Source organism: Lagopus muta, chromosome 6 (genome assembly GCF_023343835.1).
Source record: "Lagopus muta isolate bLagMut1 chromosome 6, bLagMut1 primary, whole genome shotgun sequence".
In the NCBI taxonomy this organism is placed as follows: domain Eukaryota; kingdom Metazoa; phylum Chordata; class Aves; order Galliformes; family Phasianidae; genus Lagopus; species Lagopus muta.
This window is the reverse complement of record NC_064438.1, coordinates 32,116,115-32,188,203: the sequence shown is the minus strand read 5'-3', so window position 1 is coordinate 32,188,203 and position 72,089 is coordinate 32,116,115. Positions and strand designations below refer to the sequence as shown.

At 37.3% G+C, this 72,089-nt stretch overlaps 2 long non-coding RNA genes across 3 annotated transcripts in view; one reads left to right on the top strand and one right to left on the bottom strand.

The window, feature by feature from the left end:
- The window catches only part of LOC125695181 (uncharacterized), a 16,995-nt gene extending 2,400 nt beyond the window's left edge, over positions 1 to 14,595 (top strand). The window contains exons 2-3 of one of the 2 annotated variants that reach the window (XR_007377849.1): positions 7,034 to 7,134; positions 13,624 to 14,595. This is a non-coding gene — a long non-coding RNA (uncharacterized LOC125695181). Of the gene's footprint in view, positions 1 to 7,033; positions 7,135 to 13,620 lie in introns of both variants that reach the window. The other variant, XR_007377848.1, reaches the window with a different exon arrangement.
- A 27,074-nt stretch (positions 14,596 to 41,669) lies between these two features.
- On the bottom strand, positions 41,670 to 69,220 carry LOC125695182 (uncharacterized). The gene is made up of 5 exons (XR_007377850.1): positions 68,852 to 69,220; positions 54,909 to 55,069; positions 49,755 to 49,953; positions 47,548 to 47,585; positions 41,670 to 42,618 (listed from the first exon to the last, which is right to left on the bottom strand). It is a non-coding gene; the product is annotated as an uncharacterized LOC125695182 (long non-coding RNA).
- Positions 69,221 to 72,089: the final 2,869 nt, after the last annotated feature.

Sequence of the window (72,089 nt, the reverse complement as noted above, 5' to 3'; positions counted from 1 at the left end):
GAATTTTGATAGCACTTCAGCTGTTTAAATTTAGACAGCCCCTTCAGTTCCCTAAAACTTTGAGGCCATCACAAAGCTCTACTTAGCCTGAAAGGCACTGAAATTATCTCAGCTCCAAAATACTCTCCCAGTAAATTCTTCTAGGTGCCCAAATTTCTGATGCTAGAAAGACATATCCTATGCTGATCTTGAAGATGCTGAGCAGCTGTGAATGCGAAAATGACAGATTCTCAAATTAGGCATTCTGTAACTTGGCTTGTCTGTTGGGACTAATCTCATAGACATCCTCATACGCCAACAATCAAATCAAATTTCAGACATCCTATTGCCAGAGGAGATGTTACATTATCTCTAAATAATATTCACTTCTTGATCTTCCTTCAAATTCCACTTCCAAATCAGAGGCTACACAGAAGCTAAGTACCTCAGTCTTTTCCCTGAGACATGGTATAAAACAGAAACAGCATTTCTGCCTGATTTTTATTCTTTGTTTTGTTAGGGATTTTTTTGCTTGCTTTTTCGGAGTAGGCTATTAGAAGCCAGATGAACTGATAGGGTTAAGAATCCAATATGCAACTAGCTCCTTTCCCCAGTCCTGGAGAATTCATGTCCTTAACAACTTTTTTTTTTTTTTTTTTTTTTTTTAAGTTGGTCTGTGTTACAGGCTGGCTTAGGTGAATTTTACCCAGCTACTTGCTGCTGTGGATCCTATTCTTTAGATCTGAAGCCTCCCTAATTCAGGAAATTCCTAAATCTGGGCTGAGGAGTTCACTAGTCAACCTACCAATCAGGTCCACTAAAACTAGTTCTACTTGAAATTTGATGTCTATTTCAAATTATTGCTGCTTTAAATAACACTGAATCAGATATGATTCAGGATCACAGTTCCAAGGGCCTTGTCACAGGGAGAAGCTAGGCAGATATACAATTATTTCCAAGCCTATAGCTTCAGTTGCAACCCTCTTGAGTTCAGTACTGTCTGTTATCTGCTTTTAGTATATCATGCACACCTGCAGCACTTCAAAAATTATAGTCATAAGAGGATGAAGGAGGCTATTAGAGGATGAAAGGAGTTTGTTAAAAATGACCATAAATAGTGAATTTAAAATACTCCACTGGGCTTAACATGCCATACCGAAAATGGACTTAGTCTAGAAAATCAGCTTTTGTCAGGATTGTCTGGACAATTGGCATACAGTTTAAGAGAAGTCCACTACATAGCCTCTGTAAAAAATAGCACCAACAATTAACCTTATCTGAGATTTTTCCTTGCTAACGAATTAAAAATGCTACTTCAAAGAATTTTATAATAAATAATACCTGAAAACTGAAAAGAAAGAAATTAAGACAATGCTATTAATTAATCTTAGAGGTCTGACTGGAATCTGAAGACTTTTCTATTTTATGTGAATTTTAGAGGGAAAAATGTATTATTTCTATAGCTGCTTGGAAAAAGTTGCAGTGAAGAAAAAAATTCTCTTGTAGATTTTTCAGAATATGACATAAAGTGAATGAACGTAAAGTGGAACAACAGAAAATCAAATAAGTTATTTGCATAACATTGTTCAAATCAGCAAATTTGAAGAATATCAGGTGTGATAAGTACATGTACATTTGTTTGAAAAATACTTGGGAAACAAAAAAAAAAGGAAATTGCTACTTTAGAGTAATACTTATTATTTAGGAACTTACAACATTTAAGACACATCAGCATCTTATTTAAACTGTAACAGAGATTCATCATGAAGAGAATAGCTAAATCTGTTCCATTATACTTTAAATTTGTGTTCTATAGTTTCTTAGATATATAAAAGTCTGCTTTTTTACATTTTGAAAAAATGAAATGCATCAATCCCTCTTTTGGTATACATAAACTGATAATGTTATCTTATTGTTTTGCATTTCCAACAGAGCTATAGTATGTGCAATACTTTTAAATATTGTGAGGTGTGAATAGTAAAAAACTTTATGGGATATGTTTAAATGCTCTTGCTGAAGAATTTGAAAGTTTAGGGTTTTAACAGATCATTTTCTTATTTATTTCATCCTACAGAAGACAAATATACTTATGTACTTCTATATTGTGTTGTGGGAGAGATTTGCAACTTGAGTCCATACTGGACTTTGTTGTTGCACTGTAACTGAGTTAACGTGTTAGACTTTGTACACCACCCTTAGCTTGGATGCAATGCTCCAGTACAACATTGAAATTTTTAAAAAATATTAAATGATATTGTACTAGCTATGGCTGTGCACTCTGTGTAAGGACTCTGTCTGCAAGACTGGAGCTGGATCCAAGGTCATCAGAATTAAACCAAGCATTGCTATTTTGTCAGAACACTGCACATTTTGTGAGTATGTAAGAGTTGATCTTGCTTATCTCTCTAATTGTCTTAGAGAAATTATAGCTATAGAAGGAATTTGTAACATACATTACTGCTACAAGAGTAAAACTATACTTTTATTTTCTATGTTTTCCCTATATAATTCCAGGAATGGGAAATGGTACAAGCCTCCCAGTCTGACAAATAACAGAATTATTTTAATCAGAAGGTTATTGTATTAGTCACGAATGAAACACAGTGTTCACAGAAATAAACATATCCATAACTCATGGTATGTTACCACTTCATCCCTAGCTCATTCCTGTTCCAGTTTAGTTTTATGTCAAGATGTTATTACATTCAAAAGGAGTAGGTAGAAACTAGTATAAGCAGTGATGTTATGTTAAGAATCTTGAAGGCAAGAAAATGATTTCTGTAGAGAATTTGCTACTCCTCATTATGAAATTATATTAAACTTGTGGGGAATGTTCTATGCATTTTTGTGTATTCTGTGTTGAGAAAAGAAAAGCTGCGATCTTCCAACAAGAGATTTCTATTATACAGGTAAATATCAGTTAAATACTATCTTAGTTGTGAACATGCCATTTGAAGAAAATAATTTGGAATTATAAATATCACCACTTCAAATTTATTTTTCTTTGTGTTTAAACCTCTGAAAAGAAACAAGGTAATGTACTGAAGATTATTTTGCCCCATTTACATTACCTAAAGGTTAGCTAGGTCCAAGGTTCAAAACACTTGGCATTCAGATCTTCAGGAGTGTCAACTTTGTTTAGTGATTTGTGAAACTGCAGAAGAAGGAATGAAAGCTGCATACTGCTGGAAATGGGAGGAAAACCAGCTTTTAGCCCTATGACGTTACATAAGAACTGCAACACTGTGGATGAATTCTGCTGGCATCAGATGAAATGCAGCAGGAGGAACTCTCCACCACCTTGAAATCCCATGTGAACTTATAGCTCACAGTAGCCACCTCCTGAGTAAATGCATTCAATCTAGGGAAAAAAAATAAACAAAGCAATCAAGTGTGGAAGTGAGGCAAATGCATCTGATAATTTATATCTACTGAACTACATGTAGTGACTTTCTTCCATTAGAGATTAGCTGGTCTTAGTTCCATCATTTTTATATTTAATTTTTGGAATTACGTTTCAGATTTTGACCTTCTAGAAAATGTCAGTGACTATGCAGATTATATTAAGTTGACAATATTATTAGCCTAAAAATGTTATCATTAGAATAATTGCATATGGTAAGTACAGGGAAATTTTCATGTCCACATTATCTGGTTGTTTTATGTATAATACAGCGGCTAGACCCCAGAGAAATGTGACTTTATTTACTGCTCAGTGCATCAGTATACTTTTAAGAAGGCAAACGTGCCATGCGTGAAAATGAGAAATTATCCCTGCAATTTTTGTTATATTGTTGCTGCTGCTAAATGGCTACTATTTTTATTGCTATTTTTCCTCCTATTATGTAGTACTCAGCAAACAAGAAGCAAAATGTGTGAGCTTATATATTGAGACTTTCATTCTATTATGAATAAGAAAAGATATTTTAATCTTGATATAAATACAGTACTGTGATGTGCGTTTATATATTAAATTAAGGGGTTATTAATTCTGTTTACAGAAACACATGAATACTGATTTATATGAATCATGTTCTAACACAGGAAATTTCAGTGAAAGAGAAAAAGCATCCTGGTGAAAAGAAAAAAATCTAATGTTGTAAGAACAGCAAACCTAATTTCATTTTATTATGACTAGGAAGTCATCAGCTTTACTTACAGACCTGGGAAGACCAAAATGGGGATACTGCTGTTTGGCTCTGTAACATTAGTATTTTGTGTCAATGTTAAGAACATCCCAGTCAACCTAGTGCCAACAGATACTATTCCCTTGCATTACAGAGATCCAAGCCTCTATTTCTCTCAAAGATTAACAAATTCTTCTGAAGAAATAGCTCTCCTAAAGCTGAAAAACAAATTTCAGGCTTACTGTTTGGTGTTTAAGTAAGTGATAAATGACAGTTAGTAACTGTTTAACCAGACCGATAACAGTAACACGTGTTGTTTGTTACATCGCATGTTACATGTTAATGTATTTATTAATTTGCGTTTCTGGAGAACAGAAATAGCAAAGTAGGTACAATAATATATAACATTCCAATGTTGTTAGGCCAAAACATATCCTTCTCCATAGTTAGTGCTATGCAGGTGAGAAGAAAAAAGTATTTTAACTTGTAGTAGAAATGTAATCATCAGATTAAGGGAAACGCGTTAGACTAGAAGCATGAATCACACATGACAATACAAGATGTTCACAGTTGTAGCACAGTCCTGCCAAAGAGATGCACTTCTGATTATTGATCTTTGATATTTGAATTAGAACAAATATACAAATTTTATGGAGGGAAGTTATTTAATACTATTTCAAATTTTCCCCTTGGACTCTGACCCCTAAAATGTACCAGCCTACACAATTAGGATCTGTTGCAAGGAGGAATCCTTGCCCAAACTAAAGGTGAAACAATCTTTTTCTAATCTTGCCAGCAATCAGTTTCTGGGAAGTTGCAATAGAAAATTTATCAAAAACTCAGTGGCTGCCAAGGCGTAGAAAGATGGAAACTTTTCTGATAATCCAAAATTTTAAATGAATAAAGAGCAGCCCTTAGGTACAATCTCCTATACTTGGCAGAGGTTGTATTATCAATTTTATTTAAATTTTGAGGGTGATTAATATAAACAAAGAGTGTTTACTAATGCTTTACCCATTTGTAGATTAAACAAAGACTCATTAACTCACATGAGACAGTTCAGTTTTATTTTTAGCTCACTATGGCTGGTGCAATGCCTCTTCTTTTAGCATTTTCATTTTGCATTGCTTTCAGTCCTGACATGAAAGTTAACATTAATCTGCCAACTCATTCTGATTGGATTGCTTTGGAAGTCACTCCAAAGTCACAATGGCTAAATGGGATGAAGCTGTAAGACAGAAATGCATTGCAGTTAATACCTCTGCAGTACTGAAGCTAAGCCAGGGCCAGCCCTAATTCCTAAAAGAAAACAAATCCACAATAATCCATCTTTTAATTCTGAACAGAATGGCATAATGCCAAATAATATAAAACATGCATTCCTTACAAAAACACCGCATCTTATTCCACCATGGTTTCTCTTGGCCTCTTATTCATGTAATTTAAGGTCAGTGAGCAGCATACATGCGAAGGTGTTATCTATACTGACACTTACAGCACTCCAGTATTCTCCTGAAGTAAGAGGACTGAGGGAGGAAATGGTTGTTGAAACAATACATTTCAGTTGCAAGAATTAGAGGACAAAAATAAAGATTCTTCCTAGTACAATAGCCATTCCCACCCAGGATTTTTTTTTTTTTCTGAGTGAAGTTTAGGCACGTACAATTGGGTAAAGCTATAATTGTTACTATTATTTTCTTAATCCAGGTCAGATTTTTGTTTTACAAAAAGCAAGGATGGACCCATTCATGTCTAATTAGACTCAAACCAGAGATTTTGATTAGGAGCATGCTGATTTTTAGCCCAAACCTAGACTGTGTTTTTAGAATCTATTCTCCCTAAAGTCCTTTTGTGATGATAATTTAGTATGACAAACAGAACTAGCTTAGATATTTCTATCTTCATCCAGATATGTTTCTTCATATAGAAATGATCCTTAAAATATTTTTTACTAACATGTAAAGTTCCACAGAAATAAATATGCATGTTGGGATGTGTTAGGTGGCTAACAAGTATCTCTAAAGGTCAGGAATCATTTAGGACTCCTTAAGATTCCTTTGTGATAGTTGTTTTATCATGTTAGTATCATAATATTAAAATATTTTTGGTATTATTAACATATATATTTCAATTTCATGTTACATCAAACTGTAAGAGTTGTTCATTACCTGGCCAGAGCTGACAAACAAGAACAAAGCAATGAACTGCCCCACTTGTTTCAGGATTGACCAACATTACTGCAAACAAAATCCCTATAATCCTGAAATTCTTAGGCCTGGAAGTTAAATATTTCTTCACAGTATAGAAATATTTTAAGAAATTCAACTTAACACACATTATAGGATATTGAAAACAATTCAATTTTCTGAACTGAACTTTGTGTATTCTTGACCACAGGTGCAATGTACAGACAAAAATGATCTTTCCCCTTCCACCATGTTTTTTACACTGTAGCATATCTGGCTCCAGTACCATTGTCAGTGTATAGCTGAATGTCTGAAGTGACGTATAATGATGAGTAACCATGAGTCGCTTGTATTTAGCCACATCTGCATTCAGTTCCATGTGATGAACTGGAATGACTTTGAAAAGCAATGGCACTTCATAAGGTTAACCCTACATTTTAGCAGGCTTTATTTGTTCACCTGTACTGTGCTGACACAGATATTTGCTTCTGTTCTGAAGTCCAGCTGTAGCTCTGCATTGGGCATGTATACGTATATATGGGAACATTCATGCCTATTGTTAAAATCTATTTTTAAGGTTGAAAACCCTACTTACCTCTAGCAAATGCTGCAAACAATTGACTCACAAGTGAACTATAAATAATGTTCACAACATAGAGCCCATGTAGCATACTGCTCTAACATTGCTGAATATTCAGAACCTGCTGCCTCTAGTAGCTGTATATGTCATGTTCACGACAGGTTCAGGCTTCAGTTGCCCAGAGCCCAAGATCCGGCATGTGTTTTGGAACGAGAGCATTTGCAGATTAGTGAATACCAGCCACAGGGCCAGGTATGATGTGGTAAGTTGGAAATACAAAGTGTCTCTACTGATGTTCTGAATATTATCACAGAATAATATAAAATGTAAGGATTGGGAGATCAGGGGAGCATCTGCCAAATATAAGGCAATTAGGAGAGCATCAGGCCTAGCCTCCATGATATGCAAGTATTCAGATTTGGGCAGAATTTTGAAGGAAGTACTGCAGACATAGAAAGTAAGATGGAAGTGACTTTGGCAAGGGTATTGCTTCCCAGACTGGACTGCTAAATTGCTGACCAACATCAAAGAAAGTGTGGTGGGAGCTGGAGCTGTTCTTGTTGTCTCCTTGAGGTTTAATGGTCCAGACCTAACCAAGGAAATGACAGAACAGAGCACTTGGCTGCCTGGCAGTACCGGGAGAGAAGGGAAGGAAAAGGAGTAGATTTTCCATGTTTTGCCATTCAGAATGATGCAGCAAGTCTCCAGCACCCCTACTGCATCCAAACAGAACTGCAATCAGTTCTCTATTTGGCAGGAAGAGAATAAAAGGAAAATGAAATACATGGTCAAAGAAATGACCCCAGCTACTGTGATGTGTACACAAGATCAGCTCTGTGTCTGAGTTCATTGTACCATTTTCTCAGAAGCTTTGTTGTATGTCTTAGAAGAAAATGAAATATGAGATTATGGAGGCAAGGTTTTAGCAGGGGTATAGCCATCTTTTCACTCTGCTGTATCTCAGGTATTATATTCAACAAGAATCTGAGCTGTAGTGCATATGTTTATGGGCTGCTTTTACATCATGTCAGCTAGACGCTCAGTAGCTCAATACCTCTTTGATGAGGATGTGTCTACTTCTACAGCTATTGAGACAAGATTACTGCATTTGCATTGCAGCTTGGTTTATGAATCAACTTTTTCACACTCCACTCTCTTACTTAACTCAAATAACTCTTCAATATACATATATAGATGAATTAGTCAATTGGACTGTGCAGTTGTTCCACAAGTCACATTGTGGGTCTAATCTGTTTACTTGTATTGAAAAGTTGGCTGGGATATAAAAAAAGACAATTCATAAATTGAGCAACAAAGGAAATCTTTGGATTTTGAGCTTTTGTTCTCAGACAGTAAATGAATGAAGCAGAGATCTTATTTCTGATAATTCTTTTAGTATTTACCCAGGCAAAGCTACTTTGAATATTATTCAGTCACTGCTGTTTAAACCCAAGTTTATAGCAAGTTCTACATCTCATGATGTAGGTGTCTCATGAAAAATGATGTCTTTCCTTTATGGGAAAGGATAATTACATGTAAAAGCACGGTAATCTTGAGTTACAACTGGTTAAAAAAAAAAAAATCTAATATAATAATTATAATTTTTAATAATATTGGGGTCCCCTGTTTCCCTTTTCCAGAGGAGTGGATTTTGCTAAATCCCTCCACCCCACTAGTCACGGAATTGGCTGAACCACACCTTAAACCATTGACATATAGTTATGGATATTTCTGCTGTTGTACTTTGCATGTTTTATTTTATTTAAATTTATTTTAATATATTTTTCTATTTCAAATGGTGCTGGAAAAATCCCTCCATATATATGTTGTGGGAAAATGCTGCAGTTGATTAAATAGAAATGATATTAAATGCACAGAGGATTTATTTATGGTTTGTTGTTTTTGTTTTTACGTCAAAATCCCATACAGGTATAAATGCATTCTTTTGCTCCCTGACATTATTTAGCACCAGTAATTGAAATTCAAAGTGTGCATGCTGGACTGTTTTCCACCTCTGGAGTAAGGACAAGAGGTTTTAATGAAAATAGAATCCCAACTTTGCCCTTTGCCCTCTCTGCCATACCATGTTCTGTTCTAACCTTCTGTTAAAGAATTCTTCCATCAGCTCTCAGATAACTGAAATCTGTGTGATTTCAAACAAAATTCATCTCCAGTGTGTCACAATATTTTAAATGTGCCAGTTGCTTGCAGAAAAAAAAATGTTTAAGTAGATTTTCAAAATCAGTGAAAAGTAATAAAGATTTTTTCCTGGAATTTGTCAGTTGTAGGGTTAATGTTTTCAGAAGATTTAAAATGAACACTTTGGTTATGATGATTAATGATTATGACATCATCTTTTCCCAAATATACTATAAAATGCCAATTAATTATTATTAAAATAATTATGAATTATTATGAAATAATAATGAATTATTATTTAAAAGAATTTTTTTTATTTTCCTAGAGCATGTCAGAGGACTGTGTAAATCTTTTTCTTCTGACAGAATATTAGATTTTGTGAATTATGGCTTCACTATGGACTTCTGAGATATTTTTAGCAGAAGTGAAATACAAACAAGTTATTAAGAGTAAAATTATTGAATGATTTGGCAACATTACACCTAAAGCATAAAAACCAACTTCTACTTCATTTCTTCATATTCTGCTTCTCTAGTTTAGATATATCTGGTACGTACTTGAATGCTGAAAAGAAGGGCAGGGCATGGCAGGGCAGAGAAGGGAAGGAAAAGGAAAGTGATTCCTCCATATAGTGAAAACGTTTTATTAAAAAATGTCTTTACATGTGATGTGATATGTCGAAAATATAATTGTCATAATATAACTTTAATTAAAAGAAAAGACCTTACAAGCTTATGTCAAGAACACTGACAGTTCACTATAGAGAGGTGGAAAAGGAATTTTTCATTAAGTTTTATCATGTACTTCTGGAAATTAGTTGAAGAATACCATTCATTTTCCCTTGATTCTTTCCTGATGGGTCAGCACAAAAGGAGAAAAAAGGCTAAAGTATTTATTGCATAGTAAGCTTTTAGAGAATTAGAGATTTGGAGCTATTCATATAGATTCTGTCATTTTTACTGAGAATTTATTTGCTAAATAGACCATAAAAATGTTTTATAAGCCTCTGAAATGTTTCCAATAATTCATTTTCCTAATTTTCATGTCAGTCTCTCACTTTTCTGTCCTCTAGCTGGAAATCAGAAAGACAAAATCCTGGTTCTTAAGTTGAAAGAGCACCATTAGACAGAGTTCATTGACCTGATCCTTCCACAACATTAACTGTACTTATGATACCACTAAATTGCAATACAGTTTTTCGTTACTTCAGAAAACTGTGTGAGAGCATTGCAAGAAGCAGACTTTCTGATGCCTCCTTAGCACTTCTTGTGGCCATTGCTCAGATACACATAAAGGGTGGAAGTCAAATGACTGCACAAGACCAAAATTAAGCAGGCATAGAGTAGGGTTTAAAGAAGCCTTAAAATAACTAGACAATCAGTATGAAACAAATGAGTATTCTGGAACTAGATGTGATATATACTTTTTTTTAATTTGGTGAAGCTTTAGACTCAATTACGGTAAAAGTTACAAAAAATCTGTCAAAATTTTAGCTGCCAATTTAATGATATCAATTAATTTAAATCTTAAGATCTGTAAAGGATGATTTTTTTTGTTCATCGTGTAAACTGCTGGGTATAGAAAATTAAATTAAAGACAGAGGCCATTTGTCCCATGTCCTACATGAAATATGTACCATTTAGATGAAGAATAGATCTCTTTCGGGGCCTACTTGGAGCTATCTCATGGGCTAGGGTGTTGGAAGGCAAGGGGGCCTATGAGAGCTGGTCAGCATTTAAGCAGCTCTTCTTCCAAGCTCAGGATCAGTGTGTCCCTGTGAGGAAGAAATCGGGAAAGGGGGGCAGGAGACCTGTGTGGATGAGCAAGGAGCTCATGCGCAAACTCAAAGGAAAGAAGAAGGCCCATGAAATGTGGAAAAAGTGTCTGACTACTTGGGAAGAATACAGGAATGTTGTCAGGGTCTGCAGGGATGCGACAAGGAAGGCTAAAGCCCGCCTGGAATTAAATCTGGCAAAGGGGATAAAGGATAATAAAAAAGGTTTTTTCAAGTACATTAACAGTAAAAGGAAGACTAGGGAGAATGTGGCTCCCCTGCTAAGTGACGGGGGTGTTCTGGTAACGGGGGATGCTGAGAAGGCGGAGATACTGAATGCCTTCTTTGCTTCTGTCTTCAGTGAAAAAGCTCCCCCTCGGGAATCTGAGACCCTGGAGGTTAGTGAGAGGATCTGGGGAATGGAAGACCCCCCTTCTGCCAGGGAAGAGGTGGTCCGGGAGTGCCTAGGCAACACCAATGTTCACAAATCCATGGGACCCGATGGGATTCATCCACGGGTGCTGAGGGAGCTGGCAGAGGTGATTGCTGAACCGCTTTCTGTCATCTTTGAGAAGTCTTGGAAGATGGGGGAGGTGCCTGAAGACTGGAAGATAGCCAACGTCACCCTGGTCTTCAAAAAAGGCAAGAAGGAAGACCCAGGCAATTATAGGCCAGTCAGCCTCACCTCTGTCCCTGGAAAGGTGATGGAACAGCTTGTACTGGATGTCATCTCCAGACAACTGGAAGAAGAGGAGGTTATCAGGAGTAGTCAGCACGGGTTCACAAGGGGGAGGTCGTGCTTGACCAACCTGGTAGCCTTCTACGATGTTGTCTCTGGCTGGGTGGATGGGGGGAGAGCAGTGGATGTAGTCTACCTTGATTTCAGCAAGGCATTTGATACTGTCCCCCACGACATCCTTATAACAAAGCTGAGGAAGTGTGGGATAGATGAGTGGACAGTGAGGTGGGTTGAGAACTGGCTGACTGGCAGAGCACAGAGGGTTGTTGTTGGTGGTGCAGAGTCCGGTTGGAGGCCTGTAACTAGCGGTGTTCCTCAGGGGTCTGTGCTGGGTCTGCTCTTGTTCAACATCTTCATCAATGACCTTGATGAGGGGATAATGGCCACCCTCAGCAAGTTTGCTGATGATACGAAGTTGGGAGGATTGGCTGACATGCCTGAAGGCTGTGTTGCCATTCAACAAGACCTGGATAGGCTGGAGAGCTGGGCAGAAAAAAACCGGATGAGGTTTAACAAGAGCAAGTGTAGAGTCTTGCATCTGGGGAGGAATAATTCCATGCACCAGTACAGGTTGGGGGATGACCTGCTGGAGGGGAGCTCTGTGGAAAGGGACCTGTGTGTCCTGGTGGATGACAGGTTGGCCATGAGCCAGCAGTGTGCCCTTGTGGCCAAGAGGGCCAATGGCATCCTGGGATGCATTAAAAAGAGCGTGGCCAGTAGGTCGAGGGAGGTGATCCTCCCCCTCTACTCTGCCCTGGTAAAGCCTCATCTGGAGTACTGCGTCCAGTTCTGGGCTCCCCAGTACAAAAAAGACAGGGATCTCTTGGAAAGAGTCCAGCGGAGGGCCACAAAGATGGTGAAGGGCCTGGAGCATCTCTCCTATGAGGAAAGGCTGAGTGAACTGGGTCTGTTCAGCCTTGAGAAAAGGAGACTGAGAGGGGACCTGATCCAGGTCTATAAATATCTAAGGTGTGGGGGCAGAATGGCGAGGCCGGACTCTTTTCACTGGTGAGTGGAGATAGGACAAGGGGAAACGGCTGGAAACTGCAGCATAGGAAGTTCCTCACAAACATGCGCAAGAACTTCTTTACAGTGAGGTGACGGAGCACTGGAACAGGCTGCCCAGGGAGGTGGTGGAGTCTCCTTCTCTGGATATGTTCAAGACCTGCCTGGATGCCTACCTGTGCTACCTGGTGTAGGGAACCTGCTTTGGCAGGGGGGTTGGACTCAATGATCTCTGGAGGTCCCTTCCAACCCCTACAATTCTGTGATTCTGTGAATAGAAGAAGGGGAAGAATAGTATATTCACCCATAATTGCTGAACTACTTTGCGTAAGTAACATGCCTCACATACTATTGGGGCATGTTTCACACAAAGTAGTTCAGCAATTATGGGTGAAGTCTTCACTGTTCCACAGTCTTCAGCCTCATTGTGATTACATATGGCTTTAAACAGCACTGACAACCTCAGAGTACTTTTAAGGAAAAGAAACAATACAGGATAGGAAGTCAGCAACTGACGAGTGTTTCTGATGAGCAGGATATTATGTGTAATATTTAGACATGTAATATTTTGAGTATGAAAACTTCTGTGGCACCTAATATAACAGAACATTGAGATATTTTTCAATGTAGTGCTAATAAAAAACTTTCTGATTGTTAATAAATATAAAAGCATGAAGTTATTGTGCTATTAGTAACATTATTCTTAATCATCTTGTTTAGAAAAATGCACACAAGTTCAGTTTTACAAGTTATAGGAACCTTCAGAGAAGATCAAAAATCTAAGTATGGAAATAGAGTTATTTGTCCTATCGAAAGTAATGCAAGTGGAGTATGAATAGTGATATTCTTAACATGATCTAAAAGTTTAGGATTACTAACAAGGATCATTAACTTCTGGGATTTATGCAGGCCGTGCCTGAGGACTGTATTAAAATGGATTTTAGGAAAGAATATAGCTTTATCTCCTCACTTTTCACATCAAAAAGTATTGGTTCTGTTACTTGCAGCATAGAAGATCCAAAATCTTGTTGCATAGATTGTTACTGAATTTATAGTCCAGTAGCTTGAACTGACTTCTCTTTTTCCTCCAGCAGATAAGTAGAGAACCATCTACCTTGATGAAACTTGAGGAAAGAAAGACTTGGAATCTGGTGCTAGAAATTTCTATGTATTAAGGCTACTGAGAGCTACTGAGAGTATCACTAGAAAGTAACCTCTTCTGCTGCCTCACTGAGAAAAAGGAAGAAGGAACTTGATGCAGCACAGTGGAAGAGGAGTCTCATCATGTTATTGTGCCACTTCTATTAACGAGCATTCGCCAATAATGCAGGTTGGCCTCTGGAAATTTGTGCTGAGTACTTAAGGAATTTACTGACATTCAGATTGAAGAGAATCCTGAGGAAGGGCAAGATGAAGAAGGTGGGTCAGCTGCACTACAGCTCTCCATTATGCCATTACCTGCTGCTATGAGACTAAAAGCATTTCCATTCTTATTTTCACTTCGAGGCTGAACCTAATCCTATGTTAAAGTAAATTCTGCATATAACAGGCAAATATCATCACAGTGCTTTTTGTGAAGTGCAGTTGTGGATATTACGTTATTTGAAATGACAATAATTACTCAGTATGTACAATAACCATATAGTGGTTTAACTAATGTTTCATCGGTTGGATGGTTTGGATTTTTGTTTGCCTTTTGGGTCATGCTTTTTTTTTCTTTGTTTGTTTCTTGGTTTGTGTTGAAAAACTTCCCTTACCTTACTAGCATCACCATAATATGTCCTCATCTTGGAGCACTACACTACATATCTTGTAAAAATACTCTCCACCAACATAAACACAGGCTTTATACGTGTCACTCCTTATTAATATCACAGCATTAGAAACCAGATACAAAAGGGAGGAGGGCAAAATTGTTGTTGCTTTATTTAGAAACAAAGTACATGGGGAAAAAAGTCTCACTAGTTACAAAGCACATGGCGATGTCACTTTCCACAAAGATTTTGGTGGAAGGAATATAACAGTCTGTATCAGTTAATTTTTGTAACACTTAACACTAACTGGAGCAGAAGGAAAATACAGTATGTTCCATTACTTCCGTTGTTTATGGCTAAATATAGGAATCCTATAGAGCCTGTAGGTAAATTCTTGTTATCTAAGGGATCAGTCAAGTCTACGCAGGAAGACAAGGCCATCACACACTGTTAAGATGCCTAATGTTTGCTCAAGAATGTTTAGAAACATATGACCTGAGTTCGCTCTTAAAATAAGTTGTCCTCTTCAATGTGTTCACAGCCAAACCACTGCCTGTATCTCAGCTGTATGACAAAAAGTTTTATATCAGAATGGTACCTGTATGCCTCACATGTCCTCCTTAACTTGAAAGTGAAATCTGATTATTCAGGGATGGAAGAGTGGTTGTGAAATCCAGTGTTTTTCACAGCCTGAAAGAGCGGTTATTGCAGTTGTAGTACTTGTCAGCTGCCTTACCAAAGAAACAGTGATAGAAGGCCCCTGTGCGGTGAATTCTTGTGCGTATAATTTTGTGTAACGTGACATGACTTCTTAGGGGAGAGGTTTTTACTGATTTCAAATATAAGCACCTGCTGACATATCATGATGTTGACAAGACAGGAAAGCCTGTACTCGGACTGTATACATGCAAAATAGTGCATATTGATGTGCAAATGGACAATTGTTTTTGCATAACAAATATAATTTTCAAAAGTTTTTTTGCTTGCTTGTTTCACCTTTCCAGATTTATCACAGCATAATTTTTAATACATTTTAACAAGTTTTTAGAATTCTGAAATAATTTAATAGTAGCCCATAGGAAAATTACAATAGCAGCTACTGATTCTTGGAATCCAGTTGAAATTTGACATGAAAACCTCATGTTAACAGTTCATAGAGTGTCCAGGCTTAATTTACCCCAGCTGCATATGCTCTTTGTGAGTGGTGATGGGTTCAGCCTTTCATGTGATGAGGATGCAGGGAATGCTCACATTACCCTGCTACAAATGTGTTGCATCCTCATGCCTTGTAAAGGGGACAATGTGGTAACTGAAGCTCCCACAACCTAAAAAGCTGGCTGCAGTGCAATTCGCTATTCATGCACTTCAGTTTCATCTGTTGTGCTGAGATCCTACTGCGTATATTGATTTCTGCTACAGGCATTTTAGAGAGATTTTTTTATGCTAATGCTTTGGGAAAGGTACTGGGAAAAAATGCCTCCCCACACTGAAGCACTATATTAGATCCGTCCTTTCTCCTGTCCAAGGAGGCTCAAATGCACCTTTACGATGTGTTATGCATGCACAAGAAGTGTAGCTGCTTTTTAAGTGATTAGCATCTCTCAATTTACTGATTTAGAGAGAGAGAGAAGAATGATAATATATTAAAAACCCAGCCATGGGAGCAAGAAGAAAAGGTCCTGTTTTTATCCTGTTAGCTTAAATTTTTCTCTTCCATATCTACAATGTAAGCAGTAGTTTAAATTTATAAGGGCTAATAACTTAAAGGTTAAAGCATGAGAGGTGTTGGGTTTTTTTTAATCTTTATACAGACAGTGCTATGAAAATAGTTTGACAAGTTAGTTTCATTATGAATTAGCACTTTTCAGCCTTTTTCCTTTTATTCATAGATCTAACAAACTTTTTTTCTTCTGCTTTTACAGAGAGTAATGGAAAACCATGAAAATCTTATTTTTGTCATAGCTTCTCCAGGTAGGTGAAATTCATTTAAAAAAAAAAAAAAAAAAATTCTCTTGGGATTGTTGTAAAATGGGGGTCGTATTTTACACTGCTCCGTGGTTTTTGCATATAAGAGTTGCACAAAGGGCAAGGAACACGGAGTTGTGTGAAAACACTGACTTGTATAAACACCATATGTCTAAGACAGAATAACTGCCTAGGATCACAGCATGGAGAAAGGAGCCTCCAGAGAATCATTCATCTCTCTTCAATAAAGTAGTTGTCTGAGACATGCAGTTAGTTTTCTCCTGTTTGTCAGAGAAAGCATGAATGATCAGCTTAAGAAGTACACTTAATGCTTAGCTAAAAAAATTAGTTACTTCAGGATAATAAAATGAGTTTTCTTTTGATCTAATCACTTTAATATTTACGCAGACGTGTATTTCACAGATGACATGAGTATAAACCTTTGTACCACTGAATAAAAAAAATAAATGTCACTGTAATTTCTGAATAACTTCAAGGCAAAATTTTTCATTTTCTCTAACTGTACAACAAAATGTAGTTTACATCATGTCAGAAGTTTCACAGAAAATTTTGAATGTCAGATGTGTAGAGCTTAATGTTTAGAGCAAGAGGAAAATTTAATTTCAAATCAGAATTAGAGTTCAGTTTTTTCTGTAAACCTACAAAAAATTGTAAGATCAAAATGACTAGAGCTTATGATGTGGAAATTGATGTGAATCTTTCACTGTTATTCTGCCTGTAATAATTTTTTGTCAGCTTCTTCCACATTTCTTCAGCTTGTCTTTAAGTTCTTGGCTGCATTAGAAATTAGATCCCATATGGTTCTGGAAACAACCCAACACTAACATCAGAGGAGTCACTACGAATCTGGAAATTTAATCCCACCACATATCCGAAATATGAAAGAGTTCAGATTCCAAGTCCTTCTTTGGCTGGCCTTCAGTTAACATCAAAGTTCTAAATGTAACATACGTTACAGCAGGAAACCAGTGCAGAGAGGAGAGAGTGAATAGGCAGCATTCTACTCTATATGGCCAGGAATAGATCTGCTGTTGTTAGCAGATCTGCCACTAAATGCAGCGCAAACACTGTAAATGTCACAGCATTGTACTAACTGCATCTTACAAAAATATCACACCAGGGTGATAGTGATGCAGTCTCCTCTGTTATATGCAGATGTAGCATTAACATGGGAGAGATCAGCCATCATATTCATGCTTTTTTTGCTGTGAAAAGATATTTTTATAGTTGTCGGATTCCCTCTTTTCCTTCAGGCATCTCTCCTCAGGCAGCCTTCCAAATACAAAGCCATCATACAAGCAAATAAATATATAAAATAATTGAATGAGCACCGCACATACAAAACCTAGGAATTTTAAAGGAACAGGCTAGGGATTTGGTTTTCTACTTGAAAGACAACAGAGAATAAAAAACATAACAGCTAATCTCTAGTGATCACTGAGAATGTTCAAAACCGACTTTTTATTGCTTTTTTTTAAAAAATGTATATAAAATAGCATATAATTGCCTTTAATTTTGTGTACTTGACAGTATTTGCTTGTTCTTTTTTTCTTTGGTGATATGTCATTCAGGATTGAGCAATTCTAATCTATATTTTTGCAGACATAAGAAATGAAATAGTTCCACAAAGTTCCCTGAAATAAAATGTATATAAGTGAAACAGCACGTATCAGGGAGTATGGTGGAAGCATGACAGCATTGGTCAAATAATTTTAAAACAGAATTAAATCCCAGGAAGAACTCTGTAAGGCAAAATTCCTTCCATGGATATCTAAATCATATGCACCCTGAAAATTTCCATTTCCACATACATCAATCATAGAATCACCAAGGTTGTAGAAGACCCACAGATTCGCTCAGTCCAACCATCCACTCACCAACAGTAGTTCTCACTTAATCATGTCTTTCAACACAACGTCCAAACATTCCTTGAACACCTCCAGGGTTGGTGACTCCACCACCTCCCTGAACAGCTCATTCCAATTCCTGACCACTCTTCCAGAAAAGTAGTATTTCCTAACGTGTAGCCTGAATCTCCCCTGGCACAGCTTGAAGCTTGAAGCCATTCCCTCTAGTCCTATCATTAGTTACTTGAGAGAAGAGGCCAACTCCCAGCTCACTACAACCTCCTTTCAGGTAGTTATAGAAAGCAATAAGGTCTCTCATGAACCTTCTTCAGACTAAACAATCTCAGCTCCCTCAGCCGCCCCTCATAAGACTTGTGCTCCAGACCCCTCACCAGTTTTGTTGCCCTTCTTTGAACACGCTCCAGAGACTCAATGTCTTTCTTGTAGTGAGGGGCCCAAAACTGAACGCAGTACTTGAGGTGCAGCCTCACCAGTGCTGAGTACAACAGGAAAATTACTTCCCTGTTCCTGCTGACAACACTGTTTCTGATGCAAGCCAGGATGGCATTGGCCTTCTTGGCCACCCAGGCACTCTGCTGGCTCATGTTCAGCCAAGCATCAATCAATACCCCCAGTTCCCTTTCCTCTTCACAGTCATCCAGCCTCTCATCCCCAAGCCTGTAGTGCTGCATAGTGTTTTTGTGGCCGAAGTGCAGGACCTGGCATTTGGTCTTGTTGAACCTCATCCCATTGGCTTCAGCCCAGCTATCCAGCCTGTCCAGATCCTTCTGTAGGGCCTTGCTACCCCCAGGCAGATTGACACTTCCAGCCAACTTGGTGTCATCTGCAGACTTATTGAGCGCGCACTCAATGCACTCATCCAGGTCATCAGTAAAGATATTGAAGAGGACAGGCCCCAGCACCGACCCATGGGGAACATCACTCATGACCAGTCACCAGCTGGATTTAACTCCATTCACCACCACTGTCTGTGCCCAGCCCTCCAGACAGTTCCTTACCCAGCCAGGAATGTATCTGTCCAAGCCATGGGCTGCCAGCTTCTGCAGGAGAATGCTGTGGGAGACAGTGTCAAAGGCTTTACTGAAGTCTAGGTAGACTACATCAACAGCCTTTCTCTCATCCACCAGATGGATCACTAGATCATAAGAGATCAGGTTGGTCAAGCAGGACCTGTGCTTCGTGAACCCATGCTGTCTAGGCCTGATCCCCCAGTTGTCCAACACATGCCACATGATCTCTCTCATGACAATGTGCTCCATAATTTTCCCTGGCACTGAGGTCAGGCTAACAGGCCTGTAGTTTCCTGAATCCTCCCTGTTCTTGTAAACGGGAGTCACACTGGCAAGCCTCCAGTCTTCTGGGACCTCACCAGTCAAGAAGGAGCACTGATAGATGATGGAAAGCAGCTCAGTTATCACATCTGCCATTTCAGGCTTGGAAAGAACAAGCAGTGAATAATTGGCTCAGAGGCGGGTGTCGAGCCAGAAACATTGGGTTCTTTGATTATGGGGCAGTTTTCTCAGTACATGGCCTGTTGTCTGTCCCTGGAATCCACATATTTCAAAGGGGATGACGAATCCTAGAGCAGGAGCTAGTGGGGCTTATTGAAAGAGCTTTAAACTAGCTACTACGGGAGAAGGGGACAAAACAGGCCTCACAAGAGATGAGCCCAGGGAAATGATGTTTGAGCTGGGAGTGAGGCAGATGACTCAGCTGAAGTTCAACTGTACCAATACAGACGGGCAACAAGCAGGAGTTAGAAGCAATTGTGCAGCAGGCTAACTATGACCTAGATTGCTATTACTGAAGCATGGTGGGACCACTCCCACCATGGAGTGCTGCGATGGATGGCTACAAGCTCTTCAGACGGGATAGACGAGGAAGGAAGGGTAGTGGTGTGCCCCTTCTTATTAAAGACTGTTTTGATGAGCTTAGGGTTGGGAATGATAAAGTTGAGTGTCTTTGGGTAAGGATTGGGGGAAGGCCTATAGGGGTGACTTTTTGGTGGGAGTCTGTTATAGACCACCTAATCAGGATGAAGAAATGGATGAGATATTCTATGGGCAGCTTGCAGAAGTCGCATGATCGCCAGCACTCATTCTAGTGGGAGACTTCAATTTTCCTGATATATGTTGGAAATATAATACAGCACAGAGGAAGCAGTCCAAGAGGTTTCTAGATTGTGTGAAAGATAGCTTCCTTAGCTGGTAGGAGAGCCTACCAGGGGCTATGTCCTGCTAGACCTGCTCTTCACTGACAGAGAAGGACTGGTGGGAGATGTGAAGGTAGGGTACTGTCTTGGTCAGAGCGACCATGAAATTGTAGAGTTCTCTATTCTTGGAAATGTCAGAAGGGTGACTAGCAAACCTGCTATCTTGAACTTCAAAATGGAGGATTTTGACCTGTTCAAGATGCTTGTAGCACGAGTCCCTTAGGAGTTGCTCCTTGGGGTAAAGGGATCCAGGAAACCTGAACACTTCTCAAGACGGAGAACTATTGTTGAGACACTGGAAGAAAAAGAGGGTCTATGTTCTCTGAAAGAAGGGACGGACTACTTGGGGAGATTACAAGGAAGTTGCTAAGGTATGCAGGGAGGAAGGTAGGAGGGCAAAAGCTCAACTTGAACTCAGATTGGCCACTGCAGTAAAAGAAAATAAGAAATCCTTTTTTAAATATATCAGTGGTAAGAGGAGAACCAGGGAGAATTTCTATCCTTTACTTGATGCAGCAGGGAATGGGACCACTGAGGATAAGGAGAAGGCTGAGGTCCTCAACACTGCCTGTACATTTGCCTTAAATAGGCAGATCAGTTATACTCTGGGCACTTTACACCCTGATCTGGAAGCCTGGAATGCTACGCAGAATACACCTCTGGTGATTCAGTTAGAGACGATTAGAGAACTCCTCCTTCCTCTGAACTGTCACAAATCCATGGGACCGGACAGACTTCATCCTAGAGTGCTGAGGGAGCTGGCAGGAGTGATTGCTGAGCCACGCTGGGCCATCTATCAGTGCTCCTGGTTATCTGGAGAGGTCCCAGAGGCTTGCTGATGTGACTCCATCTACAAGAAGGGCCATAAGGAGGATCTGGGGAACTACAGGCGTGTCAGCCTGACCTTGGTACCAGAGAAAGTTATGGAGCAAATCATTTTGGGTGAGATCACATGCCATGTGCGTGGTATCCAGGGGATCAAGCCCAGCCAGCATGGGTTCATGAAAGGCAGGTTGTGCTTGACCAACCTCATCTCCTTGTATAACTGGGTGACCAGTTAGATGAGGGAAAGGCTGTCACTGCTGTCTACCTAGATTCAGCAAAGCCTTTGACACCGTCTCTCACAGTATTCTTCTAGGGAAACTGGCTACCCATAGCCTGGACAGGTACTCTTCTTTGGGTAAGGAACTGGCTAAAGGGCCATGCCCAGCGGGTAATGATTAATGGAACTAAGTCCAGCTGGTGACCCATTACAATTGGTGCCCCCCAGGGATTGGTACTGGGGCCTATCTTGTTTAATATCTTTATTGATGACCTAGATGAGGGGATTGAGTGTACTCTCAGTAAGTCTGCAGATGACACCAAACTGGGAGATAGTGTCAATCTGCCTGAGGGTAGGGAGACCTCTGAAGGGATCTAGATAAGCTGTATCACTGGGCTGAGGTGAATGGATGAGGTTCAACAGGGCCAAATGCCAGGTCCTGCACTTTGGCCACAACAACCCCATGTAGCGGTATAGGCTTGGAGATAAGTGGCTGGATGACTGTGAAGAGGAAAGGGACCTGGGGGTGTTGATGCTCGGCTGAACATGAGCCGACAGTGTGCCCAGGTGGCCAAGAGGGCCGATGCCATCCTGGCATGCATTAGAGATAGTGTAGCCAGCAGGAGTAGAGAGCTAATCATCCCTCTTACTCAGCACTGGTGAGGCTGCACCTCAAGTACTGTGTTCAGTTTTGGGCCCCTCACTACAAGAAAGACATTGAGGCCCTGGAGCGTGTCCAGAGAAGGGCAACAAAACTGGTGAGGGGTCTGGAGCACAAGTCTTATGAGGAGCAGCTGAGGGAGCTGAGATTGTTTAGTCTGGAGAAGGCTCAGAGGAGACCTCATTGCACTCTACAACTTCCTGAAGGGAGGTTGTGATGAGGAAAGGTTTGGCCTCTTCTCCCAGGCAAAAAAGGCCCCGAGGAATTGGCCACAGGCTGTACCAGAGGAGGTTAAGGTTAGACATAAGGAAAAACTTTTTCTCTCAGAGGGTGGTTAGACAGTGGAATGGCCTGCCTGGAAAGGTGGTAGAATCACTGTCCCTGGCAGTGTTTAAGAGGCATCTGGATGAGGAGCTACAAGGTATGGTTTAGAGGATTGTAATAGCAATGGTGATGGGAGGATGGTTGGACTACATAGTCTTGCAGGCAGTTTCCAACCTTGCAATTCTATGATTTGATGATTCCCTCAGCACTCTCAGGTGAATCTCATCTGGCCCCATGGACTTGTGGCAGTCTAGTTGGAGTAGTATGTCTCTGACTGCATCCTCCTGAATCGTGGGGGGTTTTGTCTGCTCTCCAGCCAGGACTACCAGGTCAGAGGGTGGAGTACCCTGAGGATAACTGGTCTGACTTTCAAAGACAGACATAAAGAAAGCTTTCAGAACATCTGCCTTTTCCTTGTCCTCAGTGGTCACATTCCCAGCCTCATCCAGTAAAGAATGGAGATTAGAATTCAATCACAAAATCATTGAAACAAAGAATCATAGAATAGCTTGGGTTAGAAGGGACCTTAAGAATCATCCAGTTCCAATCTTCTTGCCATGGGGCAGAGTTGCCAACCTCTAAATCAAGCACTGGATTAGACTGCTCAGGATCCATCCAACCTGGCCTTGAACACCACCTTCTTCATTGAGGCTCCGGCTCTCTGATAGTCCTCATGGACCTCCTCTGAACCCTCTCCAACAGCTCCACTTGTGCTGGGGGCCCCAGACCTGGATTCTGTACGCCAGATGGGGACCCATGAGGGCAGAGTACAGGGCAACAATCACATCCCTTGCCCTGCTGACCACCCTTTTCTTAATGTAGCCTCAGATACAGTTGGCCTTCTGGGCTGTAAATGCAAGGCTTTCCTGTTTGAAGCAAAAAGGAAAGACAGTGAGAATTCATTACTAGAGTAATGGCAGACGTCTGTTTCTCTACTGACATGTGATTTGAAGGACAGAAGTTCACAAAAAAATAGAAGATGTAAGCAGAAGGAGAGAAGACAGAGTCAGTAATGTTGAGGCATTAATACGCATCAGAGGATTACACAAGTAGTGCTACTTGTCTGAGAGTGACAATCAGAAATATATGTAGACCTAAGACTCGAGGTGGAATGTTGTGCAATGGCAGTACTTCAGGCAAAATAGAAAACAGAGAGAAATTTCTTGAAGAGTGTGATCAACAAGTTGTGATTTTCTGACCTTTTTCAGTGAAAAAGGGCTATATTACTCTTGTGTGAAAGGAAACCACACAGAGCATATTATCCTATCTTCAGTGATACACTGAAGGGGATTGCGCCCAAGAGAATGCAGTATCACCTGAAATTGACAGATGTGCATGAAATGATCCTATGATTCTATTAAAAGTAGGGATTTATTGCCTTCATTTAACATGGGAAACTTGTTCACTGTACTGTGATCTAAGAATCACAGAATCACAGAATCACCAGGGTTGGAAGGGACCTCAAGGATCTTGAATCTCCAACCCCCCTGCCACATGCAGGGCCACCAACCTCCACATTTAATGCTAAACCGGGCTACCCAGGGCCCCATCCAACCTGGCCTTGAACACCTCCAAGGATGGGGCATCCACAACCTCTCTGGGTAGCCTGTTCCAGTAGAATTTCTCCATGCAATCTTCTTACCAGGAGACATGGGAACTTTCTCTGGTTTAACCTACATACAAAGGATGATGAAAGGAAACTTACACATCTGCAAATGCCAGCAAGGACTGATAACAGTTTGCACTTATTTTCTGGGTGTGCTTTTTAGGTCATCTGTGGGAAACATTTTGTTACATAAATTGAGCTTATTTTTCTATAAGAATCTGAAACAGCCACCATCAACTCTGCCAGTTTATGGGACAGGGATTGTCATGCAATGAGAGAAATTGTTGAAGTAAACAAAACCCCTTAGCAATTCTGCTCTCTGTGTTTGCCTTCAGGACTGCCTTGGATGAGTGCTCAAAGATTATATAACCCGGCAGCAGCTCTTTAGGCTGGTTTTTGAGCCTGCAATATCTGCTATGTCTTGATCAAAATAAAAAGGATGTGCTCAGAGTTATTTAAATACTATTATCTTTAATGCAGCTTCTTTCATAAGTCATACATCATCAACATTTTAGATATTCTTTATAAAAACTGTTAGCAGTAATTAATTTTTTGTGACTCTTTTTCTACTTAGAAAAGGCTAAATAGTTGGCAAACCTCCTAAAGTAGGATTGGACTGCAGACCAGCTCAGACAATGCTTCCAGGCATTGGGGATGTACTGCAGAATCAGTTTAATAAAGTCTGACTAGATTACTTTCTCTGGTCAATTTGAAGCACACTGGCCACAGGATAAATCATCTTTTTATCTCACTGCACTGCTCTTTTTCTTTGCTGAATCATATTTTAAAAACATTGAACATATTTTTAAACATCTATGTATTTACAAATGCAAAGAAGCATAACCTTTTGAATTCCCTGTTGCCCTAGTGCAGTTTGATATTATAACTCAGTGTAAAAGATCCACCCATTTTCTGAGATGTCTGTGATCTGTTGCTTACTTTCTTAATACATTTCCTTTTTTCCCCTACATAGATGTCCTAGTGTCAAAAGAAAACAAGCTTTTGTTTCTCATCCTGATCTGTTAAGGTAATAGTTTATGTAATGAAAAATGATTTATGTATTTTATATAGTGATAAAGTTAGATGCTTCCAGCAAATTACCAGTTTAGGAAGAGTGTAGATGCAAGGGGTATCCCCTTACGAGAACAGGCTGAGAGAGCTGGGGCTGTCCAATCTGGAGAAAACTCCAGGGAGACATGATAGTGACCTTTCAGTATCCAAAAAGACCTATGAAAAGGAAGGAAATAAACTCGTTATAAGGTCTTTTCTGATAGGACAAGGGGAAATAATTTCAAACTAAAAGAGACAAGATTTATATTGGGTATAAGAAAAAAGTTTTTTTTAATGATAAGGGCAGTGAATCACTGGAACAGGTTGCACAGAGAGGTGGTGGACTCCCAATCCCTGGAAACATTTAAAATCAGACTGGAGCAAACTCTAAGCAACCTGATCTAGCTGTAGATGCCCCTGTTAATTACAGGGGATTATTATTACTCATTTCCTTCTGACTAAGTTATTTAAAAACACATATATACCTTATATGTGATTTAGACTTTTAAAATAAGACTGAATAAGGTACTCTCAGAAAATATGAATATGCCTTCATTCATCTCAGAAATTCTTGAATAGGGTCTGTTAATTAAATACTTTAAATGTTTAATGAGAGAGAAAAAGATAAATTTTATCAGTAGAATAGTCTAATCTTAAAAGTTTATATCTTCCACAGTTATCTTAAAGGTACAGGTTGTACAGCTTCATAATTGCTTGAGAAAAACCATTGCACAGCCTGGAAGTGGGACTAACTCCACAGTAATATCACTTTCTTCCTAATCCAATGCCAAAAGGATCTAAGATCACTATTCATTTTAAATAGATTAACTCTGAGGATATTATCCCAATCTATTTTGTATGAACAATAAGAATCTCCGGCAAGTTCAGTCTACAGAGAAACCTTCAAAAATTGAACACTGATACACTTTGGAACCTGAATCGCTAGAGTTTGTCTGTTTTCTAGTAAAATGTCACTAGATGCTGTTAAAATTCATTTAGACTTTACAAACAAACTCACTCAGTGTTAAAATAAACTGGTTAGGAGCCAGAAGAGATGAGACAGGATTATTTAAATCTAATATGTGTTAGAATACAGCTTAAGTCCTCTGACCCTAATCACTCTCCACCGAGGTACATCAAATTAGGATCCTGGGACAATTTGCGTAGGAGTCTGAGTAAATGCACTAGCTTTGCCCTTTGGAAAGATTCATGTCCTTTAGTAACAAGTGAAAAATCATGGATAACCTCATTACAGTTCCAGAGGCTATCTGTATGTAGAGATCTACAAGTTATGCTGTTTCTAAGAATTATTTACAAATGCAGTGAACAATGGGAAGTGTTGTACTTTTATCAACCTTTAATGCCATTCTCCTTCTACACTAACCGCCAAAACTCAATTTGTATAACAATAACTACTTTAAAGTTAGTAAGTATTCATTTTCTTTAGGAATTCCCTCAGATTTCTGTTTACATTTAAAAATACTTATCTCAGCTATTGGGTTAGAAAAAGCAGAGGTGGAATGGAGAAATTCATCCTGTCTGCAACACTGTTCATTGTTCAAGAAATTTCAATCAAGCTTGTGAATTGATTATAGTAATGACATTACCTTAATGGAGGCACTGAAATACTCAGGAGAGCAGTGACATGGCAATACACAGAGTTCCTTTGGACATCTCCCGCTGCCTCTGTTCTGTGAATAACTGAGATGCCTGGAAGTAACTAGAATAACAGAATCACAGAATTGTAGGGGTTGGAAGGGACCTCCAGAGATCATCGAGTCCAAACCCCCTGCCAAAGCAGGTTCCCTACACCAGGTCACACAGGTAGGCATCCAGGCAGGTCTTGAACATCTCCAGAGAACGAGACTCCACCACCTCCCTGGGCAGCCTGTTCCAGTGCTCCGTCACCTCACTGTAAAGAAGTTCTTGCGCACATTTGTGCAGAACTTCCTGTGCTGCAGTTTCTGGCCGTTTCCCCTTGTCCTGTCTCCATTCACCACTGAAAAGAGTCCGGCCTCGCCATTCTGCCTCCCACACCTCAGATATTTATAGACCTGGATCGGGTCCTCTCTCAGTCTTCTTTTCTCAAGGCTGAACAGACCCAGTTCACTCAGCCTTTCCTCATAGGAGAGATGCTCCAGGCCCTTCACCATCTTTGTGGCCCTCCGCTGGACTCTTTCCAAGAGATCCCTGTCTTTTTTGTACTGGGGAGCCCAGAACTGGACGCAGTACTCCAGATGAGGCCTTAGCAGGGCAGAGTAGAGGGGGAGGATCACCTCCCTCGACCTACTGGCCATGCTCTTTTTAATACATCCCAGAATGCCATTGGTCCTCTTGGCCACAAAGAAGTCACGAGTATTGACCCCTGGGGTGATTTATTTGGCATGGATTTACTTTTTCCTGTACCTCTGAGCATGTTGGGTGTTATTAGTTGAGCTTGGTGTAAAATAGCATCAACATGGATTCCTTTCACTTTTGTTTACCTTGTTGTCCAGGTTTTTATGGTCCTTTTATTTCCTCTTCAAGTATTCAGAATAAGCCATTTTTCAAAGCAAACCTGTATGAAGTTTCTCATCAAATCTCTTAAAAAGCAACATATTTCTGATCATTTCTGCCTTTGGCTACATCCTTCTCTCCAAACTGCATATATTTTCATGATTCTCAGAACAGCACTAAGTGTGATCACAATGAGTTCATTATGTATAATCATACAGAAATCAATAGCATGTAGATGCAAATTAAGAGTCCTCAGCATATTAGCATGTTTATAAGAGACTGTCATATAAAGCTAATCAGTTAAGTATGCATTTAGATATTCAGGGATAGATTCTTAAGTACCTCCTCTCTGCTTGTTGTCCTCCACACTTAGTAAAAATGACTGGAAGTTAGGTGGTAGATTACAGCATATAGGAAATTATTAAACGCAGTTTAATAATGTGGCTGTTCTGCATGATAGAAGAGATGTAGCCAACTTGTGCATAGTTAATATCCCAGAAAGCAGATAGGAGATACAAAAATGAAAGAGCTACCAGCTGTATATATTATATACCGATTAAAAAATGATTGTTAAAAAAATAGAGTAGTGTAGGGAGACTTGTCATTTATTTTTGTATTGATAAAAATAATTCAAACTATTAATCAATGCAATTAAATAAACAATACGTTCTTAAAAGTCTAATATGTACATGAAATTTTACTGTGGTTCTATTTAAAACTTGAACCAGCCAAATATTTACGTAGTCTTCAATTATTTCTGAATTAGGTCAAATTGTTCATTGCTGATTCGTTAAGAAACAACAACAACAACAACAACAAAAAACAAACCAACCAACCAAACGAACTCCACTGCTGTGGTAGATTATTCGGTCTATTTTCCAAGTCAACATTTTCTACGTTATTTTGTCCAAGTGAAGTCTCTCACAGAGTAATAGAATACTGTGAGTGTCCTCTACTCAAAGCAGAAAGCCAAGAAACTCCTGGGTTTTCACCATCACTGAAAGAGTCTAAAAGATCACCTGAGATACTACAGTGATGGCATTTATTCTTTTCAATGAAAAGTACCGTTTGTACAGAGGAAGCAAACCCCATCAGTTTATATTTTAAGGACATTAAAAAAATTGCTCCCCATTCACTATCCTCACAAAATTTTTCCATTTCTCAGTAATCAAAGTAACATATTTCGCATTGATATAAATATAATATATTTATATAATATATAATATTATATTATTTATAATATAATATTATATAAATATAATAGCAATGAATAAATCATTTGGCTATAAAGTCACTTTCAGATTTTTATTTATAGTCTCACAATGGAGAAAAATGTTTAATCTGTACCTTCTATTCTTCAGTAGTTCTAGTTAGACCTAGCTGAGCCTGTGACTTTAAACTGGCCTTACATACAGAATCATATTAGCTTTGGGACTTAGACAGGGATGTCAGTCCCTACCAGAATCAGTGATTCAGATTAGTTACAGTGTATGTAACTAATGTCAAACATTTTTTCCAGAGTCCTGTCTCACTGAAATATAGCTTTTACTTTTCTGAAAGCAAGCCATCTTTTGCTGACAACAAAACAAGACTTTAGTTAAAAACCTGTATATAAGCATGCCTAAACTGCTAAAGTTTACACTGTATTTTCTGCCAAAGTTTATCTCCTGCCATTCAGAGGAATTCTTATAGCACCTGCAAAAAAATAGCACAAGGACTGCTGTAGTCCCTTTACAGAACTGAGCAAAGATCTTTCTAAGGACTGTGGGTCTTCTCCTAAGTATCTATTTATGTCCTCTTTAGCTAGCTTCATATGTACACCAAATCATAAATTATATTAAAAATATATTTTGGTAGGAAATATTTTTTACATTATTGAAAGCTGCAACTAGGTTAACGAGGATGTTCTCAGATTTAGAATGATCAAACACAAAACACAACTTTGTCAAGATGTTAGCCCACTACTTGACTGAGCTGTGAAATTAATCAAAGTTCACTATAACAGCAGATTAACAAACCAAGAAGTTCTTTTCTTCTTCCTCATCTCCCTTTCAGAATTGCCAGTTATCTCCAAAGAGAAGACAGCTAGATGACATGATTCGGTTTGCCACCTCTGTTGCTTCCTGTTTAAAGGAAGCGTAGAGTCTTGCATCTGGGGAGAAATAATTGCATGCACCAATACAGGTTGGGGGATGACCTGCTGGAGGAGAGCTCTGCGGAGAGGGACCTGGGTGTCCTGGTGGATGACAGGTTGGCCATGAGCCAGCAGTGTGCCCTTGTGGCCAAGAGGGCCAATGGCATCCTGGGATGCATTAAAAAGAGCGTGGCCAGTAGGTTGAGGGAGGTGATCCTCCCCCTCTACTCTGCCCTGGTAAGGCCTCATCTGGAGTACTGCGTCCAGTTCTGGGCTCCCCAGTACAAAAAAGACAGGGATCTCCTGGAAAGAGTCCAGCGGAGGGCCACAAAGATGGTGAAGGGCCTGGAGCATCTCCCCTATGAGGAAAGGCTGAGTGAACTGGGTCTGTTCAGCCTTGAGAAAAGAAGACTGAGAGAGGACCTGATCCAGGTCTATAAATATCTAAGGTGTGGAGGGCAGAATGGCGAGGCCGGACTCTTTTCAGTGGTGAGTGGAGACAGGACAAGGGGAAACGGCCAGAAACCGCAGCATAGGAAGTTCCGCACAAACATGCGCAAGAACTTCTTTACAGTGAGGTGACGGAGCACTGGAACAGGCTGCCCAGGGGGGTTGTGGAGTCTCCTTCTCTGGAGATGTTCAAGACCTGCCTGGATGCCTACCTGTGTGACCTGGTGTGGGGAACCTGCTTTGGCAGGGGGGTTGGACTCGATGATCTCTGGAGGTCCCTTCCAACCCCTGCAATTCTGTGGTTCTGTGAAGCTCCTCTAGAACACAGAGAAGAGATAGTCATTATACATCTTGTGTGAGCTTCATAATCATTTTCAGCCTTCCTTTTCTGGTCTCTTCTTCAAAACTTCATTTTCCTTCTCAGTCTTCCATCCCTTTTCCATCTTTGTGGTCAGGTTTATTCCAGTGCTAATGAAGAAGGTGAGGTGTCTAGGGAGCACACACTGTGGAGGAAGGAAGAAGGAACCAATCTCATGACTAGCGAGCTGTTTTATCTTTCCCTATAAATGGAAAATGGAAACAGGAAATGAAACAGTGAAAGTCCTCTGGATTTTTTTATGTAGTTCTTCTTTTCTGAGAACAAGGTACCCAAAAATATTGGCAATCCATGGAACTGGAGCATTAACTCTTTAACTCTGAGTACACTACAGGATGTTATGTGGAATACCGATAACAGAAATAACAAAAACATGGCACATTTTTACTATATAGTATGTACTGTAGTAGAGAAAGATGGGATGAGATATCCTTTTTTCCGCTTCTATTATTTTTGCTCCTTGCACTGTTTTAGAACATATCATTAAGATTATGAACACTTCTTCTGTGTGTTTTGTAGATGGTTCGTGAATAACTGCTCACTGACTGGGGACTTGCAGAAAAGCAGGCTACAGGTAGCAAGTTTGCACATCTTTAGCCAACCACTTTCACTAATGCTTGGTATGTTTAAATCCTTTTACTGTAAGCTTGCTTGAGACAACCTTAAGTCTTCTTACTAATCCCTCTGACAGATTTTTTCTTTGACTGTCTGACCAAAGAACTCAAGTGTACTGTGCAAATTAAAAAATGAGGCAGGCTGAGGAAAGTAGGCTAGAAAGTCACTGATGAAATACAGAGCCTCAAGAAACTTCGAAGTGTGATGTTTCACAGGGGTAATGGAAATGATTGTTCAAAACAAAAAAATTGAGTTGGGTAATGCAGCTCCCATGGTTTTTTACTCAAATGCAGCTATCATACCATTTGCTTACAATACTCTTCCTGCATTTTGGAAGAGGACTAACTGGCTCCCAATGAACTGAATTACAGCCTCCTGTTCCAAAGTAAATTTCCAGCTCTCTTTTTAGTTGAACTACACATTATACTTTCTGAGAAGTTTTCACATTCAGAGAGCCAAGAACCATATTATTTTTAACATACAAAATTAGCTGCCATTGACAAATAAATTCCAGCACGTATTCTGGCACCATCAGAACATTAATTGCCTTTACCAAAAATATTTTTCATTTGTAGCTACTAAGAAAAATTCATGCTATAAGAAGCAAGTAAAGTATTTATGATTTATTAAGGATTTGGTTTCATCATAGCTGCTAGAAAGGTAAAGAAGATAACTAAAGGAAGGCATTATTTAGAGTTACACATTGTGACCCAAGTGACAGAAATAATTGAACAAGGACAGTAAAAATTTACAACTCCAAGATGCCAATTTCTCTTTTATAGAACTGAATGTGGATAAGACTGAGCCACAATTAGATGATACACAGTCTTATAAAATTGTCAAGACAAATTCAGAAAGTCTTATTTTTGTAACTGAAAAATGTATGGAAAATCTTCAAACAAAAGACAGTCTAGAATGTTGATTACGATATTTATGAACTCACCTTTACAAAATCCAGCAAAATACAGTGGGCTTCTGCATTCTACTTCCTCAAATGCTAAAAATGAGTTTTACCTACATGTAGACAGTAAAATTAAACTGAGAAAATGAATTTGCTGATAGTGTTAAAAACTGCCAAGAATTTGATGCTTTAGAACAATAAAAAACAGTAACTTGAGCAATGTGTCACACTTGGAGGAAGAGCATTCTTAGCCCTACTCTAGAACTGAAAGAGTCATCTGTTTTGGCTTTTTTTTTTTTTTTTATCCTCTCATATATAACTGTTACACCATTCTCAATTTCTCTCAGACTTCTCACAGGTGCTTCAGCCGCTGTGTTTAAGACTTAGATCCCTTAACCTTGACTTGCCTTTCTCTCCAGACTGTATCAGAAGCAATAGTGAGTACATTCAATGAATTTCATGAGTTTTTTTGGAGGGAAGATATTTAAATACATATATACATATACATATATATAATATACATATATATATGTATATATTATACATTTATATGTATATCTTTACATGCCATCTTTTCTGCAGTTCTAATGACAATTCCTAAGGATCAGGAAGAATACACAATTTTCTGAACACAGTACTTGAGCAAAGCTGTGATACTGTACAAGTGCCATTTTAAAAAGTGGATTTTTTAATTAAAAATGGAAAATGCTTCAGAAATTTTCTGGAGAGACTGCAATTGACATGCTGGATAAATCTAAATGTAGAAAAGGGCAACAGTGGGCAATGAGGTTAAGTAGAGATCTAAAGATTAGTGGAAGCAATAAACAGAAGGCTTTTAAAAATGAAAAAATACAGGGAGTCTGGGAAGGAGAAAGATTTAAGTGCTATAAAGCACACAGAAGAAAAAGCTGTATTCCAACTTGAGCTGCAGATAGTGTTTCAGCACATGCTCATAATTCATCAGAATACTCATTTTAAAATAAATAACGATAAAAGGCTTAAAGACTATCAGCCTACTAGAAGAAATAAATACAGTTGTATTCAAAAATGTTGTAAAGTCATTTTCATATGTCAAAGAATAAATATAGTCAGTAGTAGAAAGTTCTAAATCAGCTAGATCAGGTAAAGATCTACAGGTAAAGATAACATAGAATACAGAAATCAGTAGAAAATACTATTTTTAAAAGGTTTAAGTTAGGTTGAACTTTAGATACTTGCTTGATATTTCACAGAAGATTTAGGTGGAGGAGAATGGGGACATTGAAGAGGTTTAGTTTTTGTTTTTTTTTCAAGTTTTCTCTCTTTTACCCAATTTTGAGAAATTTTTGATTTATCAAATTAATCTTTTCAAAAGTATTCAAAATGAAAAATGTTTAAAGATTCTTTTGCTTCAGAGTGAATTTTTTTACAGAACAAAATCCAGTTTCATTAATTAATATTTTTTCTCTATGGCTTCTAAATATTGTCTTTTCCATAGCAGTGTACAAAGCAGTTTTGCTCATACAATGAGATATAAGAAAATAAGAACACAGAAAAATAGGGGATAATGCATTTGTTCTCAGATTGTGCTAAATTATTATTCATGCTGAATAACTAGAAGGGATAAGTGGGTTCATTTTTAATAAAGAAAGGCAAATTTTCTATAGTTTATATATAGTTTATATATTTTCTATAGAAAATATTTTATGCTGTTTTTTCACCTGTTCCATTTTGAGATTAAGAAGAAGTTATTTTTACTAGTATGAGGAAGAAGCACGTTTCTGTATTTCACAAAAAAATGAATGTAAGGAAAAGCAGCCTTGTTGAGCATCACATACCACTGCAAAGGCAGTTCCAAATCTATGACCTTGGATGATCAGCTTATGCCCTACTTCACAACCCGTTCCTTCCTAATACATATAAGAATGTCTAGATTGTAAGAGCTTGATGATCTATCTTTATCTGCACACATAAACACACACACTCACAGACAACTGAAGGAAATTTTACTGGTATTTGGAATGTATATATAATCGATCTAAGTGTTTTTCAAATATGTAACAGAACATGGACAGAATTTTTTCTTCTAAAAACCAAGTCACAAAGGGAAGTAAATCTAGCTCTTCATCTAGCTCTCATCTTTAGAGATAAAAGCTAACGCTTAATTTAAATCATAGTAGATACATTTAAGAGAATCTTTAAAACAATATTCTTTTTTCTAGTATTTTCATTTAATAAATCAAAGAATTAAAGAAATCTTTCTATCATGAAAATTAACATTCATCTTGATAGACTAAAATAAATCAAAAACTGAAGTTCGCAGCAGTACTTTCTTACTTTCTGATACTGATGACCAACATGGAACTTCTTACCCTTTATTTCTGCAGCTTGTGAAGGAAAGTCTTTGGCTTAAGCTAGGGACCAAATTCAAGTGAAAATCAACAGTTCTACAGATGCTTCACACAGGTACAACCACACATATTGAAAACGAATCAGGTTGTTGGTGCCCTTATCTGAGGAGAGACACAAAAGACCCTCCCCTCTTTGCTATTTTACATTCAGTGGAGCTGTGCTCAGAAAGGCTGAAAACATACAATGCTGACATGTCAGCTACAGGCTCTTCTCTTTTAGCCACTTGCCCTACTTCCTTTATTTTCATATATTTTCACACTAACTCTCAGAGCTCCATGCAAAATTTGTGAAATTGTCTTGTTTTGTGCTGGCCTTGAGAACATAATATCAATATTTAATTTCCCAAATCAATTCATTTCTCTACGTTAGGCAGCAAAGTGTTTGATATTGCTTCATTCAAGTTTAAAAGATAATTCTTGTATCATTTTTTTCAGTTCAATGAAGGTTATATAAGAGGGTAAAAAATGAGCCAAAGAACAAGGCTTTGGATAAAAGCAAAAACTTCAAAAACATAGGTTCCTATGTAGCAGGAAAGAATTTTGCAGCAATCAAGAATAGGAATCTAAATGACAGAGAGATAAAGATCATATTCCAAAAGGAAAAAGAGACATAGGAAGAAGGGGAAACAGAGTAAGTGTAAAGATTCCAAAGGCATTAGCAATCAGCATTTTACAGTTTAGGCAAATACACTTGTTCTCCTTTCAAAGACAGAATATGAGAGTGAATAAACATAACAGTGCAAACATATTTCTCTGTGTTACTGCGGAGATTCCATCTACATTAAAGCAATGGGACCTCCTCACAAATTTGCAATAGACATACTTAAACAAAATATACCTTATTATTTTCCAGTACAATAATACCAGAAAAAAATTGACTGATTTTGAGATGGAAGTGGAAAGAATCCTGGCCCTGACAACTGATGGAGACTGACCAAATCTCTTTTGAGTAGTCAGTTCTAGCCTGTCCAATAAGAAAGGGCCTAAGACAGAACTATAAGGAAAATTGAATGTCCGAATAAATTATTTTATTATGCCAATTTCAATAGGTCTTCTCAAAAAAATGTGGAGAACATACATAGGCCACTCTGAAAGTAATACCTCTATTTATTTCCCTGGAATATTAGACAGCTACAAACAGCACAATAGCACTAGTTGATAGAGAAAATGTTTATCTACAAAACACTTATTTTCAATGTAGTAGATACCATTAATTGTGCATTTTTGACAGTGCTGAACAAGTGTCTGCATGCCTCTCTCATAAAAAGTGGTTTGTCTTTCATGTAGCTTTTGCCACTTCTGTTGCCATCCTCCACCTTAGTGTGCTCACACCCAATGTGTGGTCTCTGTAAACTTGCAGCGTCAGTGAATGTCAGTGTGTGCAATTTTTCTCTGCATGGAGGAATTCAATTCCACACACTTACTTCTATGTCAAATGCCATTTTCTCAGACTGCTCCTCTTCTGCCATCTGTCACACAGCAACAAAATGTAAGGAAATCTTGGTAGGAAGGTTCAACTCCTGCTGCCATACCACGAACACCTGCTTCTGACACTGCAGGTCAACAGAATAAAAACAAGAAGCATTACTTCTGGAGCAGCCCTTGTTCTATAGAAAAAATGAATTTTAAACAGCTTTCCAGCTCCAGATAAATGTGTCTACTGGAAAAAATTATTAATTTCACATGTCCATTGTAAAACTCAATATCTTAAGTTGATTATACTAGATGTTATTAAGATTTCTAGTCTTTTATTATCTGTAAATACAGAAAGACTTTAGCAAAAAAAAAAAATTTGCTAGTTTGATTTAGTCATCTGTCAGCGATCATTAATCCTGAAATTATCAGAATGAGAACATTCTGGCATTACTTTGAGATAACATAAAGTCTTTCCATCTCAGGTAAACTGTGAGAATCTGAGGATCTTCCAAAGTACAGGAGAATAAATATCCTGTGAGCAGAATATTTTTTCCAAGGTTTTCTTTGAGAAATTAAGCTGATAAATAAGACTTGTTAATATATTAACATTAATATGATGTAAGTGGATTCTGATGAGCATAAATGCACATCTATGCAAGCAAGAAGTCTTACAGTAGTTAAATATGTCCTCACATGTCCTTCTTCAAACTTCACTAGCTTTTTTTCCCAATTAAGCTTTTCAAACAATGTGTGTCTGTCTTTGACACTCTGAGTTCACCAACATAACAAAGCTTTGAATATTTCATAACTGAAAACAAATGACATGTTGTTAGCTTGAATATAATCATTAATTTATGTATATATTTAACCTTAAGTTTACTGAGAAAGCGTGGATTTCTATATTTACATTGTACTGCAAAACCTTTTCAAAAGCTTTTCTAGATCATACAGTACAGCTAAAAGCGGCCATGGGCCTGCCATGGGCCTTACTCAGAACAACAGTTTGAAGACAATAGCTAAGAAAGAACAATTTAGATTTTTGTAGGTTTTGATTTTAATTTGTGATTTCTAATATATTTGAATCTTTTTATTTTTGTTACTATATTGAAGGATATCAAATAATATTCTTTGATGGTGGATTTTACTTTTATTATAAGACATTTAAACACATTTTTAACAAATACATCCAAACAGGATACATGTATCATCTCTGCTATTGGCCTTTCATCACACCTTAGAGGTAAAATTCAACTGAGAGCAGGAAAGGAAGACTTTGTTATAATAAGCTATAACTGATAAAGAGTACTTACTGCACTTCAGCTCTTCTCTGGAAAAGAGAAAAAAAAGAGAGAGAGAAGGGGAAAAAAAGTAAAGAAAAGAAAACAAAAACATCTGTGCCTTTTCTCTGTATTTTATCAGTTTTATATTTTAGATAATATGAAAAATTTACATTGCCATTTTGGAGAAATGTTCAGTGTTCTTTGGTAACATAATTTTATTTTTAGTAGGAAAATGCTTAATCTAAAAATAATGAGAAAAGATTAGTGCACCTATACACATGTAATATATACTTCTCTAAATCAACTTCTGTCTAGTTGACTCAATTTTGTTCAGAAATTTTTACAGACAACTTTAATATTATTTTGCTATTCCTGAAAGAATAAGATACTTGTACTGGAAAGTAGTTTAAAAAAGGCATGTGAAGAGCAATCCCATATTAATTTTTCTATCAGTGTAAAAATAGGACTGATATCAGTGTTGTCAAAGCAACGTGAAAGTAAAAAACATATATATATATATATAAGAATATTAGATGGTATTTTAAATTAGATTAAGCAACATCACAATATGTCAGTTTAAATACAAAACATACATAACACATATACAAAACATACATATGTTAGTTTAAATACAAAGCAATTAAATCCATTCAAAGAGACATAGAGACAAAAAGTATTTCTGGATGAGAGCTTAATTCTATACTAATGCAATTGTAGAAGTAACAAAAAAAAAATGGCATTAAAAATGCTAAAGCAATAAATCTGGAAATATAACTATATCATATAACTATGACAGGTGAGGGAGTTCTGTTTGTTTTTGTTTTCTTGCTTCTTTTTGAAAACAGTAGTTCTTTAGCATTGCCTAGTATCCCATCAAATGCTCATAATTCTCTCAAGGACATTGAGACATGCAAGCTTCAGAAAAGTGACTCAGACAAAGGAGGATTTTAATAATATTTAATCTGAAAAACTAGGATAAATTGAGCTTATCCCAATTTGTGAAATGGTTTTAAATCTGATTCACTGGAAGTGGATAATTTAATTTCAAAAGGTCAGAAGTTTACCTAGATAATGTGTGCTCTGGGTGTGTTTAACAGGTGAGAAAGTCTGCACCAAAGGAACTTTGCCCTTAAGTGTACTATAGGGTATTGTGCAATATTCCTGATAAGATACAGGACTGAACGCAACTTAGTTGTAGCTTTGCTAAGATAATACGAAAGGCAGTGACACATGATGCCTGTGTTATAATCTAAAACTGAATTATTTAGTCCTATTTAAATTAGTTCAAAATACATTAAGAATTTTCTGCATCACCTTTTCATTGAGATAGAATTCTTTATTTTTGTTTTATTTTGGTTTTGTTTGTTTTTTAGGAACTATCTGAGCTACAACCAACTTCTGTGTCAGTTTGGGACAGTGTCTCTGGCACAGGAAAAAAAAATTCCTTTAAAGAAATATCTAGTGTTTAGAAAAAAACACTATGTCAATGGCAATGACTATGTTGCCAGGTTAACTTCTTTTTCTGATAGTCTTTAATCATTAATCTTGTGACAGAAATTTAAAATCAGAACATAGATCTTAAGAAATTGGTGGGTATTTGTCTTCAACTCAAATAATAAATTCACTGTATTTGACTAGATTTTTTCCTCAGATGTCTCTCCCCTTGCCTACTAAATATAGCTGGCTCTCAGCTTGGAGCAGCTTCTGCCACACTTAAAGTTAATCAGAAAACGTATGTTACCTGTGCTGCTGTAAGCAACAGAAAGAAGATGGGGCCCTTTGTACTTTCCCTGTCAAGTGTAGGCTTAGCTGAGATAGATATGATTTTGTTTAAAGTTGCTACAGGCATTTTATCCCAACACCTAACATCTGTTTCCAGTGAACCATTTTTATCAAGGTATTCTTTCATTGGAGTGTGAAGTGGGAAAAGTTATCCTTATACAAGTTGTTCTGTGGTAAACATTAGGTACACTTGACTTTCATTGCTTTATTTTATGCATAATTACAAATTATCTACAAAGATTATAACGTTTTCATCAAAGAATGTTTATAGTTTCTTCCCTATAAAACTATGAAAAACCACAAGGGGTTCCAGTATCAGAGTGTGATTTCAGCAAGTAGGTGTTTACTGTAATTAAGCTGATGGTGCAGACTACTAGAAATATGGATCAAGTCATATGAGAGCCTGCATTACAGAGAGATAGCATTGATAGTAAATGACACATTGGAATGCTCCTTGGAAATAAGGGCAAAAAGTGAATACATTAACTTTTAGCTTCTAAGGAATGAAGACAACCTCCTCAAACTCTCAAGAATGGGGAAAAAGAAGAAAAAAAAAATACACATAGGTGCATTCAGAAAGTGGTTGGAAATACATTCCTAAGTGAGCTCATCTTAAAATATGAGTAATAAAATAAGTAGCACCCTGGTTTAGACAGAAGTCAAACTTCTCATCACAAATAGCTGTAGGCTGTGGAAGCAGAGTTTGTTTCATAAATAAAAACAAAAGAAAATCTAAGAAAAAGTTGCTTAACCTATTTTGGCAAATTCAGCTACTTAAATGCTAGAATACTGGAGACCTTACCTGTCCTCCCTGAAGAAATTCTACTTTAAAGGAATCTTTCAAACTGTAATTTGATATTTAACTGGAACATCTAGTGAAACTTAGAAAGTGGAACAGTGGAACTGAGCTGAATAACAAACTAAAATTTGCTTCTAGCAAAAAAAAATTTCTTTTTTCATCTTCTTTCTTCTTAGATTCTATGTTTCTCATACCTCAGAGTTCCCAAAGGACTGAAAATAATAGCTTTCAACACACATTGCATAATGGGTAGTATGCCTGTAATGTATAATTCAGCTCAAGACTTCTCTAATCCATATTATAAGAATAGGCACCTTTATCATCTTCTACAAGGAGTTAGAGTGGTTTATTCGATGCAGATCCTTTTTTTCCCCCCATTTGTGCTAATTAGCTTGGGAGAGAACTTTGGAGAGCATTATGAGGAGGTTGGACTCCCCAGAGTACAAGGTTTATTTATGAAGTTACTCCAGCTCAGTGAGCAAAGTTATTCATGTCAAAGTTTGTGACTTAAGCCTAGTGAATTACAAACTTTGCTCTAGGAGATTACTGGAAACCCAGAGATAAGAGGAAGACTGTGACTAAACAGTGGGTAAAGTATACATTCTCAAGAACCTTTTTCATCAAATAGACAAGGAAAGTAGAGTTCCAAAATTCCCTCTGCATCAATCAGTTACAACTAAAGACCACATAATATGCCTTTTCTAAATATAACCTTGTGTTTCGTGTCACACATCTGTCTCTTCAATAACAGACAAGTTCAATTTTGCTCCTTAACAAAATACATTTCTTAATCTTAAAATGTTCACAATTGAGATGTCTATGTAAGAAATCAGTACAGTGAATGTATTTTGCTTATTTACTTGTGTGATATTTCAGGATCAAAAACAACACCAAATTTTTATGGAAAAGCTTATCAGATTTGAGCATCACCCAAATCATCATTATCTTTTATGTTCCAATCATAACAGTCAAATCAACATGATGATACTAGAGGGAACCCTTTGGTTGCTACTCACGTCATGCAATCCAGTTCTTGGATGCCCTTCAGCAGGTGCTCCATGACACAGCACATTCTGCTCCTGTACACCCTATAAACTGAAAAGGCCGGTAAGGCTCACAAAGGTTTATGCCATTTAAGCTTGTTGTTAAGAACCTTCATACTATCAGTTGATTTCCTTTCAATGAGCATATCAACACAATAATATTAATAAACAAGAAGTGACACTAGCAGGTTACAAATTTAGAACTAACAAAAGATAATTCTTCTCAGAATGGGTAGTTAGGAGTAACACTGTGTTGCATCGTGGATTTATTTACTTGCATTTAAAAAGGCAGACAGGTGAATTAGCAGGAGAAATATTAGATGTTAAACACTGAGGCACTCTTCTCCTTTCTCTATATCTACTTTATAAAAATATACAGCTGAGCTAATCTTCCCAGGCTGTCTTTGCATTCAAGGGAGAAAGACAAGCACTTCTCAGAAGAAACTGCTGTCCTGTTTTGAGCATCTGCTCCAAGACAAGTTCCCACCAGCACTGCTGACAATTCTATTCACTGTGAAAAGAACCTCGAGTAATAGATTCAGACTAAAATGTGGACTTCCACAATCAGACAAATTCCACCTGTTCTGCTTTCCTTAGGAATTTTCTATTGAATCTGATCAGAGACAGGATACTGGGCCACATGGATCTTTGATCTAACCCCTGATAAGTCTATTCCTGCTGAATGCTGCACTACACATTCCCTCTGAAGTGGATCTAGAGATAGACAGAATTACTGTCATTTACTACATAAAGACATAGTTACACACACAAAGGACAATGTTTCATCTAAATTTGGCAAAACATTACTCAGTTGTTAGCACTTCTGACTCTTGTGAGGCAAATTGTCAGGCCAACTGGCACATGTGCTATCTAAACAGTGCTTGTGTGAAACAAAACAGAAGGAACACTTCAACAGGTTCAACAGGAACTTGTGCTTCAGCAAAACACACTGGCTTTTAATTTTCTTCTCAGTACAATTCAAGATATAAATCTGAACTAGTTAAGCACTGAAATACTAATTCATTTATTTCCTGTCAAAATTAAATTTCAAGTGCAGCATCACTTTTCTTCACTTTTTGAAATATACAACCATGATCCAGGTAAATCTAGCCTACATGTAGAATGATTCAGGGCCCAGGCATATTAATGCTTTTGACATGATACTTCAGCTGTTACAGCCGTTACAGAAATAGAGTAAAAGGATGAAAACATCATTTTAATTGTGATTTTCTGTGGTGTACCATTTATAGAGATTTCTATTGTTTATCAATGAAGCTGTAGATATTGTTTTTTTGCATGGCTCACTGCTTTTGTGCAGTTGCAATGTACTCACTACACTGAATTCCAGTTAATTTTAATGGCCTTCACTGAAACTGGTTTCCTTCAGATCCTATGTCCAAAATTTGAAGTGATATTCTATATATAACCTCTGGGCATCTCTCAGTTAACTAATGAACCAGGTGGAATTTTCAAGGGCAGTCATCCAGTATTCCAACCACAGAAGCCAGGTGCACATGCAATTCAGGTGCTTTGATTCCCCAGGAAAACTATTAGGAGAACTAGTAGATTTTCATGAATGACAATGGAATTTCACTACCACTCTTGAACCATGCTTTCTTCAGTCTCTTGACATCTAAACTAGACTAAACCCTTTTCTTCTGAGGCAGCTTTCTCTCTGGTACACCCTGGCCTCTGAGCTTCTATGCTCTTTTGGTACCCAGGCAGAGAGCTTCAGCTCTGCCCTACATGCAGGCTCCTCCAAGGCTGACAGCATCAGAGCACAGACAGGAAGTGGGCAGTGCTCTAGGATCTCCTCTCTGCACAAACGTGGCTGCAAGAGCACGGTCACCATCAGGACTGGTGATTCTGGGAAATGCAATTTTTTTCTATGAATCTTCAAAAACCTAATGAAAATAATACATTATAAGAAACAATCTCTTGATGCAATATATTTAAGACAACTTCTAACCATAAAAGTACTGAATGAAGTATTCTCATTCTTATTATGTGTCTACAATCTAGCAAGCACATTTTAATTGCACTCTGTAAAAGTTTAATTTTTTCTCCCCCTTACCTTCTCCTCAGATTTCTGCTATGAGACATCCAAAAAGCAGTAAACTCTGTGCAAAAAGCCATGGTTTTATTTGCTTGGGAATTCACATTTCCAGTATTTTTGATACTGATTTATCACCTTCAATCCCTTCTCTGGCCTGCAGCTTGTATGGTGCATCTACCTGCTTAGGGCTTATAATACATATCACTTTTTCTACAGGACGGATGTGCTCCAGAAAGTCCTCAGAGTTAACATAAAAATGTTCCTTGTTAGAATATACTTAAGTTTTGATAAATATAAGCCAGATCATATATTATTGGAATTCTGTTACATAAAAACCACAATTATTATTAGGTTTTTAAATGTTTTAAAAGAGATAGAGGTACTCTCAGATTATGTGTGCAGCTCCAAAGATTCAATAAAGACTTGTACAGATAAGATCAAAAGAAGAACAAAATTCTGTGGTAAGAGGGATTTTATCTGTGATGTTGTTTTATATTTTCATGTAACATATTAAGTAGCAAACAAAACAAAAATGGCAATGTCGTCTTTTTTTTTTTTTCCTGTCAGAAATAAATCTGATACACAGAGATAGAGGAATTCATTCCTAATTTGAAAGAAGAGATGATCATCAAAAAATTTCACAATTAAATCTTTCAGAAACCATAAGCTTTTTTTAGGCTTTTCTAAGTAAGAAAACACTGACAAGAATGTTATATGCATATGTAGTAAGTACTGTTATCATTTCTTCACTGTTTCTATTGTTGCTAGGAACAGAAAAATGAATCTGAGCACTGTTCAATGCCTTTTGGGCAGATAGTCATTAGAAACTCTTTTTCTGGATGTGCAACTTACTGAAAAAAATTGTTTAATTAAATGTAACCATAAAAATTAAGCATATCTTTCAGATCACAAAGAACAATTTTTACATTTGTATTCTTTTCTGCTCTTCTCCCTTGATTAGTTATCCACTAGACTTGTGTTCCTACTCTTTTCTTCTTTCTGTTAATCTTTGTCCCAGACTTCATCAGCAAAGTATAATTCAGATTTCCATTAGCAGCAGGAACTACTAAGACTCTCCGATTTTCTGTCAATTTAGAACGTGCACACTCTTCCCTATTTAAAATCTGCGGTACTAAGTATGCTCCCAGTACTTCATTAGGGCATTGCATGATCTGTCTTCCATTAGAGCTGAACTCAGGGACTTTTAGTCAACAAATTATACCAAATGTCATGCAGCTGTCTTGCCTAACAGTCTTGCTCAACAGGGAGCCTGGGAAGCTCACTTTGGCTGAAATAACCACCCTGCGATCAACACACAGCTTCAGACATGCAGATAGGCAGAAAAGTGAGGTCAAGCAACAAAACAATGATTCAGTCTTGAGACAAAATTTCACGGTTAATGATGCTGACAGATTTTTATTCTCCTACAGTATAAGTAATAACTGTAACTCACCTAATTCAGGCCAAAAGCATAGCATGTATATTCATTAAATGAAGAGCTGATAAAGTTCAGCAATAGAAGGTACTCCTTTTATTTTTCCTTCTTAAGTGGGACGTGGGGACATTGTTCTTGATGTAATAATCAACCTGATTCCATCTTTGATGTTTGTTTCTCTATTACTATGTAGACAGACTGGGCTTTGGGCATTTCAGCTACAGTGACTGTACTATTGAATTCTTTATTATTCTACAGTCTTCTAATTATTAATGACTTTTAGCTTACGAACTGACTGGATCTGTACAGGTTTTTTTTATATATGCCACTTAAAGCTTGTTTTTGTTCTAAAAAATGTTAAGAATTTTACAACTGATTATAATTAGAGTATGCATTATTCTGTAAAAGTTAATAACTTGTATCTTCCAAGAAGTGACATTTTGGATAGAGCAAGGAACATGTTTGAGAATGAAAATATGTGATAGTTAAGTTCTGTCACTGTCACTGTGATGTTAGAAGCTTTGAAAAAAAAAAAAAAATACACTTAGAGTGATACTTTCAAATTATTTCACCTCTAGGTTTAAGTTCTAAAATATTTTATCTATTTTAAAAATAAAAGTATTTTCAGAATGACATGGAAATTAAAATCATTGCATGTCATTAATATACTCCTTAGGTTATTGTACCTAAACAAGTGGTCTGGACTCAAATAGACCATCTTGGAAATTTTACTTTGGTATAAAACAAAATATAAATTCAAAACACTTTTTTTTGGTTTAGAATATAACTACAGACACAGCAGCTTATATGTAGCCATATTTTTGAAAATATGACATTGTTTACTCATCTATAATTTTGAGATATGCATATCAGTAAAATACAATCAATATCCAGAAATCCAAATATGAATCTGAGAAGTATCTAATATACTGTATATTTGCTCACTCACATATTATTTAAATACCTTACACTTGCCCTGTAATGGCTGTTATTTTTGAATCATTAATAAATTATTAGTAATTCATTATTCATTTAAATGTTCACGTTGATAGTCCTATTTGTGATCTACTGAAATGTTCAATTTTATAAATATTCCTTCATCAATTTATACAAGTGGCAAATTCTTAAGCAATAAGCACACCATTTTATTTCTGCCACATTTTATAAAGTATCTTACTCCTGTTGCGTTACAGAGCTCTGAGTTTTTTCTCTTCTGTTCACATGTCCAAATTATGGCTTTTGACGTTTCAGAATGTTGTAAATGAGAAGTGGCACTTCCACTGTTTATTCAGGTAAACTGTTTTCAAAATAATCTAACTAGAATTGAAGCTGTTGAGGTTCTTCTGCTCAAGTGAAAATAACAGATGCAGGGGTTGGTTCCAGTGCTTTTTGCCCATGGTGTGAAATGGTTTGCCTGACAAGTTGATATTTCTTGCCATTTCTTTGAATGATCAAATTCAAAATCCTACATAAGACTGAACATCTGTTTATCCATTAAAACCCTTCCTTATTCATCTACGCAGGCTGGATGAATACCACTTCTGAACTTTCTCTCAGCATGAAGGAGCTGTGAAAAGTCATTAAGGCTTTTATGACCAGCTTGAAAAATATGCTTTAGACTGATATAAGCAGCAGAGCTTTATGTGTGAAAAATGGAGTGACTTTCTACAGCCACTGAAAAATAGATCTCAGTATTGAGTACTCTTTTCTTACTTTAGTATCTACTATCACAGTAATAGCTATTTTTGAGAGAATACATTCACACAATAGTTCTACAATTTCAAGAGACTATAAATGCTGAGTAAAAAGGCTGACGACACCAAGCTGAGTGGTGCGGTTGATACGGTGGAAGGAAGGGATGCCATTCAGAGGGACCTCGACAGGCTGGAGGGCTGGGCTCGGGTGAACCTGATGAGGTTCAACACGGCAAAGTGCAAGGTTTTGCATTTGGGCCGGAAGAACCCCAGGCACCTGTACAGGCTGGGAGGAGTGGTCCTTGAGAGCAGCTCGGCAGAGAAGGACCTGGGGGTCCTGATGGACGAGAGACTGAATATGAGCCAGCAGTGCGCTCTGGCAGCTCAAAAGGCAAATGGGATCCTGGGCTCCATCAGGAGAGGGGTGGCCAGCAGGGACAGGGAGGTGATTGTCCCTCTCTACACGGCTCTTGTGAGGCCCCATCTGGAGTACTGTGTCCAGGTGTGGAGCCCTCAGTACAAGAAAGACATAGAGATTTTGGAAAGGGTCCAGAGGAGGGCGACTAAGATGATCAGGGGGCTGGAGCACCTCCCCTATGAGGACAGGCTGAGGGAGTTGGGCTTGTTCAGCCTGGAGAAGAGAAGGCTGCGGGGTGACCTCATTGCAGCCTATCAATACCTGAAGGGAACCTACACCCAGGAGGGGAGTAAACTCTTCAAAAGGGCTGACAACAGCAGGACTAGGGGAAATGGTTTTAAGTTGAAGGAGGGAAGATTTAGGTTAGATGTTAGGGGGAAGTTCTTTACTAGGAGAGTGGTTAGGCCCTGGAACGGGCTGCCCAGGGAGGTTGTGGATGCCCCGTCCTTGGACGTGTTTAAGGCCAGGTTGGACGGGGTCCTGGGCAACCTGATCTGAATATGTATGTTGGTGGCCCTGCTAGGCAGGGGGGTTGGAACTACATGATCCTTGGGGTCCCTTCCAACCCGGGTGATTCTGTGATTCTGTGATTCTGTGATTCTGTAAATTATTCATAGTAGCAGCTGCATGCCAGAAGAGAATATTATGATCTTCTTTCATAAGTAAGGGTGTCAGATTTGTCTAACTTGTGCCTAAATAGCTTCAATGATAAAAGGGGGGTGTTTTAAACAGCAGGAAAGGATCCCAAAAATTAGACTTTATGTGGAGTGTAGAATAGTCTCCTCTAACTTCTCTCCTTCCAGCATTGTAGTGTTTTCTTCTGCAAGAAGTAGGGTAGGACTGCCACTGTGCTATATAATGAGTCATTAAACATTTTTTTCAAAAGAGTCAGCAAAAGAGTTTATATAGGCATCATTTAGGATTTTGCTTCAGCATCTTTAGAGAATTTCTGTCTGATGATTTTGATACCTGAAAGATCAAGTAGTTGTGCTGACTATTTTGAAGGTTAAATTGAGATTATATTACTGAATTAGATTGGCTTTATAGAACACACTACAGCAAATAAAAACATTCTCATTACAGCTGACAAACAAGATTGTATACTAGTAACACTCTCATAAACATTCACTGATTAGTCCTGATCAAACACTTGTACTTACATGAGTTATCACATTCACATTTGACAAAGAACTTAAGTGTACAAAGAATAGAAAGATAGACTTTTCTTACCTTTATTTTCCTTTCTTTCATTGATATTCATTTCACTTCTAGGAAAAGAAAAACAAAAGACATGAACTACAAAAACACAAAAACAAGAAGTCACAGAATATTGCTCATTCCATTTATCTTACATTTTTCTAATTTTTTCATGCGTATGTAATGAAAATTTTTAAGAACTATAAATATTTTTTTCATTTTTTAACCATCCACTCTACCGCAAATGTGTAAAACACTGAAGTAGGAAATAATCATCTCTCTATTTGCATGCTACATTTTTATTTTTTAACAGAACAGGAAGCAAAAATAAAATTTGATGAAGGATGCAGCATTCATAGAATGCTAAAATTACTATTCTGTGAGCAAGACTGTTTTCTTAAGACATTTTTTATTGTAAGCCATCACTTACAAACAGCTCCAAAACCTATAATAATTATGCAGTTAATACAGTACACAATGCTTCACTAAACAGCTAAAGGTATTCTGAATGGAAATCTGTAACCATTAACTCATTTTTAAAAGAAAAACATGAGTATTCCTTGTTTACAAGGCTCTAGGTAATTTCTGTGTATGTACTGGGGGCTGAGGTGATTTGGGCCAGGCTTCCACATGGTCAATTTCCTATAAATACATGCTTCAACAATCATTAACAGCCTCTGCCCTATATAAGCCCGACATGAAAACTGTCTAGTTCAGTGCATCAGCTATTTTTAACCACTCCATACAGTTTCCTCAGCCATGCGGATCTCTAGTTTCTGCAGCATTCTTACCTGACCAGAAAACTAGATTTCAGGCAGCTGTCTTAATGCTGCTTATGTCCACTTCCCATAAATTACATATTTCTAAGAGACGAGACAGAAATGATGGCTGAACTTTAAATGTAAAATCAGTCAAGATAGCCATCTTAGGGTTTCTGTTTGCTCTGCAGATGGACTAATACAGGTATTAAATCTTCAAAATCTTTCAGACAGATAATTTTGATAATCTCACTATATTAAAGTACATTAACTTTCTTCATGCTAGCCTGAAAATATGAATGTGAAAATGGAAAGACAAGGTCTTATTCTGGTCGTACTTGGAACATTCAATGTGCACTGAACTGCCCTATTTAAATCTTAAATTCCTTGAATCGTATACTATTTCTATTCATTTTGTTCAATATTAGGTGTATATGGAGTTATTCGAGGACAGATTGGAGGGGGCCCCAGGAAGCCCAATCTGATGATCAGCAGCCCTGCCCACAGCAGGTGGTTTTGGGCTCCACAGTCTTTGAAGTTCCTTCCAACCCAAGCTGTTCTATGATCCTATGTGTCAGTGATTTGTAAAAACAGCCAGAAATTGTCAGAATAATATAAAAACAACTGGAAAGTTATTATTGATACATTGGTAAAGTTTTGCCCTGACATCGGGAAAGCATATATTGCAAATAACTCTATTCTCAGCTTGAAGATCTAGCTGATGAACAAACCTTACTGTCTTCACAGTGTGAAATTGAAACTTAAGTCCATAAGTAGAACTCTGACACTCAGACCATATTTTACTAAATTACTCGTTAATTAAAAATAACTGTAATTCAAATCCAAGAATTTTCCTTAAGTTGCTGAATTGCAAAATGTGCACAGAAAGATACCATGGGGAAAATTTGTAACTCACCACTAAATGAATGTATTTGTTCTGGCAGCACAGTAAAACCAGTGACAAGTAGCAAAGGGAGGTCTAACTGATGACATGAGAAGTTTATGGTTTTGTAGTAATAACTTAATAAGTGACTCTGAGGATTTCTGATATTTGAATAGTTGAAATAGACTCACATTCCAAAAACCTGAAGGACCTTCCTGTAGATCTTGTGTAGATATCTACACAAATACTATTTGCAAGCTGTGATTTTTATTTACTAAATTTCTGAGATGAGTTTCACAAATTCAATTAAAGAAATATCATAACTCAAAGTTGAGCAAAAACTGTCTGAATTTCTTCATTATCAAGGCCCTCACTGGTGGTCCATAAGATTTTTCTGAATGTTTTAGATGCTGTTTGTGGGTTAATGTTGCTCTCTTTAACAAACTATACAAACTGCACTGAAATTGAGCATGCTTGTTACATGTGTCACATAACCCTTGAGAGAAAGTCTGCTTAGACATGGGTATTATTCTTATTGGCATTTAAATTCTAATTTTAAAATGGAACTAAATTCAAAGAGGAACATAGGGAACACATACCGTGGAGTTTCAGAGATACCTGAATGAAGAAGTGGGGCTTGTTGCCTGCAGTTGGACCATGAGGCCAGAGCTATGGTGAGTTCCGATTTATTCTCCTATGCAGACACATGTGACCATAATTTAAGGGCAATTTAGCATTTTAAGATCCAGAATTTACGTATCTCTCTTTCAACTGTAGAGTCAGACTTGGCACAGATACCTAAGACAAAAGTGCTGTTAGGTTCCATATTAAATTTTATAAAAATGCCTCCACCTCCTCCCCCAAAACAGAAACTAAGATAAATAGATTAATTAAATTCTAACTGAGATTATTCAGACCCATTCAAGACCTTGGAAAAAATCCTAAAGAACTATAAGTTATCTTGGAAGCAGGGCACTTTCTTCCCCTTTTCTGAAGCCAAGATACTGCTCAGAATTTGTTACAAAATGGAGAAGTGATCCATCATCTCTGAAGTAACAGAACACCTCTCTTGAAGATGGCTTCAGATCTTCCAGATATTTGTATGAACAGCATCAACAATGGATTAGCAAACACTGTAGGTAGGCAGGCATCACTGCATGTTCTGTAGGCGACATTATTATAGGATATGAATCAATAGCAATGACCTGATAGACTTCTAAGCTATTCAGGTTTCAATTAGCATTAGTATTATTTTCTACATATTCCACTGCTCATTAGCAAGACTTGACAGTCCTGACAGCTGGTGCTTTGGAGTATTCCTGTATAGTATTCCCAAGTGACCTTGATGAACCCTTTAAATCACTTTAGCTCTACTTTGAAGAACAGATTGTCCATGCTGATTTTATAACCCACACTGCTGCTGAAGCAGCTTTCTTGGCCAGCTTCTGTCTCCCCACTTCTGAACATCTGCTGCTTGGAAAATTCAAGTCATTACCTGCATATTGGTCAAACTTACTGATAACAAAGTTTATAAGAACTTAATCTGCCTCATTTTCCATGTAATATACTGAGAAATATATGTTTTTTTCAAATTCCTGTATTTCTGCATGTTTGATCTTGTAAAGGCAAAATCAGAAGTCTCTACAACAGTTATAGAAATGTTCACTATCATGTTCTAGGAAAAGAAAAAAAAAAGAAGAAGAAAAAAGAAATGTTTGGTTTCTTTACAATTTTAATGCATTGAGTGTTACTGCTTCCAACTGGCACCATCCTGCCCTACAATCCTGTACAGCTTCCTGACTGTCAGCTCCATCTTTGCCTCTTACTATAAGGTCACAATTTGTGGACTACTGCCAGACCATCAGCAGTCACTTCTCTCCTTTGTCTTTCCAGTACGTGCTAAGTGCTCATAAGTCGCATTAACTAGAATCGAGGCAAAGCAACAAATTGAACAAATAATTTTAATAGCCAACAGGGAGAGCAGAGACCTGTTTATAATTGCTTAGTTTGCTGAGTACATGGATGTTAATGCAACTCACTTCAAAGCAGTTATGTTGTAGCTTCTGACAGGTGCAACATGGAATTATTTACTTTAGCACAACTACTCCAGGCAACCTTGGAGAGTCCATGTCAGCATTTAGTACTGTGGCCCCGTACCTACCATTGAACTCCCTGATCTTCCTTGAAAAACAGAACTTCCCTGTTTACCCATTATTCCAAATAAACATCTGGTCCTTCTGATTTCACTGACTTTTTGTATCTCTTTCTCAGAATGATTATTGTCAGAAACTTTTGAAACTACCTTGCTTTATAAAAGCCTCTTTGCGATGTCTAAAATGGAGCTGAGGCTGGTCTGAAAAGTGATCACTGCACAACAGTTAATCACTCACGCAAAATATCTCCCAGTTTCCTATACCAGAAGGGAATAAAATTTGAGCATTTGATTATTCATTTTCCTCATTTACAAAGCTGATTTTTTCATACAAAGCCTCAGTTGCTTCCATATGACCCTGCTCATCCTGGAAATCTTGCAGTCTTCACAGCCAGTCATGGACTTTCTATTCAGTGTAATCTGTGTAAACAAGACTGCATACTGTCAGGGTCAAAGCTCTCTACTATTTGGCCTCAACAATTTTCTAGTACTATGAACAGAGAGCTATGTACAGAAGACACACATTGACTTCATTTAAAAGCATATTTGGATTCTCAATGTGTTTATGTATTTTTGAAAAATATTCTGGATCAGACCATCTCTATTTTGAACTAAAACCTGCACAGAGGTAGAATGGAAAAGAAGAGAAATATAGCAATGACATTAGGAAAAAGAAATAATAAAAACACACTTCCTGCTCCTTACAGTTACCCATATTTATTTCAAGTGTTAGTTTCTCTCACAAGCTTTTCTCCTTTCTGTTCACAAATGTTTACAAATTAATTTCCTCAAGAATTTTCTTTATTAATATTAACTCAGTACTTTTTAGTGACATTTTTATTACTGTTGGTCAATGTTCTATTTTTCTAATATCTCTACATTTCTTCATACATAAAGCTCCCACAAAATATCTGGGAGATTTGGTTAGTTATGACCATTGCACAGTGCCATTTCCATTCTCTGACCACATGTCAAGCTCTGGAAGCTTAAATATTTGTAATCAACAGAATTTTGGTGACTTGCAAATGAAGATAATTATTTGGATACCAAGCTAGAACATTTCAAATAGGACCATTCGGTAAAAATCACTATATAGGCCATCTTAAAAATCGAGCACTATAAAGCAGCCCTGCTTGGCACTAATACTAAAGGAAATAAAAGTGTGTACTTCCTAAAATTTATCACTTTGCTTCTACATATATTCATTTCAGGAAAATTCAGTTAATTGAATGTAAGTGAAAAATATACTTCAAATAGAGACATCCACTCAGCTGAAATAAACCCATAGAGTTTAGACAACCAGAATTAAAAAAAAAAAAAAAAGAAAAGTGATGGAGAATGACCAAACACATTTTGTGCTCTAAATTATGAAAAACTGATTAGGACCTCTAATCAAAATCGAAATCTTCTCCCTGCTGTTCAAAATGTACCAGGAGTAAAAATGTTCTGATAACTTTTAACAATACGTACATTATAATAAAAACGATTATTAAATTACATTGGAAATCTTAGCAAAGGCAATTAAATTATCCCCACATTTCTAGCAGATGCACAAGAAATTTCTGTTGTCCAGAGAATGTGGTAAGTGACTTAAGTGAAATACTTGCCTTACACAGCAGTCTTTCATGGCGTGCTATAACTAGTAATCTACCCAGGATCAGAGCCAAAGAGGGATTAACCCATCACAGAAAGACATTCTATTTTAGGCTTCAGGCACAAATGCCTACTGACTGAACACACTGAGCTTTGTGCAATACGCCACTGCAGTTTGCTGCTTGATGAAAAAGAATGCTGTAATTTATCTTAAGCTTATAATACTGTGTTGATGCATCACACCTGTCAAAATAATGTTAGTATAGTAGACTGGTAAATCAGATGCATCTTCCAAAATCCTTGTTTGGTGACTCTTGCAGTGTAAAAAAACACAGCTATAGATTTTCAGCAGCATTCTTTCAGTGTAAGAATCAGATCCTTCCCACCATTGCAGAAGATCCCACATTTATCACTGAGAATATAGGCCTGCCAGCAGAACACACATTTTATTCCTTAATTACAATGACTATTAAGCCACCGATACAACTGACTGTAGTCCCCAGAGAACTATGCTTTAATCTTTGTTCTAGAATACATAGATCTAATAGAGGGACAGGAAAATATATTTCTGCTAGGGGTATGTGTAAACATTTTTAAACCATTTTCTGTAGCAATTACAGGACACTTCTGTGTAGTCATCTACCACATTTGATAACACCACGACCTTAATTTATGGTCACAAGAAATTCTCTCTGTAAAGCAGATTTAAAAGTCTAAAAGGCTAAACTACCTTGCAGGTATCCCCAACTCCTCCATTTTAAGAGTTTATTCTACAGGAGGCAGTTTTCCCATTTATTTATTTGTAATATGTCTGATTCAAAAGTATATAATTCAGGATCTCCATGTGGGACCATGTGATATAAGACCGCAGTCATTTTCTTTGGATTCCTTCACATTTTCGTGAGCCAAGGGGTCTGACATAACACTACAGCAGTTCAGAAACACTGTTCAGCTATCAAGGAAAACGGTCATAGTGGGAGAGGAGCTATATAACTAAAATTATACGTACATTATCTAGCAGGCCTTTTGATAAGCACTCTTCAGATGATAAATCAAGAGATGATTTTCAGACACAAAAATCAGCTTGATACTAAAGTGCTTCAAGTTACTTTGTGTAGTAGACATCCATTTCATTTATTCTGGTTATAATTAGTTATTATGGATTTTAAAGCAGAGTGTAGAGAGCTCTCTGGCATTTGAATGATCACTGGAGATCTCCATCTGCTATAATTTATCTTCACTCAGCTAAAATTTTAAATGAGCTGAAAAGAGGACATTATCTGGATTCGTACATTAATAGAACAGATATGGGAATCAAAATGGCCATTTTCATGTGTTTTTAACTGCTTTTTTTATAAATTTAATTTACTTTCTATAGGAGCATTTTTTATAATGCAGTTGAGGTGTGAACAGCTATTTCCTATTTTGCTTTGTCTTCATGAAAAAAGAAGAAAAGAAAGACAACTGTCTTGTTTATTACACATCAGTTGTTTTGTGTTCTGAAAACACAATTACTTCCTTGTGTAGTTCTTCTATTTGTATGGCTTTTGTAGCTCTTTACAAATACTACTGAACTTTGTACCACTGTAGTGAGCTAGTGCTCTTATTCCCAGATGCATAAATTCAAAATTCTGTGCAAATTTGGATAAACAGTTTTTAAAAAATGTACAAAGAATTTATCAATATATGCCATCATTTGTATACAAAACACATATTTTTTTGTTTTTAAATGAATTTTCAAACAACTTACACCTTCAGAAATGAATGATCACATGTGGACACCCAAATTCATTAAAAAAAAAAAAAAAAACAAAACTATGTGACAGAGTCAAGGATAGAACCCAATTCTTCAGAGTGATTCTTTTTTTCCTTTTTTTTTGGGGGGGGGGGGGGGCAGGGTGGGGAAGGAGTGCTTATCATTCCCACTCTAAATATATCTCAAATTCTCCAACAAATGGAACAGTTATCCAAAAGAGAGCAAACTAATTCAGTCGCAGTACAGACCTACCTGGTGCACTGAAGTCGGCATTGCTGAGGGGAAAGCGGTGTGTGATCATGTCATTTTAGATCAGAGCTCCATGGGCTTCAGGGCTCGAAGGGCCCATCTTGATCATCCAGTCTGACAACGTGTATAGGAAGAGTCCATGGGAACAGCCCAGGATGAATCTCCTTTCATAATGCATAAGTACAAAGATACAGAATTAAAAATGTGTGAGCAACTTCCATTCTGACAATCTACAATTTAGAATGCGTGTTTTTGCAATGCCTTTTTTTTTTTTTTTTTTTTTTTTTTTTTTTTTTTTTTTTTTTTACAGGAGAGAAGGAAGGGTAGAACTGTTTCATGTTTAACTCCTGGATGTTGACTTCTGAAGCAACCAGAATTATCTATAAATAGCCTCCTGAATCAATTTTCTTCCCTCTGGGGTGTGTAGAATAACAGCTTTTCAGCATGCCAGTGAAGTGACCACACTGTCTTCCTACAGGAGATGCAAAGAGGCAGATTCTGGAAGCACCGCACAGAATGAAGACGTATCATTCTGGGTACAGTGAGTGAGGCTGGGGAATGGGATAGAGGGACCAGGCTTATAGCTGGGGAAAAGGGGACAGGAATAAAAATAGATCTAGGGATTTGTTATACCTTATTTTCCACATGCTGTCATTACTGTGTTTGCAGTCTCCGTCACGTGTCTCTTGGAATTATGTCCACTTTATACTACCTTAAATATTTTCTTATTTTCTTTTCTTATTTACTAATAGATTAAGTGCTCTTTCTAAGTCACTTGCCAATTTTAGAGGAAAATATCTATGCCACTATGACATTTATAGACGAGACAGCTTGGCTGCTTTCACCTTGGGAGGTATTTGATAGACATTGTTGCCCTGTTGATAGTTTATAACTAACAAGCAGCAAAACCTGGCAATTTCTCTGTACATATTAAATATCAAAACTCATGTCATTGACTCATCATGATAGGGAAGACAGCACTCAGCACAAGGCGGGAGAAATCCCTTCTGCTCTTCAGCTGAAGGAGCTGGTATACTGTGGTTTTGCACCCGAGATGGAAGGTTGGATATCAATGAGATGTGCAGTGTTCTCCCATTTGGTCAATCCATGCTTCTCCTCTCAGTCTTATAAGGAGTCTGTTTTCCACTATATTCTTTCCTCTAGATGTATGACTTTCTATAAAACATAGTCACAATATTAAAAACTTGCAATTGTGGGCCATATTCTGCTCTCAAGCATATTTGAATAAATCTGAAACTCAATAGCTAGACATTTTTTTGGATCTGAGTATGTGCACAATCTATTTCTCTCATCCATATGTCGTTTAATCCAATCAGCAAGATGTACATTTGCTTTGTAAAATGAAATAGAAATGGCAAGCACACGTGCCCTAGTACTTAAAATATCATTTTACCCACAGTCATCATGTAGTAAATGCTGTTAAAGTAACAGAGTTGTGCTTGGGGGATGGGGTACAGCGCTGCCTGAATGTTCCTTATCTAAGAAGGGAAGAGATCTTTCTTTTTGCTGCTATTCATGTGACAGCAGAGCTGGAGGGACCAATTCAAACTTAAGAGCTAGATTTAATCTGAAATGATCAATACCCTGGAACTTGCCTTGTCCCACATGATTAGGCCAAGTAGCAGCACCATATATTCTGAGCTTGTGTTGCAAACCACTGTGTATTCAACAATTCTGTTAGGGAGAGTGTTTTTCCTACTACTCACACATTTCCAGTGGATAAGCCTGTGCCAGCAAATTTGACATTCAGCCTTCAGAGAAGAAATGGCTACTGATACACAGAAAAACCTTTTCCTATAACACGCAAGAATGCATTCCACAAATCTGTCGTAAGAGATATTTTTAATCCAAATATGTAAAGTTTTTATCATCAATAATTGAATTTTTAAAGCCAATTTTAGTTCCTGGTATACAAATTCTTTAATGGCACAGTACACACTAAGCAGTGGACTGCAAGTTCAGCGGCTCATCCATCTTCACACATATTTACTAAAGACCAAGGTCTTTCCCAGTCATTACCCTAGCATGCATCTAAAAGTCACTGTGTCACTGGTTCTGGCTGCTCCTCTTAAAGAAATATGAACAAATTATCTTTGGGTTCTTTGGATTTTGAATGATGTGACAGACAGTTTGGATGAAGCTTTTTCTAGGAGCTAGATTATTTTTTCTATGATGTGGGTTTTTGTTTGTTTTGCTTTGCTTGTTTGGTTTGTTCCTTTATTTGTTTTTAACCCTGGATTTCTTCCTGCATGGAAAAGCCTGATATGGAATAGCTGAATTATGTATGAAGGGACTGAGTTTTCAGTATTAGTGAACAACTGAAGTTGGAAGCTAAAAGCAAATTTACTTCTAAGAGACTGCATGAAGATGTTACATTCTCTTGGGACCAGATCATTTGTAAAATGTTGCGATTTTTTTTCCTACTTTATCTCATAGCATCCTTGCCTTGTCTCAAGTCTTGCTGTAGGTAATCCCTTTCAGTACAACTTTACTCAAACCAAACAATACTTATGGTATCCCTTGCATAAATTAAAGCTGAAAGCCTGCTAATAAAACTCAAAGAATGGAACAATAAAGTGAGACATTCTTTCAAAAACCATATAGAAATATGGCAGCTTCATGTATGTTTCAGTACATTCACAAAACATCTAGATTCTAAAGTTATAGGGACTGTAATGTCAGTACCGCACAGAATCATCAGACCTCAGCAGAATCACACATCACAAGTTATTACAATCTAGTAAGTATTATTACTTTTCTTAGCTAGAAAGAGTCCATCAGACCCTGGCCCACATAAAGCACCCTTATATGCAACCATGGCACCAGTAGTATTTCAGGGCAGGTTTTGATTAAAAGGGATACTTTGAACTATGTACTTTTCTGAATCAGAGCCATAAGCATCCATCCTTGAAACCAATCAAAGATTTAATGACTTCCTTGAGAAAGAAAAAAAAGTTTCCTGATCTTTGACAAAGGAAAACTTACGCCCCTGTATTCAACGAAGTTTCAGCACTTTCAGAATACTGGAAGCACATGAAAAGTTTCAAAGTCAGTGAACATATATTTAGATTCACTTATTAAAAAAAAATGACACATGCAAAACTAACCACACTTATCTCTATCTACACTGAGAGAAGTACAACTTTTTGTCTGACTCAATACTGAAAGTAAATATCCTAAGCATACTGATTGTGTATATATAACAAATATATTATTACTAACTTAAATTAAGTCTACATTATTACAAAAATTTAACATGAAAACACAATGTATATATATTTTTTTTTACTGTTTGCTGAGAAATCAGAGATATTAAAGCAAAAGGAAAAGGTAAAGACCAGTGTGGATGGAAAGCTGAGACACTACCATTTTTAAATTCACTTTCTATTTAACATCCAGCTGTTGGGACAACTGCAAAAGCAACTGCTTGGCTTGGGGCCCTTTTTTTGCTTCCCTTTGTGTTGATATGACTGACATGGCAATCTGTTGACAGTTTTTCCTCTTTGAATAGCTAACGTTGGGACTGCAGAGAAGGTTCCTTAAAGACACCCTGAAAAAGAGAGAATGTAAGGACCATCTGTTGTCTGTAGTATAATAAGGTCCCACTATAAAAAACAACAACAAAACAAACATTTTCTTTGAAACACTGGTTTATTTCTATGAAGGATATCCACTCCTGACCACAGCCACCCATCATAAATGGCAGCCACCCAGCAAGAGTTAAGTTCACCTTTCTGACTGACTGATGAACAGGCCCATCCATTTCAAGATATTACTATCTACTCAGTCTGAGCATTAATAACATTCATTAATCAGAGCATCCTGCATTTTCTTTGCCTAGAGTCAATGTTGGAATTTTTTTGTGTGTAATGTCATATTTAAATTTGCCCCAGTTCCACTCAGCTTCTGCCACCTTGAAAATACTTTTAAAATTCGCAGCACAGATGAAAGCAAAGAGACAAATCTACACAAATCAATCTCCTCCTGCAGTATCACGTGAAACAAAAATAGCCATGTAAATCCCAGCTGTCTTCCAGTTCTGAGTAGTCCTCTGCCATTCAGATTCATGGCTCATCCTTGCATTTTCAACAGTGTAGCATTCTGAGTTCAGTCCTGTGTTAGTATTGTAATAATTATCCAGTACCTGAATCAGACCATAAACCTATATTTTTGTAGATCTGTACTTCAACACTGCATAACGTACAACCATTTGGAGACACTGTGGTTCACCCCACTGATCCATCTCAAGCACCCAGATAATATGAAGGTATTCAATTAGCTCACAGATCTATGCCATATATACAGGAGATTCTGATCAGCTGACCAAATATCATTCTTATGCTGTCAACTGCAAGAAGAACCCTACCAAACCAAAAAAGGTGAGGATCTCCCCCGTGTATATTTCAGCCATTTAAGTGGGAGGCAAGCATGCAAAGCCCTTTTCTAAAGCAAAATCATAGCAGTACATTATGATTTTTCAGGGTCAAAAAGAGAACTCCAGCCCTTAAGACTCTCAGAAATACCACAGAGAGATTCAAATGTAACCATAAGGCTTTAAGGAAGATTTAACTAGCAAGTGAAATGTTATTTTTCACCACTCAGCAGTTAAACACTGGGACTTAGTTCCCTAAGTGTTAAATCAGTACTGAAAAAGTGGGTTAATAAGAATATGAATGAAGGAGTATTTGAAATCCAAGTATTTTTTCTTGAAGTCTGTGGTGTTCTGCTCAGTGTTTTAAGCCCCACATAGAAGTGGAAGTCTGTTTCTCTGAAGAATGTAGAAAGCTTGCTACAACTTACATCTGTGTCTGCCAGAAAATTCTGACTGAGAGATTTAATGGCCAATGGGTCCACATATGTTTCTGTCAACATGATGCTTGACTCCAACTGTGTCCTACAGAGAATTGCTTGAGCACACAAGAGCTACAGCTGAGCCACACAATAACAAAGGCAAAGCTGACACAATGATCCTATTTTAGAATGGAGACAATATCTTAATTCATTATCTAGAATAGAAGATGCACTGCTCGAACAAAATGCAATGATTCATAGCTGGACTGTCATTGTGTATGTTTTTTTGCACAAGGCAGCAAGTAGATTTGATAGGATTCTATTAAATACTAAATGATAAATTTGTTCTAAGATTTCTATTGCACAAATTCACAATTTGAAAGCTGATACAACTTGTTTTATGACACTGTTGATTTCTTTGCTCTACCTCTCAGTTTAACTTCCTTCTATTTCCCATATGTATAACATTCTCATTTTCATCAATAGCTAAGTGTACTAACAGATATAAGGATTATCTACTGTATTTTGTAAGGTTTTACAAGAGATATAGATCATAGACCTTGTGTTCATTTACCCTTTTCAAAGATGCAGACTTACAAAGTCAGACTTCAGCACAAGAGGCAAGAGCAGGACAGTTTAATAAACCATTCTACACAGCCAAACCAGTACAGAAATCTGAATCAAAATCAGGCAGGCAGACTCAACACTTTGGTCGGAGATTTTGTTTATGCTTCAAATCAAACCTGCATCATAAACTTCTGTTAAATAAATTCCAGCTGTCATGCCATTCTAATCTCACTGCCTGTGGATGATGAAAAGATGATTTTCTTGGGCAGAGAGGTTTTTTTTGTTTGGGTTTTTTTTTTTCCCCCTCCAAAATAAGTAATCAATCTGAGCCCCAAGACCAAGACACTGGGTTAAGTTATGAAGAAATCCAAGTCATTCAGTGCCTGGGTGAAAGAAAGAAGAGGACTGCGCCTTTCTCTCCAGGCTCCCCAGGGGTCTACCACTGTCCATCCTCCTCAAATAGGTTTATCAACAATTTTAAACAGCTACCAAGAGATTGCAGCAGCTGCCAAGTTGTTAAAAATATACAGAACTTCACTGTGGAGGTGGAGAGATTGTCACTACTGGACAGAGAAATCATAGCAGCCCAATATTTTTGGCTACTGCTTGCTATATTTTAACACATCATCTAAGAACACTAATCTTACCCTTGTTTTGTCTTTGCTGTCCTTGTTGAAGATCTTTTAAATATAACCTTTTAAAGTAAAATGTAATGCTGGTTTTTTTTTTTTTTGTCCCTTTTAAACAAGTCTCTCATATTAAGAGATGAGAAAAGAGAAATGATTTTTCCATCTGCTACCAGTACCCCAGGCCAAGTTTCCTGGGGTAGCTAAAAAAAAAAAAAAAAAAAAAAAAAACAAACCAAAAAAAAAAAAACAAAAAACAAAACCATTCCATAACTCCACATGGATTCCAGTGGATTGTTGAGCCAAGCCAAGATCTGTGACTTTCAGCTGTTCTTGTGGGTTCATGTGGCAAACTGCATAGAAAATGCCATACGAGCCATTCCTTCAGAGCAGATGTGTAGAGACATATTAACTAATCATCACATAAACTGTTATAGGTGTTTAGATTCTCTTTATAAAAACAGCTTGCTCTTTAGCCATTTGTTCAATAGCTAATAAGCTGAATCTCTTCTACACATTCAAATTTTTCCTTCTTTTTGGGTGATATACAGTAGGGACCACAACATGCTCCCACTGTCGCTGTAACTCCTAGTGGCCTTATCCTGACTGCTAAAATTGTCAAGATTCTATAGTTCTGAAGATTCTGTATCTGAAAGCAAGATCATTTAGTAATGTCTGTGGAATATAACATCTAAAAGTGGGATTTTTTTTGTCTTAATGTAGATTTTTTTCCCCCACAGTGATACAAGTTACTTATACAAATGCACTCAGAACAGACTAAAAAAATTTATAATTTATGACTATCATAAACAGACTTAAAGCTTAAAGCTTTCTAGCTGCCTATCCAGGTCTTTAATCTAATCTTGAAAAACCCCGAGTTCTTATCCTCTCTGAAAACTTCTGAAAGGACCAAACACAAACTAACTGCTTGTACCCTAAGACTCAAATCCCTCTTTCTATAGCTGAAGACAGACAATACTTGAAAATACTTGCACATTTCAGAGTTATTTTCCCTTGTTCTAAGCCAAAGGAAACTCCTATATCATTTCTCCACAGTGCAGTGGAGAAACAATGAACATGTGGCTCTGCATCTTCTCAAAATCACTATTGCCCTCTGAAATTATTTTTAACCTCAATCATGAGATTCGTACACTCATGACTTAAAATATTAAGTAGATAAAGGCAGTCCAGTTGTATAGTTTTTAATAAGTATTACACGTAGGCTGCACGAACACTAAAGCACATGCATGCATGGAGCCTCTCTGCCCAATATTCAGCCAATGCTATCAAACCCTCAGTAACTCAGTTGTAATTCCACTTCCTACTGAAATGACTGAAAGAGTCTGAGAAAGTCTTCATGTCCTATGTCAATTTAGGATCAATTTCTGGTTGCTATATTCAAGTCAGTACTATTATTAAGAAAAAAAACAAAAAAACAAAAAAAACCCCACCTTTTCCAAGCACTTTGCTGCTACATCTTTTTTGTTTTTCTTTTTTTTTTTTTCCTTTCCTTTTTTTTTTTTTTTGTGTGTGTTATTTTCTATGCTGCTATGTTTTAGGTTTCTCTTCTTCCCCTGTTTATCTGTAGTTTGAAGAAACTTCCTACTAGATGAATTTATCATCATTAGGTCTTGCTTTTTCATAAAACAGATCTTTTTTTCATCTATTTCAGCTATTTACATTTTCAGACATTTATTGCATTATCTGCAGCACATCGCATGACACCTTGATATTTCTTAAAACTTACTTTACAGCAATAAATAAAAACAGCTTAAGACAGCATCTTGTGTCCTCAAGAAACAGCGTCATTTGTTTACAGCTAAGAATCATGACAGCAGCTGCATACTGGACATTCAGTCCAGGACTGAAGATTATTATCTCATGGTATCACAAGAACATTATCTCTATTTGTAGCTACAGAAATATTAGAGATATCAGTCAGATAGAAAATATCCACATGAAACATCCAATGAATGAATCATCCATCTACTGATACCTAAGGATTTGACACCTAATATTGTAAGAGAAACTGTGATAGAAACAAATCACAGAAATAATCAATTTCTTATGAAAGACAGAAACCTAAAGAGCAGGAGACACAATTTGCCCCAGGAACAGAAGAACAAAGAAAGCATGTTTTCCAGTAGGTTTGTAACTTTTAGCCCAGTCTCTCTTCCTGTTGCTCACCTGTTTTTTTGTGTTTGTTTTATTTTTAAACAGCTCCTTCTGTCTCCCTTAGAGACCTCCTCTGCAAGAAAGACAGTGCAAGCCACAACTTGCTAGCAGCTACATTTGCACTGATTGGCCACAAATCTCTTAAATAGAGAGTAAGGCATCTGAGCTTGTGGTCAGCGAGAGCACATATTTTGTTTTGTTTCTGCCAAGTTCACTGTCAGTTTCCTCAAAACTTCTAGGAGCTTAATTTTATTTGAAATTTTAAGTAAATTTCAGATTTATTGAAAATCATTTGTAAGAGTCACAAATAATTATGTGAATAATAGATGACTCCGTAGACAGAAAGTTTGATTGCATAAGTCTATTGTCTTTAGGCAGTATTTCTTATCCTTATTTTCTTTCTCTATATTAGATAACTACAGCACATTTAAATTGGAATGACTCTGGAATTAAACTTTTCAGTTATCATTTCCAGTAGTCACCAATATGTAGACACTATTAATTTATTCATATAAGCAGAGCCAGAAAGTATGAGAATATTAATGGGAATCTTAAAGAGGTAGCAATGTCTTATGTCTCATCTGAGCACGATAGAAGAGAATAAAACAATGTTAACTAATATTGTGAATGAAAGCAGATGGTATCTCAGGTCATCAGTAGCACAGAATTCTTCCCTACCTTCCTAGGGAGCTGAAAGTGACTCAGCTTCTTTTGGGTTTTCAAGAAGAGCAAATGCTTACAAAAAATTCACAAGATATATGGGTCTGATGACAGAACCAAGCATATTCCAACACCTCATTTTAAGGAGATGGCATGTGATGCTCTTCTGATACAGGCTGACATTCATCACTTCTTACAGCCAGTACAAACGCCATTTCTCTTTTTGAAGTTGCATGAAGCTATAAAGCAAATGTCACAGACCAGAAGAAGCCAAGGTTGTGTTTTAACTCTGAAAAGTAATCTACACTGTATTAGGTTGAAATATATATTTCGAAATCTGTTTCTTTCTCTAGCTTTATTTTCATCTTTTCAAAAGCTGGCAGAAATTTAATTCAATTGCAAAATTTTGCTAAGGTGGTAGATGTGATTTGATGTGCAAGTATCGCTATAAAGTAATTCTATTAGCAGACTTCTGTAGGGACTGGAGGCAGTTGTGAAGTGAGTGTTGAAAGAAATGGAATTAGGGGACATCTATTGATGAGCAATAAACTAGAAAAGTATAAGACTTCAAAGAATAAGGACATGGAGCTTGGAGGAAGGAGAAACTGAAACTTCAGGGAAACAAGAATAGTAGCCTGAAAGACATCCAATTAGCCTGATACAGAGGTGAGTTTAGTGCCAAACAGCTGGAGAACCCTAGTGCAAATCTTATGATCAGGTACTCTGCGGCATAGAAGACAGGAGGAGATAAATAGAGATTGAGTTTTGCACAAAAACTATGAAAGAAATGAAGAAGAGAGCATAAGTTATAGAAAAATATTGCTGATATATTTTATATCAGAAAATATTTATTGGAAGTGCATTTTATACATATATGCATACCAGCACATATATAAAAGATCTGATTATATTAAGTACAGACATACAATCCCAAATAAGACGGTCAATCTACCTTTGTAAGGCTAACAGAGCAAGAATACGAAAGCTAAATCTCTCCAGTTTATATCTCAATTTCCAGCAGTCCACACTTTAAAGATGTTCTGAAGCAGAGGATAGACCAATATTGTTGTGTTTGAAGTCCCAATAAAGGGACTTCAACAAACCTGTCAAGTAATTAGAGTATAAAGACTTACTGGCAAAAAGCCCAACAGTTTTGTAGTAAAAGCTACCATTACTTCATGTAAATCATGCAAATGCATCGCTTTTCACTTAATGAATTTCATACGCTGTCAAAATAATTAAAAAAAAAAAAAAAAAATCTTCTTTTCCAGAAATTTCATTCTGCTCTTTAAGTCTTTAAACATTGCACTTAGTACTCTTATGCTCTTGCTGAATAAATTAGAGAACTCAGCAACTCTCAGCAATTTAATGACCAGGAGAAACATGCTTTTACTATTTTCAGGAATATTTTATATCAGTATAGGAAGAATACCATTCTGAAAATTACATTTTCTAGGCATGGAAGAACGTTACAAAAAAAAAAAAAAAAAATTTTCAAGACTATACAATATTCTTTCCTACATCTAGAATCCAGAAGTGAGAAAAGCACAGTAACCATGGAAGGCAATGAAAAGTTTGGAGAACACTCTCTTATGTACATACCCTGAATATGAAGGAAGAATATAGAAAAATTGAAACCAATAACTTCCCAAGGGATGCCTAAGAGACAATTGCAGCTATGAGACCAGATGGAGGGCTGAATTTGAACCAATTGCTTTGTAAAGAAAATACGAGCTGTGTAAACAGAAGGGGTCAATCAAGGATTTGGTTACTGTAAATCACCAAATCTAATCCAAAGCCTTCACTCCAGTTCCAGCAGATTCAAGACAAATGCCCTGATATGGAATCAAGGAGAATAAAAAAAGTGCAGTATTTTATGGCTAACCTCAGTGAACTCAATGACAGAAGCGTTTTTAGATTGTGACCATGCTCTGAGTTCTGAAAGGAATTACTTAACACTGTTAACTGTCCTGAATGACAATACTAAGATATAAAGAAAAAAGTAAAGTGATGATGCTCTAGTGAGACAGAAATGAAAGTGTTGCCTCTCATCTCAAAATAAATAAATAAATCCTTTTCCATATAATTTGTAAAGTTTTTATTTTCATTTGGAAGGTATCCTTTTGAATATAAATGTACAAAAAATGATAGTATGTTCAGAATCACAAGGTTGGAAACAACCTGCAAGATCATCTAGTCCAACCACCCTCCCATTCCTATCAGTACCACAAGCACTAAACCATCTCTCGTAGCTCCTCATCCAGGCGCCTCTTGAACACTGCCAGGGATGGCGACTCCACCACCTCCCTGGGCAGGCCATTCCAGTGCCTGACCACCCTCTGAGAGAAAAAGTTTCTCCTAATATCCAACCTAAACCTCCTCTGGTACAACTTCCTGCCATTTCCTCGGGTCCTACTATTTGCCTGGGAGAAGAGGCCAGACCCTTTTGCACCACAACCTCCCTTCAGGAAGTTGTAGAGTGCAACGAGGTCTCCCCTGAGCCTCCTCTTCTCCAGACTGAACAATCCCAGCTCCCTCAGCCGCTCCTCATAAGACTTGTGCTCCAGACCCCTCACCAGTTTCGTTGCCCTTCTCTGGACACGCTCCAGGGCCTCAATGTCTTTCTTGTAGTGAGGGGCCCAAAACTGAACACAGTACTCGAGGTGCGGCCTCACCAGTGCTGAGTGAGAATGCATTAATACAATTGTTAATTGCGTTTATATAATGAGTCAGAGCATATCCATAGCTTTATTTACTCAATGCAATGCATTTGAAAGCTTCATAATCGGTAACCGATTTCAAAATTGCTATACGGAAGTTATTGTATAGATATCATGTAACAATCATTCTATACATTTCCTATGTCTCTTTATGAAGAAAATACTTCAAAAATTAAATAAACTCTTCAGATTATGAACTCTAACATATTACATCCCGTCTCTTTGCGAAAAAAAGAGAAGTTTTGTCTGGTTTTAACTGCACATTTAGGTTTCAGCTCCCTCTTGTTCCTGGACTTACACACCATTGTGACCTCAGCTACATATAATTAGTGTTTATATTCACATACCAATTGCTTATATAAATCAGAACAGAAAATTAGTTTGCTCCTCCCTTTCTCAGCTGCTCCACAGTGAGCAAGATTTTTTCTGCTAGGTAGCAGGCAAGCTGTTTCCTGACAAGGTCCAGTCTGCTGTACTGCCTTTACTAGGTTTTCTAGGATCTACTTACTTCATGAGCTACACAAATTTTACCCTTAATAAAGATTCACAAGCCAAAGGCAAACAGTCCGTTTGGTTTATTTCCTGCCTCTCAATGATTCCTGATGAGATTAATGTATATGAACAGATTGAGGCTCCTATCCAGCGTTAGGAAGTTTGCTTCACTTGTTTAATGAGATATCCAAATACTAGAATACAGTTCACACAATTTTTATTATTGATTCTTTACCTTGGATCAAGGGAAATTTCCACAGCACCGTTAAATGCTTTTACAAATAAAAGTTCCTACTCTATTACATTGTCCTGTCTCAAAATATATTTCAGAGTTCTTGTGAGCGAGCACAGAGGAAGAGAAGTTCCCATGTAATACCTTATACGAACACTCTACACATGCCACCTTGGATGATTTCACATGCAGTTATTAGATGCAAATTAAATCTTTATCATGAGTTCTCACTGGTTATAGATAGGCATTTTTTGTTAATGAAAAGAGTTTACTGCTTTCATTGTCCTTATTTTCTCAGCAAAATACAAGGGTACTGGAATACTTTGCATGGCACACGTTTAGATATCAGTGTCTCTAGGCAGTTTATCTAGATAAAGTATCACTTTCAAAGATCCTGATAATAAGTAGTGAGGACAAATTAAGTACGAACATTGTCGGACACATCTGTTCTTAAACAATATTTTCTGTGCTTTTAAAGTGCAGCAAGATACATACCCTACTGTTCCATTCTGGCTCTGACACTGCCTAAGCAAGGTCATTTCAGGTGATCTATTTATAGAGAAAGATCTTAGTCTCTTGAAGACTATACTGAAGAAAAACCTGTATAATTGACTGCTACAGGGAGAGGATCCAGCTCATTATTTGAATTACACATCCATCTGTTTCAGTCAGTGGGGTTTATAAAGATAGTTTAATTTAAGAGTTAGTTGAAGTTATCAAATAACAGATAATTTTAAACTACAGAAGAGATTTAATTTTCCCCTGCTGTTGTGAATCAGCATTTTTTTTTTTCCCCCTCAAATAAATGCAGAAGAATATGTTGTGTAAGCCAGAGATTTAAATGAGTTTGCATTATCCTTATTTGGACCACGGACTATCTATTATACTGAGCCTGGTTATATTCCTTGCCATCTTTGCATTCTGATTATTTTGCTGTATTCAGTTTGGCTTCTTGTGTTACTTCAATGTTAAATATTTAAAGCAGAAATATTAAGTAATGTATTTATTGTGCTAGCTATATCTTAAGTTTTTTTTAAATTCCTTCCTGCAGAATATTACATGGATGAAAATCTATCTACAGAGATACTCATGCTGTATTTTATCAGAGATTAAGCAGATACTGACAGCATGATATTACACAATCTCTTAAATTGTCTCACATGTAAGAACTCCTGTTTCCTATCTTTTTTCCCTTTCTTTTTTATTAGTTATTCTAAGGATCTAGTATATCTAAGGATCCCAATGTACCTGCTGCTAAGGTGCAATCTATTGCCTTTCATAAAAATCACAACCAGAACCTACTTCTTTATGATCTGGGATTTCTTATCATCTCACTGAGAAGCATTAGCAGATATTTACTTACTGTTTTATTCTATATTTAAATGTTAAGTTACTTTAAGTCACAGATTTTTTTTAAGCTCTTAGTCACTATAGATAGCATGGATTTACATTTTTGTGTCCAGATGTTGAATTCTGAATATAGACATTAAGATTGTATTAGAAATTTACATTTTTCACACAGTCCAAGAAAGCACCTGTAACTCTATAACATGATGGAAAATACGATAATAGCAGGATGGCAAAGCCTTTGGCTGCAGCAAATGCAGACAAGCCCAAGTAAAGCAAGCACAGAAGCATCAACAAAAGAAAAGAGCTACTTACCTTCAAAAGGCCACAGGTAGGAAAAGATCTCCAGTGAGATACTTTCTTCTCTACTGTCAACCTTTAAATTAGCTCTGGGAAGGGGTGGATCCTGGCTCCACTCTTTCCAATCACTCAGTGCATTGCATGCACCTGAACTCCCCTGGGTTGGTCTTACCTTCCCACCAGGTGCTCAATTAATATTTCATGCCATGGCTTAGCATTTCAGCTACAATATTTCAGTTGTTTCTACACTGTTCTACACAGAAATATTTAAATCCAAAATATTTTGTTTGAACTTTCTATGTTTCTGATATTTTACAGTTGATTGACTGAAAAGGAAACTTCTTTCATAGAATATATTTTCTTTGGTTTTCAGCATATTTCATGTTTTCCTGTGGTTTGAAGAATGTTTTCATTTGAAATATTTCATAACCCTAGCTTTGGGATATTATGGGAGCAGAAACAGATTCATGAAATTTCTACCAACAGGCTAATTTGGTGATTCAAAGTCCTCTTTCTGATGACAGATACTAATATGGGGAAGGACAAAAAAAAAGAATTACCCAACAAAGCAAAATTTATTCTGAAATAACTGAAGTTTGAGGAATCTATAGGTACTGAAGTGTATATTCTGATACATTCCAATATCCACAGTCAAGGAAAAGATTATCAGGGAAGGTAATATGAAAATAGAGGAAGACTATCTAAAAAAGCTTTTGAGATTGCAGGAGGAAAGTTGATAGACCCAGAAAACTCCAGATAATCTTACCACTCCAATTCAGACAGAACTATTCAATTGATAAGGTCATTCTTTGCATGTTAGATGATTAATGGTAAAGTCTTCTTCCAAATATAATTCCACTATATTCTGTATAAAGTTTGTTGTTTAGTTTGGCTATGAATTTTTATCCAGCAATCCAACTCATTAGAAAGAGTGACAGGGGATCTTTCCTTACGAGGAACACTAAACCCATACCTCTCTTCTTGATCATCTTATTTCTTTTGCAAAGCAGCAGGATTTCTCCGGTCCTGTATGTATAGGAGATCATTCCTTTTTTTTTGCACCTTTGATTCAAACCTTACTGTTGAACACAGATTGACAAGTGCCAGCAAGTCCTGGTCAAAATTCGAGAAATCCTTTTTCTGAAGATTTGCAGGTCAGTGGCAAGGAGAGAGAGATTAATAGCAGCTTAATTGCCAGCAAGAAGACTTTTGTGTGGGCTCCTCTCGAGGGAGATAACTATATCTGCATGCTCAGGAATGCTGCACATGACTTACCTAAGTGACCAGGAATGCCATGTTGGCAGAAGAAGAGGATAAAAAAGGGAACCTACAACCAAGTGAGTGGTGTCTGACATACCTCATGATGTGATACCTACCTGCTGCTGGACTCTCCTGGGCTTGCTATCTGAGACTTGCCTGTTTCTCCTGGACTCACTGTCTCTGTACCTGCTTATTGCCTAAGGCAGGCCACTCTGTTTCTTCTCTCCCCTGTTCTTTTCCTCCTGTATTGGCCTTGGACCATTGGAATGGCATGCAACGGGATGCTGCTAGACCTTAGTGGTGACTATCCACACTTTACAAAGGAGTAATTCTTGTCCTTTCCTATCACCCTCTTTCTCTTCCCCATCACTCTAATTCATATTAATCACCAGCCTTCCCTTCCCCATCTCCCTGATTGACTAGGATTCCTAATAAACTGGTTGGGCAAACATTTGACCCACTGTGTCTTAATCTTGCCATCAGGTATGCATATATTAAAAGAACATCCTCTCCCTCCTGTAATTGAATCAAGACACTATGCTAGTGTACTCTTGTTTCAGGATATTTCAGTGTCTTTTAGAAAATGAATGAGGTGGAAATTTCCCAATCAGTATGCACTTGTGACATTAATTACTTACAGTTCACTGACATAACAATTTATTACTACTCAAAATAATGAATTGAGATAACAACTGAATTCCTCTCTTTTTAACCACAGATGTGGAAGGTCTAACATGCTAAATACAACTGACAAGTTTTTATTTTTTTATGTATTAAGAGCACACTATCTCCAAAGTTAAGTACAGAATTTTGCTTATTGCACTAACATAAGGTACAAGGACAGAAATGTTCTTATCCACAAAAACACAGGGCAGGAATTTTTTTCAACCTTCACTACATTTCATCTTTTCTGCCAATCCTTGTAGTAACAGGTTGAAGGTAATATTCAGTCATTTAAGATGCTAAATTCTTAGTGATTTTTTTTTTTACCAGACATCAATAAAACACAGGTGTTAAAATCCCTAGTTCACAATAACAATTTTAAATCAGTTTAAGCTAACATTTCTTCCCTAAAGAGATATTTTCTCACTTTAAATGGTGGGACTAGAGTTGTCATTATTTCTTCAGTTGCCCTTCTTCAGTCAGTTGTTGTCATCAAACCAGATCTGCCTGCAAGGCCACAAGCCTCCTCGTGGTTCTGAGGAAGCAGCATGACCTTCAGTATGAAATTAACTTGGCCCCTCATAATTCTCAAATTCAAATAGAAATAGTAAAACTCCTCCCTGGCCAGGCTCAGAATATTGCTTCAGAGGATCCAATTTAAACAAACAAGCATCACTGCCCCCCAAAAACTGCTCTTTTGTATAGATGAGCAGCATTCTCTCAGAGACAGAAGAAAGATAGGAGGCTCCAAAAGGAACACAGACCATCAGTCTGCCTCTTTGCTTCCCACTGGGCTTTTACTGCCTGCTGAGAAGGAAGACCTTAAACTACTGACCTGCCTATGCCCCCAGCCACCCATCCCGTGTTTGCTTTTTTTCCTGTGGTTAATTATTTACATCACTTGCTTGAATAAGCAATGTTTTAAAACAGAGTCTTTAAAACATCTCACAGGCAACTAGTGTATGTGATTCAGCGAGCCAGTGCACTGGCCCATAGCTCCATCTGCCTCCAAGAAACAGCAAGGTTAGTCTGACCATAAAATTATTCTTAGTAGAATGGCAGGTTTCCTGATCAACAATGTGCTGAATTCAGCAGGAACAGGCTTCTGGCTGAACAGCCTTGATTTTCAGCATAAGTGTAAAAACTGTTACAGACTATTCTGTGACCAGGATATACAAAAATATACAAAGACAAGAGATATTCAAGTAGTAAATTTCTGCTGTCCAATTTTATGTATTCCTGCTGTCCAATTTTATGTATTCATATATAGAGGGAAAGAAAGACTACTGTTCCATCTACAGACTGAATCAAGAAAAGATTTATGAGTGCA